The sequence below is a fragment of the Rutidosis leptorrhynchoides genome, chromosome 1 (genome assembly GCF_046630445.1).
Source record: "Rutidosis leptorrhynchoides isolate AG116_Rl617_1_P2 chromosome 1, CSIRO_AGI_Rlap_v1, whole genome shotgun sequence".
Taxonomy (NCBI): domain Eukaryota; kingdom Viridiplantae; phylum Streptophyta; class Magnoliopsida; order Asterales; family Asteraceae; genus Rutidosis; species Rutidosis leptorrhynchoides.
The window spans coordinates 614,248,464-614,320,552 of NC_092333.1; the positions used below are offsets into that span (position 1 = coordinate 614,248,464).

At 35.2% G+C, this 72,089-nt stretch overlaps 2 protein-coding genes across 2 annotated transcripts; one reads left to right on the plus strand and one right to left on the minus strand.

Annotated features, from left to right (window-relative positions):
* The first annotated feature begins 50,843 nt into the window (after positions 1–50,843).
* On the plus strand, positions 50,844–55,204 carry LOC139885166 (preprotein translocase subunit SECY, chloroplastic). The gene is made up of 8 exons (XM_071869114.1): positions 50,844–51,051; positions 51,728–51,873; positions 52,289–52,674; positions 53,395–53,694; positions 53,769–53,858; positions 53,941–54,064; positions 54,160–54,323; positions 54,792–55,204. The coding sequence occupies exons 1-8, from the start codon at positions 50,876–50,878 to the stop codon at positions 55,023–55,025; spliced, it is 1,620 nt and encodes a 539-aa protein (XP_071725215.1). The 5' UTR covers positions 50,844–50,875; the 3' UTR covers positions 55,026–55,204.
* Positions 55,142–58,124, minus strand: LOC139885177 (uncharacterized). Its single transcript, XM_071869122.1, has 9 exons — positions 57,957–58,124; positions 57,130–57,262; positions 56,826–56,912; positions 56,546–56,673; positions 56,372–56,468; positions 56,180–56,257; positions 55,856–56,081; positions 55,534–55,757; positions 55,142–55,455 (listed from the first exon to the last, which is right to left on the minus strand). Exons 2-9 carry the CDS (start codon positions 57,247–57,249, stop codon positions 55,420–55,422), a joined length of 996 nt encoding a protein of 331 aa, XP_071725223.1. The 5' UTR covers positions 57,250–57,262; positions 57,957–58,124; the 3' UTR covers positions 55,142–55,419.
* Between the last annotated feature and the right edge of the window lie 13,965 nt (positions 58,125–72,089).

Below are 72,089 nucleotides of genomic sequence, written 5' to 3' on the forward strand. Positions count from 1 at the left end.
ATATATAAAATATAAATAATTTTAATAATTATTTATATATTATATTATATTTATATGCATAGTAGACTAGATATTTTTGGTACATTGCGTCGGGCGTTTCTTCTTGGCTCGGGTCTCGGTTCCGGATTTTCGAACGTCTTTTCGTACTATTTTTTATCGTGTACTTTGCGTTCCGCGATTTGTACTCTTGTCATTTTTAGACGTTCTTCATCAATATTTTGAGCCTTTTTAATTGTATCTTGTATATTTGAGCATTTTGGACCTTTTTGTCTTCAATTCGTCGTTTTCGCCTTTTGTCTTCGCACTTATTTAATATAAACGAATATTACTTGAATATGGAACAATTACAACTAAAATCTTGTCATTTCGGAAGGATATTGATACTAAATATATGTTCATTTAGAGCACTATCAATCATCTTCTTTCACCCGCATTTGATGATACCCGGAACGTAAGTCAATCTTTGAATAAACGGACGAGCCTTGTAGTTGATCAAATAAGTCGTCGATTCTCGGTAGTGGGTAGCGGTTCTTGATGGTAAGTTTGTTCAACTCTCGGTAGTCGATACACAACCTGAATGTACCATCTTTCTTCTTGACAAACAAAACAGGAGCTCCCCACGGTGATGTGCTTGGTCGAATGAAACCACGCTCTAAAAGTTCTTGTAATTGGCTTTGCAGTTCTTTCATCTCGCTGGGTGCGAGTCTGTAAGGAGCACGAGCTATTGGTGCAGCTCCTGGTACAAGATCTATTTGAAATTCAGCGGATCGATGTGGGGGTAATCCCGGTAATTCTTTCGGAAATACATCGGGAAATTCTTTTGCAATGGGAACATCATTGATGCTCTTTTCTTCAGTTTGTACTTTCTCGACGTGTGCTAGAACAGCATAGCAACCTTTTCTTATTAGTTTTTGTGCCTTCAAATTACTAATAAGATGTAGCTTCGTGTTGCCCTTTTCTCCGTACACCATTAAGGGTTTTCCTTTTTCTCGTATAATACGAATTGCATTTTCGTAACAAACGATCTCTGCTTTCACTTCTTTCAACCAGTCCATACCGATTATCACATCAAAACTCCCTAACTATACTGGTATCAAATCAATCTTAAATGTTTCGCTAACCAGTTTAATTTCTCGATTCCGACATATATTATCTGCTGAAATTAATTTACCATTTACTAATTCGAGTAAAAATTTACTATCCAAAGGCGTCAATGGACAACTTAATTTAGCACAAAAATCTCTACTCATATAGCTTCTATCCGCACCCGAATCAAATAAAACGTAAGAAGATTTATTATCAATAAGAAACGTACCCGTAACAAGCTCCGGGTCTTCCTGTGCCTCTGCCGCATTAATATTGAAAACTATTCCGCGGCCTTGTCCATTCGTGTTCTCCTGGTTCGGGCAATTTCTAATAATGTGGCCCGGTTTTCCACATTTATAACAAACTACATTGGCATAACTTGCTCCGACACTACTTGCTCCGCCATTACTCGTTCCGACACCATTTGTTCCTTTCGTTCTATTAACCCCTGGTCCGTAGACCTCACACTTTGCCGCGCTATGACCATTTCTTTTACACTTGTTGTAAAATTTGGTGCAGAACCCCGAGTGATACTTTTCACACCTTTGGCATAGCTGCTTCTGATTGTTGTTGTTGTTGCGGTTATTATTGTTGTTGGGATGATTGTTGTAGTTGCTGCTATTGTTGTTGTTGTTGTTGTTGTTGTTGTTGTTGTTGTTGTTGTTGTTGTTGTTGTTGTTGTTGTTGTTGGGCCGTTTGTTGTAGTTGCGATTGATGTTGCGATTGTTGGGATAATTGTTGCGATTATTGTTGTAATTGCTGTTGTTGTTGTATTGGTGATTCTTATCACCGTTTTTCTCCCACTTTCTTTTGACTTGCTTCACATTGGCCTCTTCAGCAGTCTGTTCTTTAATTCTTTCTTCAATCTGGTTCACTAGTTTGTGAGCCATTCTACATGCCTGTTGTATGGAGGCGGGCTCGTGTGAACTTATATCTTCTTGGATTCTTTCCGGTAATCCTTTCACAAACGCATCGATCTTCTCTTCCTCATCTTCGAATGCTCCCGTACACAATAGGCACAATTTTGTGAATCGTCTTTCGTACGTGGTAATATCAAATCCTTGGGTTCGTAACCCTCTAAGTTCTGTCTTGAGCTTATTGACCTCGGTTCTGGGACGGTACTTCTCGTTCATCAAGTACTTGAATGCTGACCACGGTAGTGCGTACGCATCGTCTTGTCCCACTTGCTCTAGATAGGTATTCCACCATGTTAACGCAGAACCTGTGAAGGTATGCGTAGCGTACTTCACTTTGTCCTCTTCAGTACACTTACTTATGGCAAACACCGATTCGACCTTCTCGGTCCACTGTTTCAATCCGATCGGTCCTTCGGTTCCATCAAATTCCAAAGGTTTGCAGGCAGTAAATTCTTTGTAGGTGCATCCTACACGATTTCCTGTACTGCTAGATCCAAGGTTATTGTTGGTATGTAGTGCAGCCTGTACTGCGGCTATGTTTGAAGCTAGAAAAGTACGGAATTCCTCTTCATTCATATTCACGATGTGTCGAGTAGTCGGTGCCATTTCCTTCAAAATAGTCAAATGGAACAAGTTAATCATACAGAATATTAAGAGTAGTTAATAGTATTTCGTAGCATAATATGAACTCATTTATAAAAGCTTTTTCTTCATATTAGCGTTTTATAAGTTTAAATTCGGGTAGTACCTACCCGTTAAGTTCATACTTAGTAGCTAATATACAATTCAACTACTACAATTCTATATGAAAAACTGATTATAATAATATTTCGCGTTCAAACTTTTACACAATATTTTACAAACTTACAATACCGCTTATTTTACATATAGCATGAAATATAGCACACAATAAATTTGATACAAGATGGTTGTGAAGATAATTCTAGCTAGTACACAAGTCGTTCAGCAAAGGCAATAAAGACACGTAATTCATACGTCCAGAAACAAGTCATGCATTCTGGTTTTACTAGGACTACTTCCCATCCTTGGTCTTGTGGAACATAACCGTTATGGCCGTTGATAAGACAGCGTGTTGTAACGTCAAAGGGACGAGGGTTACGTAATGTCCAACAGTCCCGTAACAATCTAAAAACCTCATTTCTTACCCCAATTACCGACTCCGTCACTTGTGGGAACGTTTTGTTTAATAGTTGTAGCCCGATGTTCTTGTTCTCACTTTGGTGAGAAGCGAACATTACTAATCCGTAAGCATAACATGCTTCTTTATGTTGCATGTTAGCCGCTTTTTCTAAATCACGAAGTCCAATATTCGGATATATTGAGTCAAAATAATTTCTTAACCCATTGCGTAAAATAGCATTTGGGTTCCCCGCAATATATGCGTCAAAGTAAATACATCGTAACTTATTAATTTCCCAATGTGATATCCCCCAACTTTCGAACGAAAGCCTTTTATAAACCAAGGCATTCTTGGAACGTTCTTCGAATGTCTTACAAACTGATCTCGCCTTAAATAGTTGTGCCGAAGAATTCTGACCGACTCTAGACAAGATTTCATCAATCATGTCTCCGGGTAGGTCTCTTAAAATATCGGGTTGTCTATCCATTTTGTGTTTTTATACTGTAAAATAGACAAGAGTTAGATTCATAAAAAAAATACTTATTAATACAAGCAATTTTTACATATATCATAAAGCATAAGCACACTATATTACATATATTACACCACACGAATACAACTATCTTATTCCAACTCGCTCGTTTTTTCTTCTTCGGTTTTGGTTCGTTTTGCCAAGTTTCTAGGGATATATGATGTTCCCCAAATACGAGCTGTCGTTTTCCACAACGGTTTAGAAAAACCTGGTGGTTTAGAGGTTCCCGGGTCATTGTTACAACTTAAGGGCTTCGGGGGTTGACGATACATATAAAGTTCATCGGGGTTGGAATTAGATTTCTCTATTTTTATGCCCTTTCCCTTATTATTTTCTTTTTCCTTTTTAAATTCAGTTGGGGTAATTTCTATAACATCATCGGAATTCTCGTCGGAATCCGATTCATCGGAGAATTGGTAATCATCCCAATATTTTGCTTCCTTGGCGGAAACACCATTGACCATAATTAACCTTGGTCGGTTGGTTGAGGATTTTCTTTTACTTAACCGTTTTATTATTTCCCCCACCGGTTCTATTTCTTCATCCGGATCCGATTCTTCTTCCGGTTCCGATTCTTCTTCCGTTTCCGACTCTTCTTCCGGTTCCTCTTCGGGAACTTGTGAATCAGTCCACGAATCATTCCAATTTACATTTGACTCTTCATTATTATTAGGTGAGTCAATGGGACTTGTTCTAGAGGTAGACATCTATCACATAATATCAAACGCGTTAAGAGATTAATATATCACATAATATTCACATGTTAAAAATATATAGTTTCCAACAAAATTTGTTAAGCAATCATTTTTCAAGTAAACACGGTCGAAGTCCAGACTCACTAATGCATCCTAACAAACTCGATAAGACACACTAATGAAAAATTATAGTTCTCTAAGACCAACGCTCGGATACCAACTGAAATGTCCCGTTCTTATTGATTTAAAACGTTCCATATTAATTGATTTCGTTGCGAGGTTTTGACCTCTATATGAGACGTTTTTCAAAGACTGCATTCATTTTAAAACAAACCATAACCTTTATTTCATCAATAAAGGTTTAAAAAGCTTTACGTAGATTATCAAATAATGATAATCTAAAATATCCTGTTTACACACGACCATTACATAATGGTTTACAATACAAATATGTTACAACAAAATAAGTTTCTTGAATACAGTTTTTACACAATATCATACAAGCATGGACTCCAAATCTCATCCTTATTTAAGTATGCGACAGCGGAAGCTCTTAATAATCACCTGAGAATAAACATGCTTAAAACGTCAACAAAAATGTTGGTGAGTTATAGGTTTAACCTATATATATCAAATCATAATAATAGACCACAATATTTCATATTTCAATACACATCCCTTACATAGAGATAAAAATCATTCATATGGTGAACACCTGGTAACCGACATTAACAAGATGCATATGTAAGAATATCCCCATCATTCCGGGACACCCTTCGGATATGATATAAATTTCGAAGTACTAAAGCATCCGGTACTTTGGATGGGGTTTGTTAGGCCCAATAGATCTATCTTTAGGATTCGCGTCAATTAGGGTGTCTGTTCCCTAATTCTTAGATTACCAGACTTAATAAAAAGGGGCATATTCGATTTCGATAATTCAACCATAGAATGTAGTTTCACGTACTTGTGTCTATTTTGTAAATCATTTATAAAACCTGCATGTATTCTCATCCCAAAAATATTAGATTTTAAAAGTGGGACTATAACTCACTTTCACAGATTTTTACTTCGTCGGGAAGTAAGACTTGGCCACTGGTTGATTCACGAACCTATAACAATATATACATATATATCAAAGTATGTTCAAAATATATTTACAACACTTTTAATATATTTTGATGTTTTAAGTTTATTAAGTCAGCTGTCCTCGTTAGTAACCTACAACAAGTTGTCCACAGTTAGATGTACAGAAATAAATTGATAAATATTATCTTGAATCAATCCACGACCCAGTATATACGTATCTCAGTATTGATCACAACTCAAACTATATATATTTTGGAATCAACCTCAACCCTGTATAGCTAACTCCAACATTCACATATAGAGTGTCTATGGTTGTTCCGAAATATATATAGATGTGTCGACATGATAGGTCGAAACATTGTATACGTGTCTATGGTATCTCAAGATTACGTAATATACAATACAAGTTGATTAAATTATGGTTGGAATAGATTTGTTACCAATTTTCACGTAGCTAAAATGAGAAAAATTATCCAATCTTGTTTTACCCATAACTTCTTCATTTTAAATCCGTTTTGAGTGAATCAAATTGCTATGGTTTCATATTGAACTCTATTTTATGAATCTAAATAGAAAAAGTATAGGTTTATAGTCGAAAAAATAAGTTACAAGTCGTTTTTTTAAAGGTAGTCATTTCAGTCGAAAGAACGACGTCTAGATGACCATTTTAGAAAACATACTTCCACTTTGAGTTTAACCATAATTTTTGGATATAGTTTCATGTTCATAATAAAAATCATTTTCTCAGAATAACAACTTTTAAATCAAAGTTTATCATAGTTTTTAATTAACTAACCCAAAACAGCCCGCGGTGTTACTACGACGGCGTAAATCCAGTTTTACGGTGTTTTTCGTGTTTCCAGGTTTTAAATCATTAAATTAGCATATCATATAGATATAGAATATGTGTTTAGTTGATTTTAAAAGTCAAGTTATAAGGATTAACTTTTATTTGCGAACAAGTTTAGAATTAACTAAACTATGTTCTAGTGATTACAAGTTTAAACCTTCGAATAAGATAGCTTTATATGTATGAATCGAATGATGTTATGAACATCATTACTACCTCAAGTTCCTTGGATAAACCTACTGAAAATGAGAAAAATAGATCTAGCTTCAAAGGATCCTTGGATGGCTTGAAAGTTCTTGAAGCAGAATCATGACACGAAAACAATTTCAAGTAAGATTTCCACTCGAAATAAGATTGTTATAGTTATAGAAATTGAATTAAAGTTTGAATATGATTATTACCTTGTATTAGAAAGATAACCTACTGTAAGTAACAAAGGTTTCTTGATCTTGGATGATTACTTGGAATGGATTTAGAAAACTTGAAAGTAAACTTGCAATCTTGGAAGTATTCTTGATTTTATGAAACTAGAACTTTTGGAATTTATGAAGAACACTTAGAACTTGAAGATAGAACTTGAGAGAGATCAATTATATGAAGAAAATTGAAGAATGAAAGTGTTTGTAGGTGTTTTTGGTCGTTGGTGTATGGATTAGATATAAAGGATATGTAATTTTGTTTTCATGTAAATAAGTCATGAATGATTACTCATATTTTTGTAATTTTATGAGATATTTCATGCTAGTTTCCAAATGATGGTTCCCACATGTGTTAGGTGACTCACATGGGCTGCTAAGAGCTGATCATTGGAGTGTATATACCAATAGTACATACATCTAAAAGCTGTGTATTGTACGAGTACGAATACGGGTGCATACGAGTAGAATTGTTGATGAAACTGAACGAGGATGTAATTGTAAGCATTTTTGTTAAGTAGAAGTATTTTGATAAGTGTCTTGAAGTCTTTCAAAAGTGTATGAATACATATTAAAACACTACATGTATATACATTTTAACTGAGTCGTTAAGTCATCGTTAGTCGTTATATGTAAATGTTGTTTTGAAACCTTTAGGTTAACGATCTTGTTGAATGTTGTTAACCCATTGTTTATTATAACAAATGAGATGTTAAATTGTTATATTATCATGATATTATGATATATAATATATCTTAGTATGATGTATATACAGTTAAATGTCGTTACAACGATAATCGTTACATATATGTCTCGTTTCGAAATCATTAAGTTAGTAGTCTTATTTTTACATATGTATTTCATTGTTAATACACTTAATAATATATTTACTTATCATTTAACATAATTAACCAAGTGTATCAATATCTTAATATGATTCATATGTACCTAGTAAGACGTTGTTATAACGATAATCGTTATATATATCGTTTTCGAGTTTCTTAAATTAATAGTCTCATTTTTATGTATATAACTCATTTTTAAAATACCTAATGAGGTACATACTTATAATAAAATCATGTTAACTATATATATAACCATATATATGTCATCGTATAGTTTTTACAAGTTTTAACGTTCGTGAATCACAACTTGGGTGGTCAATTGTCTATATGAAACCTATTTCAATTAATCAAGTCTTAACAAGTTTGATTGCTTAACATGTTGGAAACACTTAATCATGTAAATAACAATTTCATTTAATATATATATAAACATGGAAAAGTTTGGGTCACTACAGTACCTACCTGTTAAATAAATTTCATCCCGAAATTTTAAGTAGTTGGAGGTGTTGACGTATCTTCTGGAAATAAATGCGGGTATTTCTTCTTCATCTGATCTTCTCGTTCCCAGGTGAACTCGAGTCCTCTACGAGCATTCCATCGAACCTTAACAATTGGTATCTTGTTTTGCTTAAGTCTTTTAACCTCATGATCCATTATTTTGACGGGTTCTTCGATAAATTGAAGTTTTTCGTTGATTTGGATTTCATCTAACGGAATAGTGAGATCTTCTTTAGCAAAACATTTCTTCAAATTCAAGACGTGGAAAGTGTTATGTACAGCCGCGACTTGTTGAGGTAACTCAAGTCGGTAAGCTACTGGTCCAACACGATCAATAATCTTGAATGGTCCAATGTACCTTGGATTTAGTTTCCCCCGTTTACCAAATAGAACAACGCCTTTCCAAGGTGAAACCTTAAGCATGACCATTTCTCCAATTTCAAACTCTATATCTTTTCTTTTACTGTCCGCGTAGCTCTTTTACCGACTCTGGGCAGTTTTCAATCTTTGTTGAATTGGATGATTTTCTCGGTAGTTTCTTGTATTATCTCCGGACCCGTAATCTGTCTATCCCCCACTTCACTCCAACAAATCGGAGACCTGCACTTTCTACCATAAAGTGCTTCAAACGGCGCCATCTCAATGCTTGAATGGTAGCTGTTGTTGTAGGAAAATTCTGCTAACGGTAGATGTCGATCCCAGCTGTTTCCAAAATCAATAATACAAGCTCGTAGCATGTCTTCAAGCGTTTGTATCGTCCTTTCGCTCTGTCCATCAGTTTGTGGATGATAGGCAGTACTCATGTCTAGACGAGTTCCTAATGCTTGCTGTAATATCTTCCAGAATCTTGAAATAAATCTGTCATCCCTATCAGAGATAATAGAGATTGGTATTCCATGTCTGGAGACGACTTCCTTCAAATACAGTCGTGCTAACTTCTCCATCTTGTCATCTTCTCTTATTGGCAGGAAGTGTGCTGATTTGGTGAGACAATCAACTATTACCCAAATAGTATCAAAACCACTTGCAGTCCTTGGCAATTTAGTGATGAAATCCATGGTAATGTTTTCCCATTTCCATTCCGGGATTTCGGGTTGTTGAAGTAGACCTGATGGTTTCTGATGCTCATCTTTGACCTTAGAACACGTCAAACATTCTCCTACGTATTTAGCAACATCGGCTTTCATACCCGGCCACCAAAAATATTTCTTAAGATCCTTGTACATCTTCTCCGTTCCAGGATGTATTGAGTATCTGGTTTTATGAGCTTCTCTAAGTACCATTTCTCTCATATCTCCAAATTTTGGTACCCAAATCCTTTCAGCCCTATACCGGGTTCCGTCTTCCCGAATATTAAGATGCTTCTCCGATCCTTTGGGTATTTCATCCTTTAAATTTCCCTCTTTTAAAACTCCTTGTTGCGCCTCCTTTATTTGAGTAGTAAGGTTATTGTGAATCATTATATTCATAGATTTTACTCGAATGGGTTCTCTGTCCTTCCTGCTCAAGGCGTCGGCTACCACATTTGCCTTCCCCGGGTGGTAACGAATCTCAAAGTCGTAATCATTCAACAATTCAATCCACCTACGCTGCCTCATATTCAGTCGTTTCTGATTAAATATGTGTTGAAGACTTTTATGGTCGGTATATATAATACTTTTGACCCCATATAAGTAGTGCCTCCAAGTCTTTAATGCAAAAACAACCGCGCCTAATTCCAAATCATGCGTCGTATAATTTTGCTCGTGAATCTTCAATTGTCTAGACGCATAAGCAATCACCTTCGTTCGTTGCATTAATACACAACCGAGACCTTGCTTTGATGCGTCACAATAAATCACAAAATCATCATTCCCTTTAGGAAATGACAATATAGGTGCCGTAGTTAGCTTTTTCTTCAATAATTGAAACGCCATCTCTTGTTCATCCTCCCATTCAAATTTCTTCCCTTTATGCGTTAATGCAGTCAAGGGTTTTGCTATTTTGGAGAAATCTTGGATGAATCTTCTGTAGTAAGCAGCCAATCCTAAAAATTGACGTATATGCTTCGGAGTTTTTGGGGTTTCCCACTTTTCAACGGTTTCGATCTTTGCCGGGTCCACCTGGATACCTTCTTTGTTCACTATGTGACCGAGGAATTGAACTTCTTCCAACCAAAATGCACACTTTGAAAATTTAGCGTACAATTCTTCCTTCCTCAATACTTCTAACACCTTTCTCAAATGTTCACCGTGTTCTTGATCATTCTTTGAGTAAATAAGTATGTCATTGATGAAAACAATGACAAACTTGTCAAGATATGGCCTACACACTCGGTTCATAAGGTCCATGAACACAGCTGGTGCGTTAGTCAATCCAAACGGCATAACCATAAACTCGTAATGACCATAACGCGTCCTAAAAGCAGTTTTTGGAATATCATCCTCCTTTACTCGCATTTGATGATATCCAGAACGTAAATCGATCTTCGAATAAACCGACGAGCCTTGTAGTTGATCAAATAAGTCGTCAATTATCGGCAGTGGATAACGGTTTTTGATGGTAAGTTTGTTCAACTCTCTGTAGTCAATACACAACCTAAATGTACCATCCTTCTTCTTGACAAACAAAACAGGAGCTTCCCATGGTGATGTGCTTGGTCGAATGAAACCACGTTCTAATAGTTCTTGCAGTTGGCTTTGCAGTTCTTTCATCTCACTGGGTGCGAGTCTATAAGGAGCACGAGCTATTGGTGCAGCTCCTGGTACAAGATCTATTTGAAATTCAACAGATCGATGTGGAGGTAGTCCCGGTAATTCTTTCGGAAATACATCGGGAAATTCTTTTGCGACGGGAACATCATTGATGCTCTTTTCTTCAGTTTGTACTTTCTCGACGTGTGCTAGAACAGTATAGCAACCTTTTCTTATTAGTTTTTGTGCCTTCAAATTACTAATAAGATGTAGCTTCATGTTGCCCTTTTCTCCGTACACCATTAAGGGTTCTCCTTCTTCTCGTACAATGCGAATTGCATTTTTATAACATACGATCTCTGCTTTCACCTTCTTCAACCAGTCCATGCCAACTATTACATCAAAACTCCCTAACTCTACTGGTATCAAATCAATCTTAAATATTTCGCTACCCAGTTTAATTTCTCGATTCCGGCATATATTATCTGCTGAAATTAATTTACCGTTTACTAATTCGAGTAAAAATTTACTATCCAACGGTGTCAATGGACAACTTAATTTAGCATAAAAATCTCTACTCATATAGCTTCTATCCGCACCCGAATCAAATAAAACGTAAGCAGATTTATTGTCAATAAGAAACGTACCCGTAACAAGCTCTGAGTCTTCCTGTGCCTCTGCCGCATTAATATTGAAAACTCTTCCGCGGCCTTGTCCATTCGTGTTCTCCTGGTTCAAGAAATTTCTAATAATGTGGCCCGGTTTTCCACATTTATAACAAACTACATTGGCATAACTTGCTCCGACACTACTTGCTCTGCCATTACTCGTTCTGACACCATTTGTTCCTTTCGTTCTGTTAACCCCTGGTCCGTAGACCTCACACTTCGCCGCGCTATGACCATTTCTTTTACACTTGTTGCAAAATTTGGTGCAGAACCCCGAGTGATACTTTTCACACCTTTGGCATAGCTGCTTCTGATTGTTGTTGTTGTTGCGGTTGTTATTGTTGTTGGGATGATTGTTGTTGTTGTTGTTGTTGTTGTTGGGCCGTTTGTTGTAGTTGTGATTGATGTTGCGATTGTTGGGATAATTGTTGCGATTATTATTGTAATTGCTGTTGTTGTTGTATTGGTGATTCTTATCACCGTTTTCCTCCTACTTTCTTTTGACTTGCTTCACATTGGCCTCTTCAACCGTCTGTTCTTTAATTCTTTCCTCAATCTGGTTCACTAGTTTGTGAGCCATTCTACATGCCTGTTGTATGGAGGCGGGCTCGTGTGAACTTATATCTTCTTGGATTCTTTCCGGTAATCCTTTCACAAACGCGTCGATCTTCTCTTCCTCATCTTCGAACGCTCCCGGACAGAATAGGCACAATTATGTGAATCGTCTTTCGTACGTGGTAATATCAAATCCTTGGGTTCGTAACCCTCTAAGTTCTGTCTTGAGCTTATTGACCTCGGTTCTGGGACGGTACTTCTCGTTCATCAAGTGCTTGAATGCTGACCACGGTAGTGCGTACGCATCATCTTGTCCCACTTGCTCTAGATAGGTATTCCACCATGTTAACATAGAACCTGTGAAGGTATGCGTAGCGTACTTCACTTTGTCCTCTTCAGTACACTTACTTATGGCAAACACCGATTCGACCTTCTCGGTCCACCGTTTCAATCCGATTGGTCCTTCGGTTCCATCAAATTCCAAAGGTTTGCAGGCAGTGAATTCTTTGTAGGTGCATCCTACACGATTTCCTATACTGCTAGATCCAAGGTTATTGTTGGTATGTAGTGCAGCCTGTACTGCGGCTATGTTTGAAGATAGAAAAGTACGGAATTCCTCTTCATTCATATTCACGGTGTGTCGAGTAGTCGGTGCCATTTCCTTCAAAATAGTCAAATGGAACAAGTTAATCATACAGAATATTAAGAGTAGTTAATAGTATTTCCTAGCATAATATGAACTCATTTATAAAAGCTTTTTTTCATATTAGCGTTTTATAAGTTTAAATTCGGGTAGTACCTACCCGTTAAGTTCATACTTAGTAGCTAATATACAATTCAACTACTACAATTCTATATGAAAAACTGATTATAATAATATTTCGCGTTCAAACTTTTACACAATATTTTACAAACTTACAATACCGCTTATTTTACATATATCATGAAATATAGCACACAATAAATTTGATACAAGATGGTTGTGAAGATAATTCTAGCTAGTACACAAGTCGTTCAGCAAAGGCAATAAAGACACGTAATTCATACGTCCAGAAACAAGTCATTCATTCTGGTTTTACTAGGATTACTTCCCATCCTTGGTCTTGTGGAACATAACCGTTATGGCCGTTGATAAGACAGCGTGTTGTAACGTCGTCAAAGGGACGAGGGTTACGTAATGTCCAACAGTACCGTAACAATCTAAAAACCTCATTTCTTACCCCAATTACCGACTCCGTCACTTGTGGGAACGTTTTGTTTAATAGTTGTAGCCCGATGTTCTTGTTCTCACTTTGGTGAGAAGCGAACATTACTAATCCGTAAGCATAACATGCTTCTTTATGTTGCATGTTAGCCGCTTTTTCTAAATCACGAAGTCCAATATTCGGATATATTGAGTCAAAATAATTTCTTAACCCATTGCGTAAAATAGCATTTGGGTTCCCCGCAATATATGCGTCAAAGTAAACACATCGTAACTTATGGATTTCCCAATGTGATATCCCCCAACTTTCGAACGAAAGCCTTTTATAAACTAAGGCATTCTTGGAACGTTCTTCGAATGTCTTACAAACTGATCTCGCCTTAAATAGTTGTGCCGAAGAATTCTAACCGACTCTAGACAAGATTTCATCAATCATGTCTCCGGGTAGGTCTCTTAAAATATTGGGTTGTCTATCCATTTTGTGTTTTTATACTGTAAAATAGACAAGAGTTAGATTCATAAAAAAAATACTTATTAATACAAGCAATTTTTACATATATCATAAAGCATAAGCACACTATATTACATATATTACACCACAAGAATACAACTATCTTATTCCGACTCGCTTGTTTCTTCTTCTTCGGTTTTGGTTCGTTTTGCCAAGTTTCTAGGGATATATGATGTTCCCCTAATATGAGCCGTCGTTTTCCACATTGGTTTAGAAAAACCTGGTGGTTTAGAGGTTCCCGGGTCATTGTTACAACTTAAGGACTTCGGGGGTTGACGATACATATAAAGTTCATCGGGATTGGAATTAGATTTCTCTATTTTATGCCCTTTCCCTTATTATTTTCTTTTGCCTTTTTAAATTCAGTTGGGGTAATTTCTATAACATCATCGGAATTCTCGTCGGAATCCGATTCATCGGAGAATTGGTAATCCTCCCAATATTTTGCTTCCTTGGCAGAAACACCATTGACCATAATTAACCTTGGTCGGTTGGTTGAGGATTTTCTTTTACTTAACCGTTTTATTATTTCCCCCACCGGTTCTATTTCTTCATCCGGTTCCGATTCTTCTTCCGGTTCCGATTCTTCTTCCGGTTCCGACTCTTCTTCCGGTTCCTCTTCGGGAACTTGTGAATCAGTCCACGAATCATTCCAATTTACATTTGACTCTTCATTATTATTAGGTGAGTCAATGGGACTTGTTCTAGAGGTAGACATCTATCACATAATATCAAACGCGTTAAGAGATTAATATATCACATAATATTCACATGTTAAAAATATATAGTTTCCAACAAAATTTGTTAAGCAATCATTTTTCAAGTAAACACAGTCGAAGTCCAGACTCACTAATGCATCCTAACAAACTCGATAAGACACACTAATGCCAAATTCTGGTTCTCTAAGACCAACGCTCTGATACCAACTGAAATGTCCCGTTCTTATTGATTAAAAACGTTCCATATTAATTGATTTCGTTGCGAGGTTTTGACCTCTATATGAGACGTTTTTCAAAGACTGCATTCATTTTAAAATAAACCATAACCTTTATTTCATCAATAAAGGTTTAAAAAGCTTTACGTAGATTATCAAATAATGATAATCTAAAATATCCTGTTTACACACGACCATTACATAATGGTTTACAATACAAATATGTTACAACAAAATAAGTTTCTTGAATGCAGTTTTTACACAATATCATACAAGCATGGACTCCAAATCTCGTCCTTATTTAAGTATGCGACAGCGGAAGCTCTTAATAATCACCTGAGAATAAACATGCTTAAAACGTCAACAAAAATGTTGGTGAGTTATAGGTTTAACCTATATATATCAAATCATAATAATAGACCACAAGATTTCATATTTCAATACACATCCTATACATAGAGATAAAAATCATTCATATGGTGAACACCTGGTAACCGACATTAACAAGATGCATATATAAGAATATCCCCATCATTCCGGGACACCCTTCGGATATGATATAAATTTCGAAGTACTAAAGCATCCGGTACTTTGGATGGGGTTTGTTAGGCCCAATAGATCTATCTTTAGGATTCGCGTCAATTAGGGTGTCTGTTCCCTAATTCTTAGATTACCAGACTTAATAAAAAGGGGCATATTCGATTTCGATAATTCAACCATAGAATGTAGTTTCATGTACTTGTGTCTATTTTGTAAATCATTTATAAAACCTGCATGTATTCTCATCCCAAAAATATTAGATTTTAAAAGTGGGACTATAACTCACTTTCACAGATTTTTACTTCGTCGGGAAGTAAGACTTGGCCACTGGTTGATTCACGAACCTATAACAATATATACATATATATCAAAGTATGTTCAAAATATATTTACAACACTTTTAATATATTTTGACGTTTTAAGTTTATTAAGTCAGCTGTCCTCGTTAGTAACCTACAACTAGTTGTCCACAGTTAGATGTACAGAAATAAATTGATAAATATTATCTTGAATCAATCCACGACCCAGTATATACGTATCTCAGTATTGATCACAACTCAAACTATATATATTTTGGAATCAACCTCAACCCTGTATAGCAAACTCCAACATTCACATATAGAGTGTCTATGGTTGTTCCGAAATATATATAGATGTGTCGACATGATAGGTCGAAACATTGTATACATGTCTATGGTATCTCAAGATTACGTAATATACAATACAAGTTGATTAAGTTATGGTTGGAATAGATTTGTTACCAATTTTCACGTAGCTAAAATGAGAAAAATTATCCAATCTTGTTTTACCCATAACTTCTTCATTTTAAATCCGTTTTGAGTGAATCAAATTGCTATGGTTTCATATTGAACTCTATTTTATGAATCTAAACAGAAAAAGTATAGGTTTATAGTCGGAAAAATAAGTTACAAGTCGTTTTTGTAAAGGTAGTCATTTCAGTCGAAAGAACGACGTCTAGATGACCATTTTAGAAAACATACTTCCACTTTGAGTTTAACCATAATTTTTGGATATAGTTTCATGTTCATAATAAAAATCATTTTCTCAGAATAACAACTTTTAAATCAAAGTTTATCATAGTTTTTAATTAACTAACCCAAAACAGCCCGCGGTGTTACTACGACGGCGTAAATCCGGTTTTACGGTGTTTTTCGTGTTTCCAGGTTTTAAATCATTAAGTTAGCATATCATATAGATATAGAACATGTGTTTAGTTGATTTTAAAAGTCAAGTTAGAAGGATTAACTTTTATTTGCGAACAAGTTTAGAATTAACTAAACTATGTTCTAGTGATTACAAGTTTAAACCTTCGAATAAGATAGCTTTATATGTATGAATCGAATGATGTTATGAACATCATTACTACCTCAAGTTCTTTGGATAAACCTACTGGAAATGATAAAAATAGATCTAGCTTCAAAGGATCCTTGGATGGCTTGAAAGTTCTTGAAGCAGAATCATGACACGAAAACAATTTCAAGTAAGATTTCCACTCGAAATAAGATTGTTATAGTTATAGAAATTGAATTAAAGTTTGAATATGATTATTACCTTGTATTAGAAAGATAACCTACTGTAAGTAACAAAGGTTTCTTGATCTTGGATGATTACTTGGAATGGATTTAGAAAACTTGGAAGTAAACTTGCAATCTTGGAAGTATTCTTGATTTTATGAAACTAGAACTTTTGGAATTTATGAAGAATGTAGTGACCCGAACTTTTCCATGTTTATATATATAAACCAAGATTGATATTTATATGATTAAATGTTTCCAACATGTTAAGCAATCAAACTTGTTAAGACTTGATTAATTGAAATATGTTTCATATAGACAATTGACCACCCAAGTTGACCGGTGATTCACGAACGTTAAAACTTGTAAAAACTATACGATGACATATATATGGTTATATATGTAGTTAACATGTTTTTATTATAAGTATGTATCTCATTAGGTATTTTAACAATGAGTTATATACATAAAAATGAGACTATTAATTTAAGAAACTCGAAAACGATATATATAACGATTATCGTTATAACAACGTCTTACTAGGTACATATGAATCATATTAAGATATTGATACACTTGGTTAATTATGTTAAATGATAAGTAAATATATTATTAAGTGTATTAACAATGAAATACATATGTAAAAAATAGACTACTAACTTAATGATTTCGAAACGAGACATATATGTAACGATTATCGTTGTAACGACATTTAACTGTATATACATCATACTGAGATATATTATATATCATAATATCATGATAATATAACAATTTAACATCTCATTTGTTATAATAAACAAAGGGTTAACAACATTCAACAAGATCATTAACCTAAAGGTTTCAAAACAACATTTACATGTAACGACTAACGATGACTTAACGACTCAGTTAAAATGTATATACATGTAGTGTTTTAATATGTATTCATACACTTTTGAAAGACTTCAAGACACTTATCAAAATACTTCTACTTAACAAAAATGCCTACAATTACATCCTCGTTCAGTTTCATCAACAATTCTACTCGTATGCACCCGTATTCGTACTCGTACAATACACAGCTTTTAGATGTATGTACTATTGGTATATACACTCCAATGATCAGCTCTTAGCAGCCCATGTGAGTCACCTAACACATGTGGGAACCATCATTTGGCAGCTAGCATGAAATATCTCATAAAATTACAAAAATATGAGTAATCATTCATGACTTATTTACATGAAAACAAAATTACATATCCTTTATATCTAATCCATACACCAACGACCAAAAACACCTACAAACACTTTCATTCTTCAATTTTCTTCATCTAATTGATCTCTCTCAAGTTCTATCTTCAAGTTCTAAGTGTTCTTCATAAATTCCAAAAGTTCTAGTTTCATAAAATCAAGAATACTTTCAAGTTTGCTAGCTCACTTCCAATCTTGTAAGGTGATCATCCAACCTCAAGAAATCTTTGTTTCTTACAGTAGGTTATCATTCTAATACAAGGTAATAATCATATTCAAACTTTGGTTCAATTTCTATAACTATAACAATCTTATTTCAAGTGATGATCTTACTTGAACTTGTTTTCGTGTCATGATTCTGCTTCAAGCACTTCGAGCCATCCAAGGATCCATTGAAGCTAGATCCATTTTTCTCTTTTCCAGTAGGTTTGTCCAAGGAAATTAAGGTAGTAATGATGTTCATAACATCATTCGATTCATACATATAAAGCTATCTTATTCGAAGGTTTAAACTTGTAATCACTAGAACATAGTTTAGTTAATTCTAAACTTGTTCGCAAACAAAAGTTAATCCTTCTAACTTGACTTTTAAAATCAACTAAACACATGTTCTATATCTATATGATATGCTAACTTAATGATTTAAAACCTGGAAACACGAAAAACACCGTAAAACCGGATTTACGCCGTCGTAGTAACACCGCGGGCTGTTTTGGGTTAGTTAATTAAAAACTATGATAAACTTTGATTTAAAATTTGTTATTCTGAGAAAATGATTTTTATTATGAACATGAAACTATATCCAAAAATTATGGTTAAACTCAAAGTGGAAGTATGTTTTCTAAAATGGTCATCTAGACGTCGTTCTTTCGACTGAAATGACTACCTTTACAAAAACGACTTGTAACTTATTTTTCTGACTATAAACCTATACTTTTTCTGTTTAGATTCATAAAATAGAGTTCAATATGAAATCATAGCAATTTGATTCACTCAAAACGGATTTAAAATGAAGAAGTTATGGGTAAAACAAGATTGGATAATTTTTCTCATTTTAGCTACGTGAAAATTGGTAACAAATCTATTCCAACCATAACTTAATCAACTTGTATTGTATATTATGTAATCTTGAGATACCATAGACACGTATACAATGTTTCGACCTATCATGTCGACACATCTATATATATTTCGGAACAACCATAGACACTCTATATGTGAATGTTGGAGTTAGCTATACAGGGTTGAGGTTGATTCCAAAATATATATAGTTTGAGTTGTGATCAATACTGAGATACGTATACACTGGGTCGTGGATTGATTCAAGATAATATTTATCGATTTATTTCTGTACATCTAACTGTGGACAACTAGTTATAGGTTACTAACGAGGACAGCTGACTTAATAAACTTAAAACATCAAAATATATTAAAAGTGTTGTAAATATATTTTGAACATACTTTAATATATATGTATATATTGTTATAGGTTCGTGAATCAACAGTGGCCAAGTCTTACTTCCCGACGAAGTAAAAATCTGTGAAAGTGAGTTATAGTCCCACTTTTAAAATCTAATATTTTTGGGATGAGAATACATGCAGGTTTTATAAATGATTTACAAAATAGAAACAAGTACGTGAAATTACATTCTATGGTTGAATTATCAAAATCGAATATGCCCCTTTTTATTAAGTCTGGTAATCTAAGAATTAGGGAACAGACACCCTAATTGACGCGAATCCTAAAGATAGATCTATTGGGCCTAACAAACCCCATCCAAAGTACCGGATGCTTTAGTACTTCGAAATTTATATCATATCCGAAGGGTGTCCCGGAATGATGGGGATATTCTTATATATGCATCTTGTTATTGTCGGTTACCAGGTGTTCACCATATGAATGATTTTTATCTCTATGTATGGGATGTGTATTGAAATATGAAATCTTGTGGTCTATTATTATGATTTGATATATATAGGTTAAACCTATAACTCACCAACATTTTTGTTGACGTTTTAAGCATGTTTATTCTCAGGTGATTATTAAGAGCTTCCGCTGTCGCATACTTAAATAAGGACAAGATTTGGAGTCCATGCTTGTATGATATTGTGTAAAAACTGCATTCAAGAAACTTATTTTGTTGTAACATATTTGTATTGTAAACCATTATGTAATGGTCGTGTGTAAACAGGATATTTTAGATTATCATTATTTGATAATCTACGTAAAGCTTTTTTAACCTTTATTGATGAAATAAAGGTTATGTTTTGTTTTAAAATGAATGCAGTCTTTGAAAAACGTCTCATATAGAGGTCAAAACCTCGCAACGAAATCAATTAATATGGAACGTTTTTAATCAATAAGAACGGGACATTTCAGTTGGTATCCGAGCATTGGTCTTAGAGAACCAGAAAATTTGCATTAGTGTGTCTTATCGAGTTTGTTAGGATGCATTAGTGAGTCTGGACTTCGACCGTGTTTTCTTTAAAAATGATTGCTTAACATTTTTGTTGGAAACTATATATTTTTAACATATGAATATTATGTGATATATTAATCTCTTAACGTGTTTGATATTATGTGATAGATGTCTACCTCTAGAACAAGTCCCATTGACTCACCTAATAATAATGAAGAGTCAAATGTAAATTGGAATGATTTGTGGACTGATTCACAAGTTCCCGAAGAGGAACCGGAAGAAGAGTCGGAACCGGAAGAAGAATCGGAACCGGAAGAAGAATCGGAACCGGATGAAGAAATAGAACCGGTGGGGGAAATAATAAAACGGTTAAGTAAAAGAAAATCCTCAACCAACCGACCAAAGTTAATTATGGTCAATGGTGTTTCCGCCAAGGAAGCAAAATATTGGGAGGATTACCAATTCTCTGATGAATCGGATTCCGACGAGAATTCCGATGATGTTATAGAAATTACCCCAACTGAATTTAAAAAGGCAAAAGAAAATAATAAGGGAAAGGGCATAAAAATAGAGAAATCTAATTCCAACCCCGATGAACTTTATATGTATCGTCAACCCCCGAAGTCCTTAAGTTGTAACAATGACCCGGGAACCTCTAAACCACCAGGTTTTTCTAAACCAATGTGGACAACGACGGCTCGTATTAGGGGAACATCATATATCCCTAGAAAGTTGACAAAACGAACCAAAACCGAAGAAGAAGAAACGAGCGAGTCGGAATAAGATAGTTGTATTCGTGTGGTGTAATATATGTAATATAGTGTTCTTATGCTTTATGATATATGTAAAAATTGCTTGTATTAATAAGTATTTTTTTATGAAACTAACTCTTGTCTATTTTACAGTTTAAAAACACAAAATGGATAGACAACCCAATATTTTAAGAGACCTACCCGGAGACATGATTGATGAAATCTTGTCTAGAGTCGGCCAGAATTCTTCGGCACAACTATTTAAGGCGAGATCAGTTTGTAAGACATTCGAAGAACGTTCCAAGAATGTCTTGGTTTATAAGAGACTTTCGTTTGAAAGATGGGGGATATCACATTGGGAAACCCATAAGTTACGATGTGTTTACTTTGACGCATATATTGCGGGGAACCCAAATGCTATTTTACGCAACGGGTTAAGAAATTATTTTGACTCAATATATCCGAATATTGGACTTCGTGATTTAGAAAAAGCGGCTAACATGCAACATAAAGAAGCATGTTATGCTTACGGATTAGTAATGTTCGCTTCTCACCAAAGTGAGAACAAGAACATCGGGCTACAACTATTAAACAAAACGTTTCCACAAGTGACGGAGTCGGTAATTGGGGTAAGAAATGAGGTTTTTAGATTATTACGGGACTGTTGGACATTACGTAACCCTCGTCCCTTTGATGACGTTACAACACGCTGTCTTATCAATGGCCATAACGGTTATGTTGCACAAGACCAAGGATGGGAAGTAGTCCTAGTAAAACCAGAATGCATGACTTGTTTCTGGACGTATGAATTACGTGTCTTTATTGCCTTTGCCGAACGACTTGTGTACTAGCTAGAATTGTCTTCACAACTATCTTGTATCAAAGTTATTGTGTGCTATATTTCATGCTTTATGTAAAATAAGCGGTATTGTAAGTTTGTAAAATATTGTATAAAAGTTTGAACGCGAAATATTATTACAATCAGTTTTTCATATAGAATTGTAGTAGTTGAATTGTATATTAGCTACTAAGTATGAACTTAACGGGTAGGTACTACCCGAATTTAAACTTATAAAACGCTAATATGAAGAAAAAGCTTTTATAAATGAGTTCATATTATGCTACGAAATACTATTAACTACTCTTAATATTCTGTATGATTAACTTGTTCCATTTAACTATTTTGAAGGAAATGGCACCGACTACTCGACACACCGTGAATATGAATGAAGAGGAATTCCGTACTTTTCTAGCTTCAAACATAGCCGCAGTACAGGCTGCGCTACATACCAACAATAACCTTGGATCTAGCAGTACAGGAAATCGTGTAGGATGCACCTACAAAGAATTCACTGCCTGCAAACCTTTGGAATTTGATGGAACCGAAGGACCGATCGGATTGAAACGGTGGACCGAGAAGGTTGAATCGGTGTTTGCCATAAGTAAGTGTACTGAAGAGGACAAAGTGAAGTACGCTACGCATACCTTCACAGGTTCTGCGTTAACATGGTGGAATACCTATCTAGAGCAAGTGGGACAAGATGATGCGTACGCACTACCGTGGTCAGCATTCAAGCACTTGATGAACGAGAAGTACCGTCCCAGAACCGAGGTCAATAAGCTCAAGACAGAACTTAGAGGGTTACGAACCCAAGGATTTGATATTACCACGTACGAAAGACGATTCACAGAATTGTGCCTATTGTGTCCGGGAGCATTCGAAGATGAGGAAGAGAAGATCGACGAGTTTGTGAAAGGATTACCGGAAAGAATCCAAGAAGATATAAGTTCACACGAGCCCGCCTCCATACAACAGGCATGTAGAATGGCTCACAAACTAGTGAACCAGATTGAAGAAAGAATTAAAGAACAGACTGCTGAAGAGGCCAATGTGAAGCAAGTCAAAAGAAAGTGGGAGGAAAACGGTGATAAGAATCACCAATACAACAACAACAGTAATTACAACAATAATCGCAACAATTATCCCAACAATCGCAACATCAATCGCAACTACAACAAACGGCCCAACAACAACAACAATAACAACAGCAGCAACTACAACAATCATCCCAACAACAATAATAACCGCAACAACAACAACAATCAGAAGCAGCTATGCCAAAGGTGTGAAAAGAATCACTCGGGGTTCTGCACCAAATTTTGCAACAAGTGTAAAAGAAATGGTCATAGCGCGGCGAAGTGTGAGGTCTACGGACCAGGGGCTAATAGAACGAAAGGAACAAATGGTGTCGGAACGAGTAATGGCGGAGCAAGTAGTGTCGGAGCAAATTATGCCAATGTAGTTTGTTATAAATGTGGAAAACCAGGCCACATTATTAGAAATTGCCCGAACCAGGAGAACACGAATGGACAAGGCCGTGGAAGAGTTTTCAATATTAATGCGATAGAGGCACAAGAAGACCCGGAGCTTGTTACGGGTACGTTTCTTATTGACAATAAATCTGCTTACGTTTTATTTGATTCGGGTGCGGATAGAAGCTATATGAGTAGAGATTTTTGTGCTAAATTAAGTTGTCCATTGACGCCTTTGGATAGTAAATTTTTACTCGAATTAGCAAATGGTAAATTAATTTCAGCAGATAATATATGTCGGAATCGAGAAATTAAACTGGTTAGCGAAATATTTAAGATTGATTTGATACCAGTAGAGTTAGGGAGTTTTGATGTGATAATCGGTATGGACTGGTTGAAAGAAGTGAAAGCGGAGATCGTTTGTTATAAAAATGCAATTCGCATTATACGAGAAAAAGGAAAACCCTTAATGGTGTACGGAGAAAAGGGCAACACGAAGCTACATCTTATTAGTAATTTGAAGGCACAAAAACTAATAAGAAAAGGTTGCTATGCTGTTCTAGCACACGTCGAGAAAGTACAAACTGAAGAAAAGAGCATCAATGATGTTCCCATTGCAAAAGAATTTCCCGATGTATTTCCGAAAGAATTACCGGGATTACCCCCACATCGATCCGTTGAATTTCAAATAGATCTTGTACCAGGAGCTGCACCAATAGCTCGTGCTCCTTACAGACTCGCACCCAGCGAGATGAAAGAACTGCAAAGCCAATTACAAGAACTTTTAGAGCGTGGTTTCATTCGACCAAGCACATCACCGTGGGGAGCTCCTGTTTTGTTTGTCAAGAAGAAAGATGGTACATTCAGGTTGTGTATCGACTACCGAGAGTTGAACAAACTTACCATCAAGAACCGCTACCCACTACCGAGAATCGACGACTTATTTGATCAACTACAAGGCTTGTCTGTTTATTCAAAGATTGACTTACGTTCCGGGTATCATCAAATGCGGGTGAAAGAAGATGATATTCCAAAGACTGCTTTCAGAACACGTTACGGTCATTACGAGTTTATGGTCATGCCGTTTGGTTTAACTAATGCACCAGCTGTGTTCATGGACCTTATGAACCGAGTGTGTGGACCATACCTTGACAAGTTTGTCATTGTTTTCATTGATGACATACTTATTTACTCAAAGAATGACCAAGAACACGGTGAACATTTGAGAAAGGTGTTAGAAGTATTGAGGAAGGAAGAATTGTACGCTAAGTTTTCAAAGTGTGCATTTTGGTTGGAAGAAGTTCAATTCCTCGGTCACATAGTGAACAAAGAAGGTATTAAGGTGGATCCGGCAAAGATAGAAACTGTTGAAAAGTGGGAAACCCCGAAAACTCCAAAACACATACGCCAGTTTTTAGGACTAGCTGGTTACTACAGAAGGTTCATCCAAGACTTTTCCAGAATAGCAAAACCCTTGACTGCATTAACGCATAAAGGGAAGAAATTTGAATGGAATGATGAACAAGAGAAAGCGTTTCAGTTATTGAAGAAAAAGCTAACTACGGCACCTATATTGTCATTGCCTGAAGGGAATGATGATTTTGTGATTTATTGTGATGCATCAAAGCAAGGTCTCGGTTGTGTATTAATGCAACGAACGAAGGTGATTGCTTATGCGTCTAGACAATTGAAGATTCACGAACAAAATTATACGACGCATGATTTGGAATTAGGTGCGGTTGTTTTTGCATTAAAGACTTGGAGGCACTACTTATATGGGGTCAAAAGTATTATATATACCGACCACAAAAGTCTTCAACACATATTTAATCAGAAACAACTGAATATGAGGCAGCGTAGGTGGATTGAATTATTGAATGATTACGACTTTGAGATTCGTTACCACCCGGGGAAGGCAAATGTGGTAGCCGATGCCTTGAGCAGGAAGGACAGAGAACCCATTCGAGTAAAATCTATGAATATAATGATTCATAATAACATTACTACTCAAATAAAGGAGGCGCAACAAGGAGTTTTAAAAGAGGGAAATTTAAAGGATGAAATACCCAAAGGATCGGAGAAGCATCTTAATATTCGGGAAGACGGAACCCGGTATAGGGCTGAAAGGATTTGGGTACCAAAATTTGGAGATATGAGAGAAATGGTACTTAGAGAAGCTCATAAAACCAGATACTCAATACATCCTGGAACGGGGAAGATGTACAAGGATCTCAAGAAACATTTTTGGTGGCCGGGTATGAAAGCCGATGTTGCTAAATACGTAGGAGAATGTTTGACGTGTTCTAAGGTCAAAGCTGAGCATCAGAAACCATCAGGTCTACTTCAACAACCCGAAATCCCGGAATGGAAATGGGAAAACATTACCATGGATTTCATCACTAAATTGCCAAGGACTGCAAGTGGTTTTGATACTATTTGGGTAATAGTTGATCGTCTCACCAAATCAGCACACTTCCTACCAATAAGAGAAGATGACAAGATGGAAAAGTTAGCACGACTGTATTTGAAGGAAGTCGTCTCCAGACATGGAATACCAATCTCTATTATCTCTGATAGGGATGGCAGATTTATTTCAAGATTCTGGCAGACATTACAGCAAGCATTAGGAACTCGTCTAGACATGAGTACTGCCTATCATCCACAAACTGATGGGCAGAGCGAAAGGACGATACAAACGCTTGAAGACATGCTACGAGCATGTGTTATTGATTTCGGAAACAGTTGGGATCGACATCTACCGTTAGCAGAATTTTCCTACAACAACAGCTACCATTCAAGCATTGAGATGGCGCCGTTTGAAGCACTTTATGGTAGAAAGTGCAGGTCTCCGATTTGTTGGAGTGAAGTGGGGGATAGACAGATTACGGGTCCAGAGATTATACAAGAAACTACCGAGAAGATCATCCAAATTCAACAACGGTTGAAAACCCCCAAAGTCGACAAAAGAGCTACGCTGACATTAAAAGAAAAGATATAGAATTTGAAATTGGAGAGATGGTCATGCTTAAAGTTGCACCTTGGAAAGGCGTTGTTCGATTTGGTAAACGAGGGAAATTAAATCCAAGGTATATTGGACCATTCAAGATTATTGATCGTGTCGGACCAGTAGCTTACCGACTAGAGTTACCTCAACAACTCGCAGCTGTACATAACACTTTCCACGTCTCGAATTTAAAGAAATGTTTTGCTAAAGAAGATCTCACTATTCCGTTAGATGAAATCCAAATCAACGAAAAACTTCAATTCATCGAAGAACCCGTCGAAATAATGGATCGTGAGGTTAAAAGACTTAAGCAAAACAAGATACCAATTGTTAAGGTTCGATGGAATGCTCGTAGAGGACCCGAGTTCACCTGGGAGCGTGAAGATCAGATGAAGAAGAAATACCCGCATCTATTTCCAGAAGATTCGTCAACACCTTCAACAGCTTAAAATTTCGGGACGAAATTTATTTAACGGGTAGGTACTGTAGTGACCCGAACTTTTCCATGTTTATATATATAAACCAAGATTGATATTTATATGATTAAATGTTTCCAACATGTTAAGCAATCAAACTTGTTAAGACTTGATTAATTGAAATATGTTTCATATAGACAATTGACCACCCAAGTTGACCGGTGATTCACGAACGTTAAAACTTGTAAAAACTATACGATGACATATATATGGTTATATATGTAGTTAACATGTTTTTATTATAAGTATGTATCTCATTAGGTATTTTAACAATGAGTTATATACATAAAAATGAGACTATTAATTTAAGAAACTCGAAAACGATATATATAACGATTATCGTTATAACAACGTCTTACTAGGTACATATGAATCATATTAAGATATTGATACACTTGGTTAATTATGTTAAATGATAAGTAAATATATTATTAAGTGTATTAACAATGAAATACATATGTAAAAAATAGACTACTAACTTAATGATTTCGAAACGAGACATATATGTAACGATTATCGTTGTAACGACATTTAACTGTATATACATCATACTGAGATATATTATATATCATAATATCATGATAATATAACAATTTAACATCTCATTTGTTATAATAAACAAAGGGTTAACAACATTCAACAAGATCATTAACCTAAAGGTTTCAAAACAACATTTACATGTAACGACTAACGATGACTTAACGACTCAGTTAAAATGTATATACATGTAGTGTTTTAATATGTATTCATACACTTTTGAAAGACTTCAAGACACTTATCAAAATACTTCTACTTAACAAAAATGCCTACAATTACATCCTCGTTCAGTTTCATCAACAATTCTACTCGTATGCACCCGTATTCGTACTCGTACAATACACAGCTTTTAGATGTATGTACTATTGGTATATACACTCCAATGATCAGCTCTTAGCAGCCCATGTGAGTCACCTAACACATGTGGGAACCATCATTTGGCAACTAGCATGAAATATCTCATAAAATTACAAAAATATGAGTAATCATTCATGACTTATTTACATGAAAACAAAATTACATATCCTTTATATCTAATCCATACACCAACGACCAAAAACACCTACAAACACTTTCATTCTTCAATTTTCTTCATCTAATTGATCTCTCTCAAGTTCTATCTTCAAGTTCTAAGTGTTCTTCATAAATTCCAAAAGTTCTAGTTTCATAAAATCAAGAATACTTTCAAGTTTGCTAGCTCACTTCCAATCTTGTAAGGTGATCATCCAACCTCAAGAAATCTTTGTTTCTTACAGTAGGTTATCATTCTAATACAAGGTAATAATCATATTCAAACTTTGGTTCAATTTCTATAACTATAACAATCTTATTTCAAGTGATGATCTTACTTGAACTTGTTTTCGTGTCATGATTCTGCTTCAAGCACTTCGAGCCATCCAAGGATCCATTGAAGCTAGATCCATTTTTCTCTTTTCCAGTAGGTTTGTCCAAGGAAATTAAGGTAGTAATGATGTTCATAACATCATTCGATTCATACATATAAAGCTATCTTATTCGAAGGTTTAAACTTGTAATCACTAGAACATAGTTTAGTTAATTCTAAACTTGTTCGCAAACAAAAGTTAATCCTTCTAACTTGACTTTTAAAATCAACTAAACACATGTTCTATATCTATATGATATGCTAACTTAATGATTTAAAACCTGGAAACACGAAAAACACCGTAAAACCGGATTTACGCCGTCGTAGTAACACCGCGGGCTGTTTTGGGTTAGTTAATTAAAAACTATGATAAACTTTGATTTAAAATTTGTTATTCTGAGAAAATAATTTTTATTATGAACATGAAACTATATCCAAAAATTATGGTTAAACTCAAAGTGGAAGTATGTTTTCTAAAATGGTCATCTAGACGTCGTTCTTTCGACTGAAATGACTACCTTTACAAAAATGACTTGTAACTTATTTTTCTGACTATAAACCTATACTTTTTCTGTTTAGATTCATAAAATAGAGTTCAATATGAAATCATAGCAATTTGATTCACTCAAAACGGATTTAAAATGAAGAAGTTATGGGTAAAACAAGATTGGATAATTTTTCTCATTTTAGCTACGTGAAAATTGGTAACAAATCTATTCCAACCATAACTTAATCAACTTGTATTGTATATTATGTAATCTTGAGATACCATAGACACGTATACAATGTTTCGACCTATCATGTCGACACATCTATATATATTTCGGAACAACCATAGACACTCTATATGTGAATGTTGGAGTTAGCTATACAGGGTTGAGGTTGATTCCAAAATATATATAGTTTGAGTTGTGATCAATACTGAGATACGTATACACTGGGTCGTGGATTGATTCAAGATAATATTTATCGATTTATTTCTGTACATCTAACTGTGGACAACTAGTTATAGGTTACTAACGAGGACAGCTGACTTAATAAACTTAAAACATCAAAATATATTAAAAGTGTTGTAAATATATTTTGAACATACTTTAATATATATGTATATATTGTTATAGGTTCGTGAATCAACAGTGGCCAAGTCTTACTTCCCGACGAAGTAAAAATCTGTGAAAGTGAGTTATAGTCCCACTTTTAAAATCTAATATTTTTGGGATGAGAATACATGCAGGTTTTATAAATGATTTACAAAATAGACACAAGTACGTGAAATTACATTCTATGGTTGAATTATCAAAATCGAATATGCCCCTTTTTATTAAGTCTGGTAATCTAAGAATTAGGGAACAGACACCCTAATTGACGCGAATCCTAAAGATAGATCTATTGGGCCTAACAAACCCCATCCAAAGTACCGGATGCTTTAGTACTTCGAAATTTATATCATATCCGAAGGGTGTCCCGGAATGATGGGGATATTCTTATATATGCATCTTGTTATTGTCGGTTACCAGGTGTTCACCATATGAATGATTTTTATCTCTATGTATGGGATGTGTATTGAAATATGAAATCTTGTGGTCTATTATTATGATTTGATATATATAGGTTAAACCTATAACTCACCAACATTTTTGTTGACGTTTTAAGCATGTTTATTCTCAGGTGATTATTAAGAGCTTCCGCTGTCGCATACTTAAATAAGGACAAGATTTGGAGTCCATGCTTGTATGATATTGTGTAAAAACTGCATTCAAGAAACTTATTTTGTTGTAACATATTTGTATTGTAAACCATTATGTAATGGTCGTGTGTAAACAGGATATTTTAGATTATCATTATTTGATAATCTACGTAAAGCTTTTTTAACCTTTATTGATGAAATAAAGGTTATGTTTTGTTTTAAAATGAATGCAGTCTTTGAAAAACGTCTCATATAGAGGTCAAAACCTCGCAACGAAATCAATTAATATGGAACGTTTTTAATCAATAAGAACGGGACATTTCAAAGAACACTTAGAACTTGAAGATAGAACTTGAGAGAGATCAATTAGATGAAGAAAATTGAAGAATGAAAGTGTTTGTAGGTGTTTTTGGTCGTTGGTGTATGGATTAGATATAAAGGATATGTAATTTTGTTTTCATGTAAATAAGTCATGAATGATTACTCATATTTTTGTAATTTTATGAGATATTTCATGCTAGTTGCCAAATGATGGTTCCCACATGTGTTAGGTGACTCACATGGGCTGCTAAGAGCTGATCATTGGAGTGTATATACCAATAGTACATACATCTAAAAGCTGTGTATTGTACTAGTACGAATACGGGTGCATACGAGTAGAATTGTTGATGAAACTGAACGAGGATGTAATTGTAAGCATTTTTGTTAAGTAGAAGTATATTGATAAGTGTCTTGAAGTCTTTCAAAAGTGTATGAATACATATTAAAACACTACATGTATATACATTTTAACTGAGTCGTTAAGTCATCGTTAGTCGTTATATGTAAATGTTGTTTTGAAACCTTTAGGTTAACGATCTTGTTGAATGTTGTTAACCCATTGTTTATTATAGCAAATGAGATGTTAAATTGTTATATTATCATGATATTATGATATATAATATATCTTAGTATGATGTATATACAGTTAAATGTCGTTACAACGATAATCGTTACATATATGTCTCGTTTCGAAATCATTAAGTTAGTAGTCTTATTTTTACATATGTATTTCATTGTTAATACACTTAATAATATATTTACTTATCATTTAACATAATTAACCAAGTGTATCAATATCTTAATATGATTCATATGTACCTAGTAATACGTTGTTATAACGATAATCGTTATATATATCGTTTTCGAGTTTCTTAAATTAATAGTCTCATTTTTATGTATATAACTCATTGTTAAAATACCTAATGAGGTACATACTTATAATAAAATCATGTTAACTATATATATAACCATATATATGTCATCGTATAGTTTTTACAAGTTTTAACGTTCGTGAATCACCGGTCAACTTGGGTGGTCAATTGTCTATATGAAACCTATTTCAATTAATCAAGTCTTAACAAGTTTGATTGCTTAACATGTTGGAAACACTTAATCATGTAAATAACAATTTCATTTAATATATATATAAACATGGAAAAGTTTGGGTCACTACATCTCACCAAAGTGAGAACAAGAACATCGGGCTACAATTATTAAACAAAACGTTCCCACAAGTGACGGAGTCGGTAATTGGGGTAAGAAATGAGGTTTTTAGGTTATTATGAGACTGTTGGTCATTACGTAACCTTCATCCTTTTGACGAAGTTACAACACATTGTCTTACTATCGGTCACACCGGTTATGTTCCACAAAACCAAGGATGGGAAGTGGTATTAGTAAAACCAGAATGCATGACTTGTTTCTGGACGTATGAATTACGTGTCTTTATTGCCTTTGCTGAACGCCTTATTTATTAACTAGAATTATCTTCGCAACTACTTTGTATCAAAGTTTTATGTGCTATATTTCATGCTATATGTAAAAAAAAATGGTATTGTAAGTTTGCAAGTTATTGTATAAAGGTTTGTATATGATTTTTTTTTTTGTGATTAGTTTTTCATATAGAACTTTAGTAGTTGAAATGGAAATGGCACCGACTACTCGACACACCTTGAATATGAGCGAAGAGGAATTTCATGCCTTTCTTGCTTCAAACATAGCCGCAGTACAGGCTGCGCTACATACCAACAATAACTCCGAATCTAGCAATGCAGCTAACGGCGCAAGAAATCGTGTAGGATGCACCTACAAAGAATTCACTGCCTGCAAACCTTTGGAATTTGATGGAACCGAAGGACCGATCGGATTGAAACGGTGGACCGAGAAGGTCGAATCGGTGTTTGCCATAAGTAAGTGTACTGAAGAGGACAAAGTGAAGTACGCTACACATACCTTCACAGGTACTGCGTTAACATGGTGGAATACCTATCTAGAGCAAGTGGGACAAGATGATGCTTACGCACTACCGTGGTCAGCATTCAAGCACTTGATGAACGAGAAGTACCGTCCTAGAACTGAGGTCAATAAGCTCAAGACAGAACTTAGAGGGTTACGAACCCAAGGATTTGATATTACCACGTACGAAAGACGATTCACAGAATTGTGCCTATTGTGTCCGGAAGCGTTCGAAGATGAGGAAGAGAAGATCGACGCGTTTGTGAAAGGATTACTGGAAAGAATCCAAGAAGATATAAGTTCACACAAGCCCGCCTCCATACAACAGGCATGTAGAATGGCTCACAAACTAGTGAACCAGATTGAGGAAAGAATTAAAGAACAGGCGGCTGAAGAGGCCAATGTGAAGCAAGTCAAAAGAAAGTGGGAGGAAAACGGTGATAAGAATCACCAATACAACAACAACAACGGCAATTACAACAATAATAGCAACAACTATCCCAACAATCGCAACATCAATCGCAACTACAATAAACAGCCCAACAACAACAACAACAACAACAACAACAACAACAACAACAACAACAACAACAGCAACAGCAACTACAACAATCATCCCAACAACAATAACAAACGCAACAACAACAACAATCAGAAGCAGCTATGCCAAAGGTGTGAAAAGTATCACTCGGGGTTCTGCACCAAATTTTGCAACAAGTGTAAAAGAAATGGTCATAGCGCGGTGAAGTGTGAGGTCTACGGACCAGGGGTTAATAGAACGAAAGGAACAAATGGTGTTGGAACGAGTAATGGCAGAGCAAGTAGTGTCGGAGCAAGTTATGCCAATGTAGTTTGTTATAAATGTGGAAAACCGGGCCACATTATTAGAAATTGCCCGAACCAGGAGAACACGAATGGACAAGGCCGCGGAAGAGTTTTCAATATTAATGCGGCAGAGGCACAGGAAGACCCGGAGCTTGTTACGGGTACGTTTCTTATTGACAATAAATCTGCTTACGTTTTATTTGATTCGTGTGCGGATAGAAGCTATATGAGTAGAGATTTTTGTGCTAAATTAAGTTGTCCATTGACGCCATTGGATAGTAAATTTTTACTCGAATTAGCAAACGGTAAATTAATTTCAGCAGATAATATATGCCGAAATCGAGAAATTAAACTGGGTAGCGAAATATTTAAGATTGATTTGATACCAGTAGAGTTAGGGAGTTTTGATGTAATAGTTGGCATTGACTGGCTGAAGAAGGTGAAAGCAGAGATCGTATGTTATAAAAATGCAATTCGCATTGTACGAGAAGAAGGAGAACCCTTAATGGTGTACGGAGAAAAGGGCAACATGAAGCTACATCTTATTAGTAATTTGAAGGCACAAAAACTAATAAGAAAAGGTTACTATGCTGTTCTAGCACACGTCGAGAAAGTACAAACTGAAGAAAAGAGCATCAATGATGTTCCCGTCGCAAAAGAATTTCTCGATGTATTTCCGAAAGAATTGCCGGGACTACCTCCACATCGATCCGTTGAATTTCAAATAGATCTTGTACCAGGAGCTGTACCAATAGCTCGTGCTCCTTATAGACTCGCACCCAGCGAGATGAAAGAACTGCAAAGCCAACTGCAAGAACTATTAGAACGTGGTTTCATTCGAACAAGCACATCACCATGGGGAGCTCCTGTTTTGTTTGTCAAGAAGAAGGATGGTACATTTAGATTGTGTATTGACTACAGAGAGTTGAATAAACTTACCATAAAAAACCGTTATCCACTGCCGAGAATTGACGACTTATTTGATCAACTACAAGGCTCGTCGGTTTATTCGAAGATCGATTTACGTTCTGGATATCATCAAATGCGAGTAAAGGAGGATGATATTCCAAAAACTGCTTTTAGGACGCGTTATGGTCATTACGAGTTTATGGTTATGTCGTTTGGATTGACTAATGCACCAGCTGTGTTCATGGACCTTATGAACCGAGTGTGTGGGCCATATCTTGACAAGTTTGTCATTGTTTTCATCGATGACATAATTATTTACTCAAAGAATGATCAAGAGCACGAAGAACATTTGAGAAAAGTGCTAGAAGTATTGAGGAAAGAAAAATTGTACGCTAAGTTTTCAAAGTGTGCATTTTGGTTTGAAGAAGTTCAATTCCTCGGTCACATAGTGAACAAAGAAGGTATCCAGGTGGACCCGGCAAAGATAAACCGTTGAAAAGTGGGAAACCCCAAAAACTCCGAAGCATATACGTCAATTTTTAGGATTGGCTGGTTACTACATAAGATTCATCCAGGATTTCTCCAAAATAGCAAAACCCTTGACTGCATTAACGCATAAAGGGAAGAAATTTGAATGGAAGGATGAACAAGAGAAGGTGTTTCAATTATTGAAGAAAAAGCTAACTACGGCACCTATATTGTCATTGCCTAAAGGGAATGATGATTTTGTGATTTATTGTGACGCATCAAAGCAAGGTCTCGATTGTGTATTAATGCAACGGACGAAGGTGATTGCTTATGCGTCTAGACAATTGAAGATTCACGAGCAAAATTATACGACGCATGATTTGGAATTAGGCGCGGTTGTTTTTGCATTAAAGACTTGGAGGCACTACTTGTAACATCCCGCCTTTTTTTTTTCCATTTACTTTTCCGTTATACTAATATAAAGTCCGTTATATGTTTATAACATCTCCCGTTGATACGCGTTTTAAATTATCTCGTTTAGGTAATTCCCGCACCCGAACGAAAGTTGAGGGACTAAACTTGACAAGGGATCAAACCCTTGACTAGGTCAAAGGGTCAAACCCCTTTCACCCATTCACTTTCATCTCCATCTCTCTCTTTCTCTCTAGCAAGAACACACACCCAATTTCCAAATTCATTCAATCATCATCTAAATTCGATCTAGGAGGCTTACAACAAAATAAATTACATATTCGTGATCCTCTCTTCATCCTCTTCATTTTGGTACCAACTTCATCTCGTTTGGGTAACTTTCTAAAATCACTAGATTTTGTGTTCTTGATGTTTTTAACTTATAAAAGTGTTAATTAGTGTCTATGGCTCAAGTCTAACATGAATATATGATTTATATGCTCGATCTCGTTATTTTAGTGTAACTAGCATGAACTTGAATTTTGGTGTGTTGTTCTTGAATTTTGGATGATCATATGTTGTTAGATGTTAAAAGTTGATGTTTTAATTGTGTTACTAGCATCACTAGCTTCAATTTGATGTGTAGGTTGCCTTAGAAAACTTCATGAACTTGATTATGGATTTTGGTGAATTTGGGTTAGGGTTTGATGAACTTGAAATGGACTTTTGATGCATTGAATGCCATGGATTATTATTGGTAAGTGTCTAGTTGGATTGTATGCTTGATTACCTTCGAAACGGCATATCATTCATGTAAATTGGTTGCCCGAATCATTGAATTGCATTTATGAACTTGTATGCGGTTAATGTTAAGCATTAGATGCGGTTTTGGTTGTTGTAATAGGTAGATTGATTGATGAAATGTGTTTAGTTATTTTCCTCGTCAAATTACCTTCCCAACGGTATAAGATACTTGTCTTGATTGTTTGCGGATCATAAATGGTGATTGTTTGAAGTTAGGTTCGTGCATAAAACTTAAAAACTGCCAGAATTCTCTGCACAGGTATTGGCGCGGCGCGCCATATACCCGCGCGGCGCGCCGTTTGGGTCTGTCCAACTTGGTCAATTTTCGAATAATGTTTGCTATGCTACGCACCTCCGATTCACATGTAACTTGTCCTAGCATGCTCATACATGATTAAAAACCTCAGAAAAATAGTTCGGGACAAGACCCGAACGTGTTGACTTTTTCGTTGACTTTGACCGACCAAAGTTTGACTTTTTGTCAAACTTAACCAAATGATTTTGCAACCTTCCTAACTTGTTTATATACTTGTATCTTGCATGAAAATTGACAATTTGATTTCACATGCTAAATAATCGAGTCGTAACGAGCCATAGGACTAATTGAACATCTTTGACCTATCGTGTTTACCGTTATTGATACGACCTATTTGTTTAGGTCAAGACTAGCACTATCCTTCGCACACGTTATTTTGTGAAGTACTTTTCGTACGTGCACTCAAGGTGAGATCATAGTCCCACTTTTACTCTTTTTTGAACTTACATTTGGGATGAGAAAACATAAACATTTCTTTTACTAAGTGAACACAAGTACAGGAAAACAAACATTCTACATACGAGTTTAGAACAAAATCCTCAATTCGATTATCATTAGTTACACTTGCCGGGTGTAAGCGAGAACTTATGTTGTATGGATCCATATGGGTTTGACAAACCCTCATTCAAACGGTTCGCTACCGTTTACGAATGAAATATATTTTCGAGAAACAGTGTATGTTCTAGCACTAAGTGATGGGGTTCAATGGAAGGAAATGTTAAGCATTGATAATTGGGTGCTCGTGAAACAAACTTTTGGAATGTATTACTATTATTTCATTGATGCAAATCTTGTGGTTCACTTGTACTTACTTACTTAAACCTATGATTTCACCAACGTTTTCGTTGACAGATTTCTATGTTTTTCTCAGGTCCTTGAACGATACATGATACATGCTTCCGCTCATTATTTTGATACTTGCATTGGATGTCGAGCATATATGCATACATGGAGCGTCTTTTGAATACTTTTAAATTGTGTCGCATAAGTTTCATTTGTACTTAAAACTTCGTATCGTAACTTGTGGTGGAACTATTCTTGTAAACTTGAACAACCTTTACATTTGAAATGAATGCGACATATCTTTTGGTCAAACGTTGTTTTAAAGACTTATGACCACGTAACGGGACCTAAGTAGACGGCGCCGTCAATGATGATTTGGTCGGGTCGCTACAGATGGTATCAGAGCCTTGGTTGTAGGGATTTAGAGTTCATTAGTGCCAACCCCGAGTCATAGGGTACATTGGTGAGTCTAGACTACAACCGGCATATAGACTTGAAGTAGGAATTACTTGACTACTTGTGCATTTATACTCTAACGCTTCTACTCATATCTACTCTTAGTTCATCTTAATATCACGTTGTTTAATTTGATTGACGCGCCACCTTGACTATATGAAATGATGTCGAATGCACATATGAATCAGGGTAATATAATTTCCGGGATTATATTACGGTGACTCATATGAACGTTCCGACATTATGACATAAAGAATTTAAGGCGAGTCGAGGAAAAACTTCTCTTTATCTTTATTCTATATCAAGGTTAGTATTATTGAGAATACTAATCAATGATATTCTTGTGTCTTGAAGGAACAATGGCTCCTCGTCGTGTACGCCGCAATGAAACTCCCGAACAAGCTCTCAAACGGATGATAGCTACCGCCGTAGATGCGGCCATGGCCGGTCACTCATCCAACAACAATAATAACAACAACCACAACAACAACAACAACAACAACAACAACAACAATGGAGCCGGAAACTCAAACGAGGGATGCTCCTATAAAGCTTTCATGGGGTGCAAACCTCACACTTTTGATGGAACCGGGGGACCGGTCGTGCTCACCCGATGGTTTGAGCAAACGGAAGCCGTCTTTAGCATAAGCGGTTGTCGGGACCAAGACAAGGTCAAATGCTCCACTCACACTTTCTCCGGAATTGCTCTAACATGGTGGAACACCTATGTTCAATCGGTGGGTACCGATGAAGCTCATGCCCTCTCTTGGGCCGATCTAAAGGAAAAGATGATTGTTGAATATTTTCCGCGCGAAGAAACCCGAAAGCTTGAGGAAGAACTAAGAGCTTTGAAAGCGGTCGGAAACGATCTTAAAGCTTATAATCAACGCTTCGCCGAACTATCCTTGATGTGTCCTAATCTTGTTAACCCCGAATCTCAAAGGATTGAGCTCTACATGCTCGGTCTTCCAAAAAGCATCAAACAAGGGGTGATGTCATCTAAACCCACTACTCATCAAGCCGCTATGAACATGGCTCGCCAACTAATTGAAACGGTTGACGAAATCGTAGTTCCGGCACCTAAGGCCGAGGATAAATCGGGCGGCAACAAAAGAAAGTGGGAACCCTCCCAATCAAGCAACAACAACTTTGCTAAGAAGCCTTACACCTCCGACGGCAAGAGGGGTTATGCCGGGAACCTACCTCTTTGCAACAAATGCAACAAACATCACTTTGGCGAATGTAGTAAGTTAATTTGCCACCGGTGCCAAGGAGTTGGTCATAAGGCCAACGATTGTAAAAGTGCCACTCCCGTCGCTCGAAAGTGGCCCAATGCACCAAAGACGGGCACTTGTTACGAATGTGGCCAAACGGGTCATTATAGAAATGCATGCCCGAAGAAGAAAGATAACCCCAATACGCGCGGCCGAGCTTTCAACATAAACACCGAGGAAGCCCGGGATGACACTGAACTAGTCACGGGTACGTTTCTTCTCAACAATTCTTATGTCTCTTGCTTATTCGATTCAGGTGCCGATAAATGCTTTGTATCCAAGACTTTGACTCCTTCTTTTAGCACTCCACCTCTTCCATTAGATACCACTTACACCATTGAAGTGGCTAACGGGAAACTATTAAGTGCCGACACATATTACCGGGGGTGTACGATAAACATTTTGGGTAAGGAATTTGAAATTGATTTGATACCCATGGAACTAGGAAGCTTTGATGTAATAATCGGTATGAATTGGTTAGTCAAAACGAAATCTCACATTCTTTGTGATCTTAACGCAATCCGAATTCCTATCGAGAATGGTGAACCTTTGATCGTCTATGGCGATAAGAGTTGCACCGGACTCAACCTCGTTTCGTGTGTTAAAGTTAGAAAACTACTCCGTAAGGGTTGTTTTGCGATCCTTGCTCACGTTAAGAAAGTCGAGTCCGATGAGAAGCACATCGATGATGTGCCAATTGTTAGTGACTATTCCGATGTATTTCCCGACGAATTGCCGGGTCTTCCGCCTCATCGACCGGTTGAATTCCAAATCGATCTTATTCCGGGAGCCGCACCCGTAGCACGTGCACCATATAGACTCGCTCCATCTGAAATGCAAGAATTGTAAAGTCAAATCCAAGAACTACTTGATCGTGGTTTTATCCAACCTAGCCATTCACCTTGGGGCGCTCCGATTTTGTTTGTTAAAAAGAAAGACGGATCCCTACGAATGTGCATTGATTATCGTGAACTAAATAAATTGACGGTTAAGAACCGATATCCTCTTCCTCGCATCGATGACCTCTTTGATCAACTACAAGGGTCTTGTGTATATTCGAAAATCGATCTCCGCTCGGGTTATCATCAATTAAGGGTTAAGGGGGAAGATATCTCCAAAACCGCTTTCCGGACTCGTTACGGTAGTTATGAATTCCTTGTCATGCCATTTGGTCTCACTAACGCACCGGCGGTGTTCATGGATCTTATGAACCGCGTGTGCAAACCGTATCTCGATAAATTTGTTATTGTGTTCATCGATGACATATTGATCTATTCTAAAAATAAAGAAGAGCACGAACAACATCTCCGACTCGTGCTTGAACTTTTAAGACAAGAACAACTCTATGCCAAATTCTCCAAGTGTGAATTTTGGTTAAAGGAAGTTCAATTTCTTGGTCATGTTGTAAGTGACCAAGGTATTAAAGTCGATCCAACGAAAATCGAAGCCATTAGCAAATGGGAGACTCCTACTACTCCTACTCACATTCGTCAATTTTTGGGTCTCACCGGGTACTATCGTAGATTCATCGAAAATTTCTCTTTGGTTGCACGTCCTCTAACCGCATTGACTCACAAGGGAAAGAAATTCATTTGGGCGACCGAACATGAATCCGCATTCCAAATCTTGAAAACGAAGCTAACCACCGCTCCTATCTTGTCACTTCCCGAAGGCAATGATGACTTTGTTGTATATTGCGATGCCTCAAAACATGGTTTTGGGTGTGTATTGATGCAACGAACGAAAGTCATTGCTTATGCTTCTCGACAACTCAAAATTCATGAACGAAACTATACGACACATGATCTCGAACTCGGAGCCGTCGTCTTTGCACTTAAAATGTGGAGACACTATCTTTATGGAACCAAGAGTACTATCTTTACCGACCACAAAAGTCTCCAACACATTTTCGATCAAAAGCAACTAAACATGAGACAACGACGGTGGATTGAAACTTTGAACGATTACGATTGCGAGCTTCGTTACCATCCCGGGAAGGCAAACGTAGTAGCCGATGCCTTAAGTCGAAAAGAAAGAGCGGTGCCTCTCCGTGTCCGAGCTTTAAACATCACCATTCACACCAACCTTAATAGCCAAATTCGGGTAGCCCAAGATGAGGCTCTCAAGGATGAAAACATCTCTCTCGAACACTTGAACGTCCTCACCTCTCGATTCGAAGTTAAAGAAACCGGACTCCGATATTTCGCCGGAAGAATTTGGGTGCCTAGTTATGGGGACCTACGAAGCCTTATTTTAGATGAAGCCCATAAGTCACGATACTCGATTCACCCCGGTGCCAATAAGATGTACCACGACCTTAAACAACTATATTGGTGGCCGAACATCAAAAGGGACGTAGCTACTTATGTTTCCAAGTGTTTGACATGTTCCAAAGTCAAAGCCGAACACCAAAGACCGTCCGGACTACTTCAACAACCCGAGATCCCACAATGGAAGTGGGAAAGGATAACGATGGATTTTATCACCAAGCTACCAAAAACGACGGGCGGTTATGATACCATTTGGGTTATTGTTGACCGTCTCACCAAATCCGCACACTTCCTTGCCATGAAAGAAACGGACAAAATGGAGAAACTTGCACAAATTTACATTAAGGAGATCGTAGCCCGACACGGTGTACCTTTATCGATTATCTCCGACCGAGATGGCCGTTTCGTTTCTAGATTTTGGCGTACATTGCAAGAAGCGTTGGGAACGCGTTTAGACATGAGCACCGCATATCATCCTCAAACCGATGGACAAAGCGAACGTACAATTCAAACCTTAGAGGACATGTTACGAGCTTGCGTGGTTGATTTCGGAAAAGCTTGGGACAAGCACTTACCTCTCGCCGAGTTCTCTTACAACAATAGTTATCACGCGAGTATTAAAGCCGCACCTTTTGAAGCGCTATATGGCCGCAAATGTCGTTCACCTCTTTGTTGGGCCGAGGTAGGCGACGTGCAAATCACCGGACCCGAACTCATTCACGAAACCACCGAGAAAATCGTTCAAATCCGAGATAGGCTTAGGACGGCCCGAAGTCGTCAAAAGAGCTATACCGACAAACGACGCAACGATCTTGAATTTCAAGTCGGTGACCGAGTAATGTTAAAAGTCGCACCTTGGAAGGGTGTAATCCGTTTTAGGAAACGCGGGAAGCTAAATCCGCGGTATATTGGTCCTTTCGAAATCTTGGAGCGTATTGGAACCGTTGCTTATCGTTTAGATCTTCCGCCTCAATTGAGCTCCGTTCATCCTACTTTCCATGTATCCAACTTGAAAAAGTGTCTTGCCGAACCCGATATCGTCATTCCTCTCGAGGAGCTTACCATTGATGACAAACTTCATTTTGTGGAGGAACCGGTTGAAATTGTGGACACCTCCGTCAAGACATTGAAACAAAGCCGAATCCCGATTGTCAAGGTTCGTTGGAATGCCAAAAGAGGACCCGAGTTTACTTGGGAAAGACAAGATCAAATGCAAAGGAAGTATCCTCATCTATTCGTGAATTCGGAAACGCAAGATCTCGAGGAAGAAACAACGACTACTACGCCTACTTAAATTTCGGGACGAAATTTCTTTTAAGGAGTAGGTAATGTAACATCCCGCCTTTTTTTTCCATTTACTTTTCCGTTATACTAATATAAAGTCCGTTATATGTTTATAACATCTCCCGTTGATACGCGTTTTAAATTATCTCGTTTAGGTAATTCCCGCACCCGAACGAAAGTTGAGGGACTAAACTTGACAAGGGATCAAACCCTTGACTAGGTCAAAGGGTCAAACCCCTTTCACCCATTCACTTTCATCTCCATCTCTCTCTTTCTCTCTAGCAAGAACACACACCCAATTTCCAAATTCATTCAATCATCATCTAAATTCGATCTAGGAGGCTTACAACAAAATAAATTACATATTCGTGATCCTCTCTTCATCCTCTTCATTTTGGTACCAACTTCATCTCGTTTGGGTAACTTTCTAAAATCACTAGATTTTGTGTTCTTGATGTTTTTAACTTATAAAAGTGTTAATTAGTGTCTATGGCTCAAGTCTAACATGAATATATGATTTATATGCTCGATCTCGTTGTTTTAGTGTAACTAGCATGAACTTGAATTTTGGTGTGTTGTTCTTGAATTTTGGATGATCATATGTTGTTAGATGTTAAAAGTTGATGTTTTAATTGTGTTACTAGCATCACTAGCTTCAATTTGATGTGTAGGTTGCCTTAGAAAACTTCATGAACTTGATTATGGATTTTGGTGAATTTGGGTTAGGGTTTGATGAACTTGAAATGGACTTTTGATGCATTGAATGTCATGGATTATTATTGGTAAGTGTCTAGTTGGATTGTATGCTTGATTACCTTCGAAACGGCATATCATTCATGTAAATTGGTTGCCCGAATCATTGAATTGCATTTATGAACTTGTATGCGGTTAATGTTAAGCATTAGATGCGGTTTTGGTTGTTGTAATAGGTAGATTGATTGATGAAATGTGTTTAGTTGTTTTCCTCGTCAAATTACCTTCCCAACGGTATAAGATACTTGTCTTGATTGTTTGCGGATCATAAATGGTGATTGTTTGAAGTTAGGTTCGTGCATAAAACTTAAAAACTGCCAGAATTCTCTGCACAGGTATTGGCGCGGCGCGCCATATACCCGCGCGGCGCGCCGTTTGGGTCTGTCCAACTTGGTCAATTTTCGAATAATGTTTACTATGCTACGCACCTCCGATTCACATGTAACTTGTCCTAGCATGCTCATACATGATTAAAAACCTCAGAAAAATAGTTCGGGACACGACCCGAACGTGTTGACTTTTTCGTTGACTTTGACCGACCAAAGTTTGACTTTTTGTCAAACTTAACCAAATGATTTTGCAACCTTCCTAACTTGTTTATATACTTGTATCTTGCATGAAAATTGACAATTTGATTTCACATGCTAAATAATCGAGTCGTAACGAGCCATAGGACTAATTGAACATCTTTGACCTATCGTGTTTACCGTTATTGATACGACCTATTTGTTTAGGTCAAGACTAGCACTATCCTTCGCACACGTTATTTTGTGAAGTACTTTTCGTACGTGCACTCAAGGTGAGATCATAGTCCCACTTTTACTCTTTTTTGAACTTACATTTGGGATGAGAAAACATAAACATTTCTTTTACTAAGTAAACACAAGTACAGGAAAACAAACATTCTACATACGAGTTTAGAACAAAATCCTCAATTCGATTATCATTAGTTACACTTGCCGGGTGTAAGCGAGAACTTATGTTGTATGGATCCATATGGGTTTGACAAACCCTCATTCAAACGGTTCGCTACCGTTTACGAATGAAATATATTTTCGAGAAACAGTGTATGTTCTAGCACTAAGTGATAGGGTTCAATGGAAGGAAATGTTAAGCATTGATAATTGGGTGCTCGTGAAACAAACTTTTGGAATGTATTACTATTATTTCATTGATGCAAATCTTGTGGTTCACTTGTACTTACTTACTTAAACCTATGATTTCACCAACGTTTTCGTTGACAGATTTCTATGTTTTTCTCAGGTCCTTGAACGATACATGATACATGCTTCCGCTCATTATTTTGATACTTGCATTGGATGTCGAGCATATATGCATACATGGAGCGTCTTTTGAATACTTTTAAATTGTGTCGCATAAGTTTCATTTGTACTTAAAACTTCGTATCGTAACTTGTGGTGGAACTATTCTTGTAAACTTGAACAACCTTTACATTTGAAATGAATGCGACATATCTTTTGGTCAAACGTTGTTTTAAAGACTTATGACCACGTAACGGGACCTAAGTAGACGGCGCCGTCAATGATGATTTGGTCGGGTCGCTACACTACTTATATGGGGTCAAAAGTATTATATATACCGACCACAAAAGTCTTCAACACATATTTAATCAGAAACAACTGAATATGAGGCAGCGTAGGTGGATTGAATTGTTGAATGATTACGACTTTGAGATTCGTTACCACCCGGGGAAGGCAAATGTGGTAGCCGACGCCTTGAGCAGAAAGGACAGAGAACCCATTCGAGTAAAATCTATGAATATAATGATTCACACTAACCTTACTACTCAAATAAAGGAGGCGCAACAAGGAGTTTTAAAAGAGAGAAATTTAAAGGATGAAATACCCAAAGGATCGGAGAAGCATCTTAATATTTAGGAAGACGGAACCCGGTATAGGGCTGAAAGAATTTGGGTACCAAAATTTGGAGATATGAGAGAAATGGTACTTAGAGAAGCTCATAAAACCAGATACTCAATACATCCTGGAATGGGGAAGATGTACAAGGATCTTAAGAAACATTTTTGGTGGCCAGGTATGAAAGCTGATATTGCTAAATATGTAGGAGAATGTTTGACGTGTTCTAAGGTCAAAGCTGAACATCAGAAACCATCAGGTCTACTACAACAACCTGAAATCCCGGAATGGAAATGGGAAAACATTACCATGGATTTCATTACTAAATTGCCAAGGACTGCAAGTAGTTATGATACTATTTGGGTAATAGTTGATCGTCTCACCAAGTCAGCACACTTCCTGCCAATAAGAGAAGATGACAAGATGGAGAAGTTAGCACGACTGTATTTGAAGGAAGTCGTCTCCAGACATGGAATACCAATCTCTATTATCTCTGATAGGGATGGCAGATTTATTTCAAGATTCTGGCAGACATTACAGCAAGCATTGGGAACTCGTCTAGACATGAGTACTGCCTATCATCCACAAACTGATGGGCAGAGCGAAAGGACGATACAAACGCTTGAAGACATGCTACGAGCTTGTGTTATTGATTTCGGAAACAGTTGGGATCGACATCTACCGTTAGCATAATTTTTCTACAACAACAGCTACCATTCAAGCATTGAGATGGCGCTGTTTGAAGCACTTTATGGTAGAAAGTGCAGGTCTCCGATTTGTTGGAGTGAAGTGGGGGATAGACAGATTACGGGTCCGGAGATAATACAAGAAACTACCGAGAAAATCATCCAAATTCAACAAAGATTGAAAACCGCCCAGAGTCGACAAAAGAGCTACGCGGACAGTAAAAGAAAAGATATAGAGTTTGAAATTGGAGAAATGGTCATGCTTAAGGTTTCACCTTGGAAAGGCGTTGTTCGATTTGGTAAACGGGGGAAACTAAATCCAAGGTACATTGGACCATTCAAGATTATAGATCGTGTCGGACCAGTAGCTTACCAACTGGAGCTACCTCAACAACTCGCGGCTGTACATAACACTTTCCACGTCTCAAATTTGAATAAATGTTTTACTAAAGAAGATCTCACTATTCCATTGGACGAAATCCAAATCAATGAAAAACTTCAATTCATTGAAGAACCCGTCGAAATAATGGATCGTGAGGTTAAGAGACTTAAACAAAACAAGATACCGATTTTTAAGGTTCGATGGAATGCTCGTAGAGGACCCGAGTTCACCTGGGAGCGTGAAGATCAAATGAAGAAGAAATACCCGCATTTATTTCCAGAAGATACGTCAACACCTCCAAATGCTTAAAATTTCGGGACGAAATTTATTTAACGGGTAGGTACTGTAGTGACCCGAACTTTTCCATGTTTATATATATATATATTAAATAAAATTGTTATTTACATGATTAAGTGTTTCCAACATGTTAAGCAATCAAACTTGTTAAGACTCGATTAATTGAAATAGGTTTCATATAGACAATTGACCACCCAAGTTGACCGGTGATTCACGAACGTTATAATTTGTAAAAACTATACGATGACATATATATGGTTATATATATAGTTAACATGATTTTATTATAAGTATGTATCTCATTAGGTATTTTAACAATGAGTTATATACATAAAAATGAGACTATTAATTTAAGAAACTCGAAAACGATATATATAACGATTATCGTTATAACAACGTCTTACTAGGTACATATGAATCATATTAAGATATTGATACACTTGGTTAATTATGTTAAATGATAAGTAAATATATTATTAAGTGTATTAACAATGAAATACATATGTAAAAATAAGACTACTAACTTAATGATTTCGAAACGAGACATATATGTAACGATTATCGTTGTAACGACATTTAACTGTATATATATCATACTAAGATATATTATATATCATAATATCATGATAATATAACAATTTAACATCTCATTTGTTATAATAAACAATGGGTTAACAACATTCAACAAGATCGTTAACCTAAAGGTTTCAAAACAACATTTACATGTAACGACTAACGATGACTTAACGACTCAGTTAAAATGTATATACATGTAGTGTTTTAATATGTATTCATACACTTTTGAAAGACTTCAAGACACTTATCAAAATACTTCTACTTAACAAAAATGCTTACAATTACATCCTCGTTCAGTTTCATCAACAATTCTACTCGTATGCACCCGTATTCGTACTCGTACAATACACAGCTTTTAGATGTATGTACTATTGGTATATACACTCCAATGATCAACTCTTAGCAGCCCATGTGAGTCACCTAACACATGTGGGAACCATCATTTGGCAACTAGCATGAAATATCTCATAAAATTACAAAAATATGAGTAATCATTCATGACTTATTTACATGAAAACAAAATTACATATCCTTTATATCTAATCCATACACCAACAACCAAAAACACCTACAAAAACTTTCATTCTTCAATTTTCTTCATCCAATTGATCTCTCTCAAGTTCTATCTTCAAGTTCTAAGTGTTCTTCATAAATTCCAAAAGTTCTAGTTTCATAAAATCAAGAATACTTCCAAGATTGCAAGTTTACTTCCAAGTTTTCTAAATCCATTCCAAGTAATCATCCAAGATCAAGAAACCTTTGTTACTTACAGTAGGTTATTTTTCTAATACAAGGTAATAATCATATTCAAACTTTAATTCAATTTCTATAACTATAACAATCTTATTTCGAGTGGAAATCTTACTTGAAATTATTTTCGTGTCATGATTCTGCTTCAAGAACTTTCAAGCCATCCAAGGATCCTTTGAAGCTAGATCTATTTTTCTTATTTCCAGTAGGTTTATCCAAGGAACTTGAGGTAGTAATGATGTTCATAACATCATTCGATTCATACATATAAAGCTATCTTATTCGAAGGTTTAAACTTGTAATCACTAGAACATAGTTTAGTTAATTCTAAACTTGTTCGCAAATAAAAGTTAATCCTTCTAACTTGACTTTTAAAATCAACTAAACACATGTTCTATATCTATATGATATGCTAACTTAATGATTTAAAACCTGGAAACACGAAAAATACCGTAAAACCGGATTTACGCCGTCGTAGTAACACCGCGGGCTGTTTTGGGTTAGTTAATTAAAAAATATGGTAAACTTTGATTTAAAAGTTGTTATTCTGGGAAAATTATTTTTATTATGAACATGAAACTATATCCAAAAATTATGGTTAAACTCAAAGTGGAAGTATGTTTTCTAAAATGGTCATCTAGACGTCGTTCTTTCGACTGAAATGACTACCTTTACAAAAACGACTTGTAACTTATTTTTCCGACTATAAACCTATACTTTTTCTGTTTATATTCATAAAATAGAGTTCAATATGAAACCATAGCAATTTGATTCACTCAAAACGGATTTAAAATGAAGAAGTTATGGGTAAAACAAGATTGGATAATTTTTCTCATTTTAGCTACGTGAAAATTGGTAACAAATCTATTCCAACCATAACTTAATCAACTTGTATTGTATATTATGTAATCTTGAGATACCATAGACACGTATACAATGTTTCGACCTATCATGTCGACACATCTATATATATTTCGGAACAACCATAGACACTCTATATGTGAATGTTGGAGTTAGCTATACAGGGTTGAGGTTGATTCCAAAATATATATAGTTTGAGTTGTGATCAATACTGAGATACGTATACACTGGGTCGTGGATTGATTCAAGATAATATTTATCGATTTATTTCTGTACATCTAACTGTGGACAACTAGTTGTAGGTTACTAACGAGGACAACTGACTTAATAAACTTAAAACATCAAAATATATTAAAAGTGTTGTAAATATATTTCGAACATACTTTGATATATATGTATATATTGTTATAGGTTCGTGAATCAACCAGTGGCTAAGTCTTACTTCCCGACGAAGTAAAAATATGTGAAAGTGAGTTATAGTCCCACTTTTAAAATCTAATATTTTTGGGATGAGAATACATGCAGGTTTTATAAATGATTTACAAAATAGACACAAGTACGTGAAACTACATTCTATGGTTGAATTATCGAAATCGAATATGCCCCTTTTTATTAAGTCTGGTAATCTAAGAATTAGGGAACAGACACCCTAATTGACGCGAATCCTAAAGATAGATCTATTGGGCCTAACAAACCCCATCCAAAGTACCGGATGCTTTAGTACTTCGAAATTTATATCATATCCGAAGGGTGTCCCGGAATGATGGGGATATTCTTATATATGCATCTTGTTAATGTCGGTTACCAGGTGTTCACCATATGAATGATTTTTATCTCTATGTATGGGATGTGTATTGAAATATGAAATCTTGTGGTCTATTGTTACGATTTGATATATATAGGTTAAACCTATAACTCACCAACATTTTTGTTGACGTTTAAAGCATGTTTATTCTCAGGTGAATACTAAGAGCTTCCGCTGTTGCATACTAAAATAAGGACAAGATTTGGAGTCCATGTTTGTATGATATTGTGTAAAAACTGCATTCAAGAAACTGATTTCGATGTAACATATTTGTATTGTAAACCATTATGTAATGGTCGTGTGTAAACAGGATATTTTAGATTATCATTATTTGATAATCTACGTAAAGCTTTTTAAACCTTTATTTATGAAATAAAGGTTATGGTTTGTTTTAAAAATGAATGCAGTCTTTAAAAAATGTCTCATATAGAGGTCAAAACCTCGCAACGAAATCAATTAATATGGAACGTTTTTAATCAATAAGAACGGGACATTTCAGCTACAATGCCGAGCTCGTCAAAGCTTCGGATTCGTGCAATCATTGTTACTTCACTTTGGATCATTTGGAGACATCGGAACGACATAGTTTTTAATGATATTGTTATTAGTAGATGTAATTTAATTGATGTCATTAAACTTTTTTCTTTTCGTTGGCTTAAAAGTAGAGGTCGCGTTGTTTCTAATTGAAACACATGGCTTCTAAGTCCGTTGTAATTCTCTTTCAGCGGGATGCTGGGGAGCCGTTGTATTTTTCTCTCCTAGCGCCTTGCTAGGGAGCTTCTTTTAATATACATCTCTTTTGCCGTTAAAAAAACGAATACTATTAAAATTAGGAAACTTTCATAACAAATTAAGGAACCTATAAACCGATACATCCAATCCATGAACTGCTCGTTAAAAGTAAACATGCTAGAACCACAACCGAACTCAGACCTCACTAATTCTACCCGAGCCATAACGGAAAAAACCAACACCTAAACCAAAAATATAGAAGCTCGAAACAAAAGGGAGAAACATAGAAATGAGATAAAAATTAAGGAAAGCAAGACACAATCACTAACAAAAAAAACTAGAAAAACCAACCATAAAAAACCAACATAACCGAATTAACGGGCCTTCGATCCACCCTTATGATTTCTCTCGTCCGGTCGTGACGTCATGCCATTAATCTTATAAATTCAAACACCGTTGTCGTTCCAATTTGGTAATGAATAAGTCAATACGTTAGAAGATTCATCACTAATAATTGTGCCCGAAGATTTGGGAATGATTGCTTGATCCGCTAACTTTTGAAAAAATCCTTTGTGATTCACAGGAAGAGCCCGCCACTTGAACGTCACTAACCGAAGAAACACTTATTTGTGTATATGAATAAATAATCGGAGTAATTATTACTACTCCCTCCGTCCCACATTAATCGTCCACTATTCTATTTCGGAATGTCCCAGATTAATTGTCCACTACCAAATATGGAAAGTAAATTTAGTCAACTTTACCATATTGTTCCTAATAAATTAATTAAATTACAAAAGTAAAAGGGTTTTCTAGTTAATTGATTGATGGTAAAACTGTAAAGTAAAGAAAAAAATACAGAAAAAGTACATGTGACAATTAATCTGGGACGGAGGGAGTATTATTTTTTAACTGTCAAAATTTGTGTAGATGAAGTATATCTTTCTAAAAAGTCCTCGAAGTTTTATTTTTTCAAAATCTAACCTCATAAATATTTGTGATATCAAATAAATGCATTTCAGTTGGAACCCGCAAGTAGCAAAATTGCAAAACTTGTATGAACCCCAACTAGTTGGGATTGGGATAATGTTGATAACAGGAAGAGAGATTACATCATCATCATCATGGTATCTTTCTTGCAAATTACCAACTAAATTTCGCACTTCTAAAAATCTTAGAAGCAGCAATTCATCAGTTTGCAGGGCCTCACTTTCCGTTCACAGAAAACCCAACTCACTTTTATCATTATCTTCATCAACCAGGTATACCATTTACTTAAATAATCCATATTTTATTCAGTTACCTCAAATGGGCATTCTGAAAAATTCAATCTTGCTGCAAATTTATGTGGTTTTTGTTATGATTAGGGTTAACTGCAACATGGGTGTTGATAAAAATTTGATTTTGTTTCCAATTTAACGTTTCTTTATTATATTGAAGCTTTGGACTGGGAAGTAGGTGTTTCCCTTGCTTATGATTGAAATTAAATTCACCTTGTTACTGCAAATTTGCCTTTTATTTAAAGTTTGGTGTTTTGCCTTGTAGTTTTGGCAGTTGTTAGTTGTGAATGTCTAAAACCATTACTTCCTGTTTATATATAATTGTAAAATTTGTTTGGTTGATCAGTTTATTGTTAGGTTTAATGAGTTTGATATTTGAAATATTGTATTTAATCCTTCATGAACCTTATAATATTTAAGATTTTAATTGTAGGTTCTAAAACTGGACAACTATATTGTATTCTGTTGTTCATATGTTCTGTTCTGTAAAAAGGTTATCATTGTTATGTATATGATTTATACAAAAGGATATATATCCTTATATAAAATAGCGAAAATATTGTTTATACTAACTATACATTCCATCAACGTTCCAACGTATCATGTATGATTCGGTTGAATCTGCAGTAATTTGACCAATTTTATTATTCTTTTTCAGTTGTGAGAGCTCTAATTTTGATCCCCTAGGTATCAATTCAGGTCCGAATTCTGCTTGGGAAAGTGTTTTAGGATTGTTTTCGGAGACGTTTAATAGGTCCTCTGGTACAAGAAACGACAAGTCTTCCTCACCTAAAGGAGTTGCAGGTTTGAATCTTTTCTATGAGTCATGCCAAGTGGCAATATGGGTGGCCCAAATAGGTTGTGTAGCAGGTCAAAAATGGATAACAGTTTTTCTAAGGCTCAAAACTTGAAACGGGCAGGGTTGGACTTTTATTGACCAAAAACACTTTTGTTGATTTGTTTTAAAATAATTACCATGTCAACTGACTGCAGATATTATAGTTTTCTAATAATTATTTATTTTCTTGATTAACATTGCTTTAGGTGTTCTTATGTTTTAAAAGCAATCCACAAACGACTTTTGACTTGTTTGACCCGTTTACTTCTTAGCCAAATTTTCTGATGTTAATTCTTTGAGATGCTGGAGATGAAACATACACCAAATCGACCCATTGATACGAATCTAATGTTAGTTTTATTATCATTTTGTTTTCAATAGCTGCAATAGAGGATACATCCATTGATTTTGGAGACTTTTTCAAGGGCCCGTTACCAGGAAAGTTTCTAAAGCTTCTAGGATACTTGGCTTTATCTCGACTAGGAATATACATACCTCTCGGTGGGGTAAACCGAGAAGCATTTGTTGGAAATTTGGATCAAAACAGCATTTTAAGTACTTTGGATACTTTTTCGGGAGGTGGAATAGGCCGGCTCGGAATATGTTCTCTTGGTATAGTCCCGTTCATTAATGCGTCTATCGTTTTTCAGCTTCTTACACAAATATACCCTAAATTACAAGAACTTCAAAAAAGAGAAGGTGAAGCGGGCCGCAAGAAAATTCTTCAATATACTCGATATGCTTCCGTTGGATTCGCTGTTGTGCAGGTAAAAAGAATCACCTATATACATCCTTTTGACCTTTAAATGTCAAAGTTACCTATATACATCCTTTTGACCTTTAAATGTCAAAGTTGTAATTATTAAAAGACAAAATTACACAGATAGTCCTTGTGGTTTGTACTAAATTGCTAGGATAGTCAAAAAAGAATTTTTTTTTTTTTTTTTTATGCGGATAGTCCATGTGGTTTGCACACATTGCACGGATAGTCCAAATCACTAAAGACCATTATTTTGTTCCGTTAAATTTACTCATATGCTGGGCATGTGAGGGTATTTTCGTCATTTAACCTATCTTCTCTTTTTTATCTCTTCATCATCGTATCAACGATCATTAGTGATTTGGACTACCCGTGCAATGTGTGCAAACCACTAGGACTATCCGCATCAAAAAATTCTTTTTTGACTATCCTAGCAATTTGGTACAAACCATAGGGACTATCCGTGTAATTTTCTCTTATTAAAATCGAAAAATCTGTTTATTTTTCGTTGCTAATACTGGAATTGCTCAAGGTGGCAAAATGGTTGACTTGCTGTTTGGGTTGACGCTAAACACATTTTTGCCCATTCTTTTTTTTTGAACAATTAGTGTGCCAAATATAATCTACTGATTTGAATAAACTAATTTAGGATATTTTATGCAATTAATAATACACTTTTGTTACTTTTGACCTGTTTGACTCATATGGTGTTTTTTCGTGCGAGCAGGCAATTGGTCAAGCGCTGTTTCTTCGTCCATATGTCGATGATTTCAGCACGCAGTGGGTCTTATCTTCTGTTATATTGTTAACGCTTGGATCAGTATTAACAACATATATCGGGGAAAGAATCACCGACTTAAAACTCGGAAACGGTACATCACTGCTCATTTTTACAAGCATCATCTCCTATCTACCCGCATCATTTGGTCGAACGGTTGCCGAGGCTTTTCAAGATGGTAATTACACGGGCCTGGTTGTCATCGTTTTCTCCTTCATCCTGCTAGTTCTTAGTATCGTCTATGTTCAGGTACAATTACACATTTGCCCTTAATAACAAAAATCTACTTATTTGACAATGATATAAATTGTGTACCATTTCAGGAAGCTGAAAGAAAAATTCCGATTAATTATGCTTCAAGATACAGTAGTAAATCAGGGGGGATTCAGAAATCTGCTTATTTGCCTTTCAAGGTTTGTATCTTTTATTCAATAACCTTCAATACTTTTTTTATGAATGGTTAAATTTTATAATTTAAGCATGATTTGGTGACAGGTTAACAGTTCAGGAGTGATGCCAATTATATTTTCCACGTCATCATTAGCTCTTCCTGCTACTCTAGCACGCTTTACCGGTTTAAACGTGCTAAAAAATCTCGCTGTCGGTTTGACTCCCGGGGGTAAAAATATGATCAGTAGCATTTGCAATTATCTTAATGACATTTGGACCGCATTTGGTGTGTATGTAACTATACTTTTTTTTTTTAATTTGTAGGAATTTTTTTTCTCCCGACGAACATTGTATTGATAGGGTTCTTTAATTATTACTATACTTTCCTACAACTTGACCCTGATGACGTTAGCGAGCAGTTGAAGCGGCAGGGTGCTTCGATTCCTCTGGTACGACCTGGCAAAAGCACCGCAGCATTCATCAGAACGGTAATACCAAACCTCACATAATTTACCTTTCTACCGTATTTTTTTTTTTTTTTAAATTAAACCATGTTTCTTGCAAAAATGCAAGAATGAAAGTTATTTTTGAGAAATTGTCGACATCTATAATGTTCCATACATTAAGGGTGCGTTTGATAAAACTGAATGTTAAACGATGAATGATTTAAATTTAAAATCTAGATGATTCAAAGGTTCTTATTGAACTGAACGACAATAATAATCTGTTTGATAATTCTGAATGAACTCTATGAATGATGTAAAATTAATGTATCAACCTTTCAAATGAATAGATAAGAGAATATAATTGTTTGATAAGTGTTCTTAATGTATTAACCTTTCAAATGCAACATTAATGTATTTTAACTCTGTTTTTTCAAAATTATGTTTGGTTTTTGCAACCTTATATACATTATACATTATTTAAAAAACTTACTCTTTTGTTTTTGTGTTCAGGTTTTGAGTAGGATATCGGTTCTAGGGTCAGTGTTTTTGGCGGTTCTTGCAGCAGGGCCGGCAGTAGTGGAACAAACAACGCACCTGACTGCATTTCGGGGATTTGCTGGTACGTCGGTTTTAATTCTGGTTGGTTGTGCTACGGACACGGCAAGAAAAGTGCAAGCTGAAATAATTTCTCAAAAGTACAAGAACATTGAGTTTTATGAGATAGACAAAGATACAACCTTTTAAACCGGCAAGGCACAAATCGCAATATTTTTGTAATTTTGGATAACATATTATTGTAGTTCGTGTTTAGTCATTGTATTTATTCATAATGTACGATAATTAAAGTTAAATAACACTTATGTTGGATTAATCACTTGAATGCTTGGGATTGATCATTTGAAGGAGTTTTGGTCCAGTTGTTTATAGAGAAACAAGAACACATGCTTTACATAAATTCAATTTTAATAACATTAAACAACCTTGTACTAATACTGTACAAAGATTAAAAGGTGTTCTAGCAAATAGATCGACTCTTGAAACGATTCATACGATTAGTCTTTGCAGGTAGTATTTCTTCTTTAAATATAAATGCTTGTTCTTATGATCCAGCATGTGAAAGTACACCATAACAATCCATTTATAATATTGTCATATGTGGTTGCAGAACAACATGCTGAAATAAAAACAACAAAATGTCAGAAAACAACGTACTATAATCAAGAAATTTTCATGGTTGGAACAAAAAAATTACCTTAATCTGTGTGCGATTATACGTATAAGTAATATGAACATGTTTATCACTTGATTCGATAACAGCTGGATATGAGAATTCCATTCCGTCAGTCTCCTCCAACGTTAAAACCTCATGCCATGAATCACCATCGTCTTCTGAAACAGCAACTTTCAGCACACTTCTAGAGATCGTGTTATAAACAAGCAAAACCCGACCATCACTTAGCTTAACACCATCAATACCTGTTAACTCAGCACCAAAAAAAAATGGTCATTCTTGTAACAGTCTAGTTATTTTTGTTAAGTTGCAACAATTAAAAGAAGTATGATAGTTTAAAAACCTGAATTTGGATTGGGTAAACCGGTTGGGACTACAAAACTCCAAGTTTCACCACCATCGACGGATTCTGACATACAAACTCGACCAATGCCATCAAATGATCGTAATAAAACACGTAAATTTCCTTTTGCAGTTTTATAAGGTACCGGTTGGATCACACTGAGTGACTCGTTTTTTATATATATTGGCCCGTATTTTTTCCATGACCTGCCTGCATCTGCAGTCATCTGATTCACAAGTTATAGGAAAACTACACTGAGTATTTAATCCGTATGGTTCAATAAGTTGAAAACTAAATATGTGATTATAAAATTTTGTTTATAACCTCAACCCAAGCGCCCCATGAGTTCCAACTCTCGACAGACGAACCACATAGTAATTTCCCATTATCAAGTAACAGGGGCTGCAAAAAAATTAAAAATTAAAAAAAAAAAAAAAAAAACATACGTAGTACTTTTTAATGTATTTCATAGGTACGAGTCCTTAAATAACATATAGAATGAAACAAATGTAAAACCTTGTTTTTTATTGGTCCTAGGATGCCAGGTGGAAGTTGTTCTCGCGAACTCCATGTAATACCGCCATCGAGTGACCTCTTCATGCAGCCGCTCCACCTAAAATTAATATGACATGTCAAAATCACACATTTACTTCATTTAAAATTAGGGTTTAGGGTTTTGTAGAAACACACTTTTGAACTTCCTGCCCAATTTTATAAAAGAGAAGCAACTCATTAGAGGGAAGCTTAAAAAGTGCGGGGTTCCACATTGGAACGTCTTGTTGCTCGTCAGCAATAATCGGAGGTTGCCAGTGACCATCCTACACAAATCAACAACTTAATGGTTAAATTAGGTGTATATAATTTTGAATCTATAAAGACGTTAAAGCCGATATCTAATCTCCATGAACTTTAGTTACAACAACAACAACAACAACAACAACAATACCCAAATAATGATACATATACATACCTTGCACATTTGTAACCAAATTTTGACATCAGGTGCCCCCTCTTGTGAACCCCCAAAGTATGCTACCAAGAAACAGTCTTTATCAACCTGGAATAATAACCTAAATTAGTAAACCATAACCAACATTATGGAAATGAATAAAAATTATTTTTTGTCAAGTGTTCAAATTAGAAAATATTAGTCCTTTAAAAGGGTCGGAAACGGTCACATGATACCCCACTAGGTCCATATACATCTGAGTAAAAATACCCGTCTTCCCAGGTAACTTGAACTGGGAAAACCGCATCATTCATAAGGTTTATACCTCGACGATTGTGGAAGCATGACAACTATTAAAAGGAGGTGAATGTTCCGCAAAAGTTAACTCTTCTAACAATGGTTTCCATAAAGATTGGTCCTTTTTAATATCCATGTCTTGTTCCATTCTAGTTGAATTTCTGCATTCATCATTAGCTTAAATCAAATTCAATTCAAATATATACGAAAGGGGGCATCTTAACTTTGGTTACATCTGGACTGACTAACTTAATCAGATAGAACCTCCTTGCTATGTAACTTATTGGAATAACTACATTGAAGTTATACCATCTAGAAAAACACGTGCATAGTCAAACACAAACTTGAATCAAACTCAAAAATCAGGGATGTTGACTTTGACAAATTTTAAGTCAAAACAATCCGTGTACATAATCAAATATGGAGTACAAGCTTTGTTACTTTACCTTTCAGAAAGCACACGAATTTGACGAAATGATATTTGAAAATTCAGCATGTTATCAGATTTGACCAGATTATAGGCAAGTCTATAACTTTTTCTACATAAAAAATGAGGCTTAACAATCTTAAAATTTGACAGCACAGTACACAATGCCAAGAGCAAAATCAAGATTGATACAGCCACAAAACCTAGTTTTGCCATTCCCAATTAAATTTGCAAGGGGTCGAGTTCAAGAAGATTTAAAAAAATGAAAATTTCTTCAATTTAAGCACATAACACATATACAATTACATTTGACTATAGATGGGAATCCATAAAAAAGTTAAAAACTTTAATACTTTCTTATTTTATACATACAGTACAATAATTATCAAAAGACAAAATAAAATTGCATTAAAGAACTCAACGTCTACCTGCTCCGGCCTCCGGGGAAAAGGAAAGTGAGTCAAAGAACTTCTGAGTTTTTGCAGATACATACGATGTATATATAATCTGAAGCTATAATATAATATACTTGTTCATATACATCTGCTTAATTAATTTAATTATAATAAAATATATATTACTCCACTACTTGAAACATCCTCCTGTTGTAAATTGTCTGTGTTAATATATGTCGTATGGCTGTTAAAAAAATATAGTCGTATGACATTGACAATGGACAGCTCTCCGACTTAAAATTTTTTTACAAATCAGTACTTCAAAAATAGTGTAGTTATCTGTTTAGTCCTTAAGGGTTTCATTCAATGTGTATTCTTTGATTAATTGAATATTTTGTCATGTGCATTTAATTGAAATGTTGAACTATTTATGAGGTGCATTTATTTGTGATATTTGAATGATAAACGATGTTCACTTATTCATTAATTTATATTAAATTATATAGAGTTAAAATATTCTTTTAACCATTCAGCATACATCCATTTCCTTTAATATTCTTCATAAATTATATGCATAACAATTATCAAACAACTATAAGAGTGCTCCCAACCAAGACATGGTTTCTTCCAGGACTAACCAACCATTCAGCGCCACATCAGCACCTCCATCCCACTTCCTTACCAGGACTAAACCAGGACTAAACACTCCCAACAATGACACTCCTCCCTCAAATAAATTCAACCCACTATATTAATTAAATAAATACATGTACAACTTCAAAAGCAAAAGGTATCTGTGATTATTGCATCTCCCTAGTCCGCATTGTCCACAAATGGGCTGAAAAAGGACGAAAATGAGAACGAGTGAGCTGGGCGGCGGCCTGGGCGAAGGCTGGGCGGCCGTGGTGCCATCGGCTCCCAGCTGGGCGGCGGCCTGGGCTGGAGGTGGACGGGACCGTTGGGAGCGCTCTAATCTTTAACTTATACATTTATAACGTTAATACTTAGTTCATTCAGGATGCTTATCAAATAGATTATGGTCGTTCAAAATCAAATTCAATTAGAACCTTTAAATAATAATATTTTAAAACATTCATCGGTTAATCATTAAGCTTTAGAGTAAATTACATCGATAGTTGTTATAGTTTACATCATACTGGTGATCCTTATCTACTGGTAATTATTTTAATTATAGACTCGAGGACGAGTCTTTTCAAAGAAAGATAGTGATGTAGGATCTATTAAACATAATGTTGAACCTTCACTTCTGGGGTTGCACAACTGCTTTGTAGGATTACATGTCGGGCTTTCCATTGGGTTTTTGGCATGACAAGGAGGTAAACAAAAGAGATAAGCCGCATCGGTGCACCAAAGGGCTTCTGGCTCATCGATATTAAAGAATCTCATTAACTTTGAGGTTATAAGTTCGAGTCCTGTCGCGAACAAAAAATTACCACTCGTGCGCTTTGCTCAGTGGTAAATTGAGTTTGTGTAACGTCTTGCGTTCGAACCTCACAAGGCTATCCCAGTTGGCCACGGTAACTTCTGAGTGCCGGTCCTGTGATTTTCTCTCGACATGCGACATATATATGATCAGTGAGTGACTCTACTTCTGATGAGCCCTGTAACTGATTCCTAACCGTGGTTTAAAAAAAGCCTTATTGGTGGAGACTTTGAATTTAATTAAGATTTGGTTTTTAAATTTCATATTTCATGTTTATCTAAAAGTTTATATCACCTATTATTAGCTAGCTAGCTAATATTTTTAAGGCTTCTCGTTATTCACATTGCGAAATTCAAAAAGCCCTAAATACGAGTCACATAACGGCTGTGGAAGAAAAATTCAGGTCGTGTGTGTTCGCTGTTGGGTTTTGATTGCAGCTTTTGGTTTTTTGATCTCCGGTTCGTTAAGGTAACAATACGTACTGTTAGTCCCTCCCTTTTCATTTCATATGATTTCTTGATTTTAGTGGATCTCTGTTATAGAACACGAGTTTCTTGTGTGTATTCTAGCTATTGATCATGAAACTTTTTTTTTTTTGAATTCCATGGTTGTTTATCATCAATTAACTTCAATTTCTGTCTATTTTGACATGCATACGTTTTAGTAGAAGTAATGGGCAAAAAAGAAGATTCCCAGGTTGTAGTATCAGTTAAAGATGACACGTCATCACATTATTCCACAATTGCCAATCCAGGGTAAGTTTAATCAGTCTCTTCCAATTGCGCACCATTGATCAAAGGTTTACTCTTTTCGCTATAATTAATGGAGGTTTTTGCGTATATGTTGTTTGTGTTTCAGGTTTATAAAGTACAAAGCAATTTTAGAATGCTTATCTTTCGCCTTCTCGGGTTTTTTAATGAGTGTTCGACGTATAATCATGTACCAAAATGATCCAACAATAAAACCTCCTCCGGTTAAATTGATAATGAATCATGTCTTTTTGATCGTGTCCGCGGTTGCGTTATCTACGACTCTACTTGTAACCGCACTTTTGATATGTACAAATTACTTTCGATTCTCATGGATGAAGGATATTCATTACACTATTTTAAAAAATATTGGTTCTTGCTCGGCGGTTATCGCTACCTTTTCAGTTATATTGGTGCCTATTCTACCGTCCAAACTAAACTGGGTCGGGTTTTTACTCACATGTGGAATCGTTGGGTATGTAATTACAATCCTCCATTTGACTGGCGAACCAAAACCGATAAAATTATTTAGGGTCACTAGCTACTCTGGACTCGTTGTCGTACCTCTGATGTTTGTGTTGGTGATATTCCTCCCCAATAACCTCGACTGGATTGTGGACACGCTCATTTTTTCATACGTTGGTTTTGAATATGCGTATATTTTTATTAACTTCGTCATGTTTATGATTGACAATGAAGAGAAAAGCGAAGTAATCAACTTGGAAGCTCCACGAGGCCCAACAGATAATAGCGTCAACCAATATCTACGTTAGCTAATTTATTATTCCTTTGTAAGAAAGAGTACTATAGTAAATTACTAATTTTAATGTTTATTGAAATTGAAGTTGGGTTGTATGAGCTACTGTATTTATTCTTTTATCTTTTGTATTTATTCTTTTATCTTTTTTAGATCAGCAATGTTAGAGTTAATAACTCGGGTCTATGTGAAGGACTCACCACATTTTCATTCTATAACACCTCCAACTCGAATCCGGGCCACATATTTTGAGGGAAGTAAACCCCTATGTGAGAATCGAAACTGGGTCAATTACTTCTATTCACTCTTTGATTACCACTAAGCCAAATGGTCGGCGGTATATTTATCTTTATCTTATATATCTTGTTGAGAACTTGTATTATATAGTTGTGGTAAGGTTGGATTGTCGGAATTGAAATGGCACCTTTAAGCGTAGTTTTGGATTAGGTATATATTATATGGAGAGGAGATATGTTTTGCTAGTGTGATTGAAGTAATGTTGTAACGATGTAATATTAATATTGTTTATTGTAGTGCTTTTGTGGTGTACAAATAATAACGTTTAAGCCTTGGAGTAATAAAAGTATATGTCTTTAATGAATGAAAATAATGATAAATATGTATAGAATGGTGTACAAATAATGACATTTAAGCCTTGAAGTAATAAAAGTATATGCCTTTAAAAAAATATTTATATAATTAAACTCAATAAATAAATATATAGTCTATGAGGATGTAAAATATGTGGTTGTTATACTTATAAATTAGATTAGATGTATAATCAATATATCATTGGTTATAAATTAAGTTGGATGCACATTCTTTTAAAGGTTGAAACTTTTTAAAATTATAAGAATTAATGTTCAACACCTATCTAACTATGTGTATAATAGTCTCATATTCATTTTAGTAATAACTAGTTGTGGCGCATTCGCGATGCGGCGGAAGAACGTTAGCTAAATTCGATTATGAAAAGTAAAAAAAAAAAAAATAGAAGCAAATGACATAAACTGAAATGGGTAAAAAAAAACTCAAAGTAGAAAAAAAATCAAATAATAAAAATAACATAACAATAACAATTATATTAATAGTAGCAACATTAACGATTTATAATAAGTGAAAAGTTATGTGGTTAATTCTTAATAAATGGAATGTTATGTGTTTGATTTCTAATAAAAGTAAAGTTAAACTATAATAATGGTTGTGGTTGAATTACGAAAGATTGAAAGTTTGTTGTAAAACTATAGAAACCATAAAGTTCACTATTTATAAGGTCTTACATTTTAGTATATAGGTATAATTATGTGGTCGATTTATAATGAATGAGAGGTTTTATGGTTAAATTATAAAATGTGAAAAGTTTGTGTTAAGTTTATAAAATGTGGTTGAATTAAAAAAAAAATTGTTGCAAATTTGTGAACCTTATGAAGTTCACTATTCATTTCTCACATGTCTTTTAGGTATATAGAGTAATAATAGTAATGATAATAATAATAATAATAATAATAATGAATGGTTATTAGATAGGAAAAATTATGTGGTCGATTTATAATGAATGATAAGTTTAATGGTTAACTTATAAAATGAGAAAAGTTTGTGGTAAGTTTTTAAGAACTATAAATTTAAATGTTAGAAAGGGTGTGTGTGAATTATAAAAAAATAAAAAGTTTGGGGTAGGTTTGTTAAAATTGTAAAAGTTACTATTCATTTCCAAGATGTCTTTTAGATATATAGATATAATATATATATATATATATATATATATATATATATATATATATATATATATATATATATATATATATATATATATATATATATATATATATGTTTTTTTTAAAAGCAAGCATTAAATAAAAAAAACCCGAAGGAAATACAAAAACCACGAAAACAACACAACCTGGGGCAAAGCAACCCCTTCTACGAAAACCTATAAGAAAAGAAAACAATAAAAGGTGCAAAGATTGCAACCCACGAGAAAATCAAATGTTCAAGTATATATTCGGGCTTGTGAGCCAAGAATTCCAATCGATTTTTTTGTTATGTAGCCTCTTTCCAATCCATTCGAAACTTAGAATTTGAATCTCGTTTACCGCAACCGGGGCACTACAAATCTTATTATGAAAAACCTTTAAATTTCTATTTTTCCACAATATGTAGGCGGTAACCCACTCTACGGCTTGCCAAATCTTTGATCCAAGGCTTGTCATGCTTCGAGGGGCATTACCACGGAGAATTTCAACGATGCTAAGGTTCGAGAAGTTTCCCAATTTCCACCACTTGAATATTCTTCCAAATATCAAAAGTAAGGTTGCAAAAGACAAGAGTATGCTCGACCGATTCTAAATCGTCATCACAGATTGGACACCTAACGGAGTGAAGATCGATTCCACGCTTATCAAGTTTAATTCTAACTGGGATTCTTTTTTTGATTGCCCTCCACACAAACAACTCAACTTTTTTCGGTAGCAAGTTATTTCTCAAAGTCTCGATATTATTGGAGCTAGAAGGAGAAAGTAGATTCTCATCAATAATGTTTGAAAGTTTCTTTACCGTGAATTTTCCATTGCTTGCTAGATCCCAATGCCAAGTTTCTCCACGCTGTAAATTGAAGTCGAAGGAAGAAACCATGTCCGATAGCCTGTCCAATTCATCTCGAGTACGCCCCACTGGTTTACGAACCCACTGCCACACTGTTTCAAAAATACCAGAAGCTGCAACCTTTATTCTGTCGCTGATCTTGCAATCTGGGAATGCTTCAAGTCTCGATAACCTCGGAAACTGTTCAGATAATGGTGCTGATCCAAGCCATGACTCTGACCAGAATGATGTGCCTGACCCGTTTCCTGCTGATTTCTTGATTGAGTTCTTGAAAGGTAGACCAAGATTATCAATTTGACAACCTGCATAAATAATATTGTTCCAAATTCCTACGGTTGAGTTATGAGAAAACCCATTACTCGACCGTAAGCCACCGTAAATTCCATAAATACTTCGAATTATTTTGTTCCATAAACAATTGGTTTCGGTTTTGAACCTCCACCACTGTAACGTCCTCCCAATAGGGTCTGGAAGAAACGTTACTAATATCAAATAAACCAACATATTATAATACGAGAACAATACTAAATGATAAAATTAACTGGAATGAGTACGCAGCGGAAAATGAAATGTCGTTACAAAAGAAATATGTAATTTTTTAAATGCATTAGTAATAAATGCGATAATCTCTTGATCCTATGTCCAAGTAGCATCACATAAGCAGTAGATAGGAAAGCTTGAATTAAACATCACCTGAGACAAAACATGCTAAAGTGTCAACCAAAAAGGTTGAGTGAAGTTCATAGGTTTAACAAAAGTAGTTATCGTTGTTTTTAGACCACAAGATTTAGTTGTAAAGTTGATCTCCCGCAGGATCAAAAAGTAGATCTCGCAGATCCAAAAGTTATGCCAGTGCGTGATATTTAGACTAAACATTCAAGTTTGCCCCATGACAAGTTGTGTCTGTCCTTGTCGGTTTAATTTCATTATCAAGTAATACAAAGACTTAGTCAAATGTACCGGGGACGTTACTCCCGATAGGCCTACCCCCAATAAATAAGCATGCCGCAGCACTTAAAAATATCACTGTAGGGACTTAGTCGGACATAGCCGGGTATAGCATAGTTTTAGCAGTTGGTACTTGTGTCTAAATTGTAAATAGTAAAAGCAGCATATGTTTCACCCCAAATAAGTTAAATAAGTTTGCTAGCAATAAAGAGTGGGGCTATGAATTCACCTTAGTAAGTAGAGAGAGAGTTATTCCTCGGAATAAAGAGTTGAACGAGTGAGCAGGAAAGTCAACCTATTGACATTTAAGAGTAGTTAAGTGTTTTGCCCATGTTTAAGTTTAAGTATGTGTTTAAGTATAGTTTGTTTTACTAAGTTTCTATTCCTAGTAAGTTACTATTTTTATAAAGTTTTCATTTTTAGAAAGTTTCTTATTTTACTAAGTTTCTATGACTAGAGAGTTTCTACTTTTATGAGTGTTTTCCATTTTAGGATACTTGCTGTATTAGATAAGCTTCCAATCACCCCTTTCCCTTCGAATGACTAATTTAGATCTAGGGGCTTGAGCCATAGGACCCTTTAAATCGGAAATCCAAACCCTCTGCCTAGAATCTCGTAGAAACCATTCGTCAAGAAAGTTCGAAGATCTATACATCTCTAATACATATCCCAAAATGTTTTTGTGCTACAATATAAATAGTAGGTTATAGGTGCTAGTAATAGTAATAGTGTATACATGTTAAGTACTAGTATAAGTAGTATTAGGGTTTAAGGTTTTAATATGTATATGTATATATAATTCGTATATATATGTATATATATATAAAAATATATTTTTTTACATGTATATATGTATATATAAATCTAGGTGTGTTTATGTATATACTTATGAATAACAAGTTTATAATATGAATATGAATTAACAAAGATTAAAGTTTATGTAAATAGTTTAGGGTTTATGTTATACCTTTGAAGATTCAAGATAATTAACAAAGAAAAGATGAACATGATGAAGATGGAAGATCAAAGCCTTGAAAATCTTGAAGAACTCCTTGAAGATTCTTGAAGAACACGAAGAACAAGCTTGAAGATCCAAATACCACAAGAGAGGGAGAGGGAGAGATTGTTTTTGAGAGAGGATTTTGGTGTGATTTGTGAATGAGAAACTAGGAGTCTAGGAGTGTTTATATAGTGCAAGTATTAGAGTTTTAGTCAACATAAGGATGTTCTAATTAATGATTTTATTTTGTTTTATAATTTTTAGTCAACAAAAGGTGGTACTAGTTTATAATTAGTCAACATAAGGATGTACTAGTTTATACTTTATTTTTAGTCAACATAAGGATGTAATTGTTTAAGATTCTTTAGTCTCATTATTATTACTATTATTATTATTATTATTATTATTTACATTTACTACATGATAAGTATTATTTTCTTTTTACTAATTCATGACTTGTATTTATTTTTATTTAGTTCCCAATTGTTTTATTATTTATATAAATGTCACTTTTTATTTATTACTTGTAGATTAATAGTTATAAATAATATTACTGAAATGCATAAATTTTAATTAGCAGTGAGTGTCGAATAAAAATTTATTATTTGGTCAACGTTAAATTGATTGTGTATATAACAACCCTTAAATAATTAATACGTATAGTCAGACAGTAAACCCTAGGGTCATTTCAGTAATTTCAGAAGTCAAAAAGTGAGGGTTGTTATAGTACCTCCCCGTTAATAAAAACTTCATCCCGAAGTTTTAGGTAGACTTCTCGGATGCATCAGCAGTTGAGAAGATATGGGGATATTTCCGTTTCATATGGTCTTTGCGTTCCCAGGTATATTCGGGGCCTCTACGCGAATTCCAACAGACTTTAATGATAGGTATGTTGCTTTTACGCGTTTGTTTGACCTCTCCTTCCATGATTTCTATAGGTTCTTCAACGAAGTGCATTTTATCATTAATGCGAAGATCATTCAAAATGATGATGTTATACAAGTCATTTTAGTAAACTGGATACATGAAATGTGTTATGAATAGTATTGAGCTCATTTAAAACCTTGAGCATTTTATGCCACAATATTAGGGCAGACAAACAGATAGGAGTTCGTGAAAATCACAGTCATGAAATTTGATAGAGATCTTCATTGTTTACAACAAGAATATTTTAATGATGAATATAAGTTGAAAAATAAAGTTTTATCACTATTGGATAATATGGATAAAACGATTCGTTTATAGGAAGAGTATAAACGAAGCAATCATAAAAGAGTGAAATGAGAAAATTAAATGTTCGCCTTAACTTTTGACGTAGTCACGATTGATTTCCGAAATTCAAGGAATTAAAGGAAATCTTCGTAATCTATAAGATTTGATTCTCCGGTAATTAAGGAATTTGAGATTTTCTTTGATTAAATGCGGTGGATTGTCTCGATTGTTGTGTTTGGAATTTTGCTATAAATTAGCTTCTTCCGTTTCATTATCTTCACCACTTCTATACTTTCTTCCTCAATTCAAACTTCCAAAAGATTAAGAAAATGCTTAATCCAGTTCTGATCCTGGTTATTATATTGACCATATATGCAGTCATTCTTCTTTTTCTTTTACCGCCAGAGGAATCTGTTTACTTCTACTATGCTCTTGGGGTTATAATGTTTTTAATTATCCCGTGTCTTTATATTGCTATACGCATTGATATACACGGTTTGTAATTTCGGAGTCGTTATCGGGCTTTATATTTTCCCTTATATGTCGGAGCTTTATGCTTTTGTTTCTTCTTCTCGACTTCAAGTCAAGCGAGTAATGGTCCAGAATTCATAGGTATGAAGTTTAAAATGATCATAATATATAAAGTAGAAAGGAAAGGTAATAGCACGATTTGATTTGTCATATTACCAGAATATCCGAAAAAGACCGAATCATCAAGAAAAATATTTTCTTGATATGTTTAGAGGTTAAATAGAATGTAAGAGTCGTGTAACATGGCAAATGATGATTATAAAATCTATGAATCATCATCTTCCATTAAAAACTTAGCATGACTTACTGTAATATAATCACGTTGGCCTGACGTCATTATATTATACTAACTCATGCTTCAATTCCTAACACTTCTTCAAAGCATTTATAATTTAAACTCGAATTTTACAGAATATAGAAACTAAAACAGTTTCCTTTATAAAGATATCGCAAAGAGATACTTAATTGTGGACATGAATCGTTATGAAGATATCTTCCGAAATATAGAGGATATTTATGATGATATTTTGGAATTTCTAAGTTTGAAAGTTGATGAAGAAAAATTTTTCGCAAGCTTTTAACATGACTTTGGAGCAAGATATTCTCTAAAGATTTCACCGGATCCAGAATTACCTGGATTCTTTGAATATAGGGTTTGGCCCTTGTGTTTGTCCTTGGTTTCCTCCATGGTTAGCTCAATCCGTTTTTCAGTTCAAAATTTTCTTTTGAGCTTTTCCAACGTACCATTCTTTATTATCAAACTGTTGGCCCTTAAGACCATCTACAATTTTTCCGTTTCCTCTGCATTTTAATGCAGCCATATTTGAATCATCGGTTATCAATCCGAGATGGTTTCAAGAAATTTCATTTTTAGATGATTAAACGCTGATTGCGATCGTCAAGATTCAAAGGATGTTTTCAAGAATTTTGAATTTGAAGTGTTTAAGCGTAAGATGCATCCATCAATGGATCTAACGGTTGACGAAGAAATGTTGTGATTTTCAAAAGTAAGGAATGGTAAGTTCGGTGGTTTGATGTGATAATTCATCATAGAATACGAATGAATATAATTCATGAATGTAGTGATCTTTAGGAAGATAACACTTGCTAAAGCTTTACTTAAGTTCCGATATGTCAAAATCAGAATATGTAACTGAATTTGTATGAAAATGGTTATTCTTTGGTGAACATATACATATATCATGTGAATGTAAGTAGTATAGTTAACAACTGCTGAATCAGAATGGAAGAATGTACAATGTAACATATTTATATGAGATATGAATATCTCTCGGGTTTTACCTACCCGTTAAAATATTTTTCACAATTACAAAAGAGAAGATATACGTTCATATATGTATTCTTCAGATGTAATCATAGTTTTAATGAGTTAATATAATATTAAACTCATTTGATTTGCTGTTGAAACGAGAATAAATAATCTCCAAAACCTTTGAGATTTCATAATTGTCGTGAAATATTTCGCTAATGAAGTTATGAATCAATACTTCATCATTCATTATTATTGATATACTTCGGTATATGATGTTGGTGCTCGTGGAATTCTTGTGAAATTCATAAGGCACTAATGATGTTTTCTAGAAAGTTTCGAGTACATCGAAAATTAAAGTATACAATCAATCATGTATTTGAGTAATACACTTGGTTTATTACGAAATGGAGTTTATTGTGTTGAAGCAATGATTAACGATTGTTAAGTTATTAACAAAAGATGTACATCATAGCATATTATGATATGAATTAACCATGTAGTACATACTAGTTAAGATTCACACGTAATAGCTTAGTACGAAAAGATTTATTATTGTTCCAATCCATATATATAAAGTATACATATGTAATTCTTCAGGAAGAATGAGTCAATACATCTTAACTCATTATTACTAATATTCCTTGGTATCTATGGGGTGTATGATGTTGATGTTTGAGGTACTGAGTGTGACGTTGAGGCGTGGAATGCGGATGTTGTCGTTGGTGAAGATGGTGATGTTGGTGGTGATGCCGATGGTACTGGTGGTACTGGTTATGCTGCTGGTGCTGCTGCTGGTGTTTGTAGGTTTCACACCATATTCTCCAGAGCCACTACTCGAGCGCGAAGCTCGTTGACTTTTTCTATTATTCCGGGATGATTGGCGGTTCGGACAAGTGGATGAATAAGATCTAAAATTTTAGATATTATATATTCGTGACTGGATATCCTGGAAATGAGGGTGAAAATAGTGTTCCGAACGGGTTCGCCAGTAAGTGCTTCAGGTTCTTCACCAAGAGGTGAATTCGGTTGGTGGAAGGGATTACCTTCTTCTTGTCTCCATTGATTAAGTTTACTACGAACCCATCCCCAATTCATCCAAAATAGATGATGGCTGATTGGTTCGTTCATTCTGGTTACGCTGCCATTGGAGCTCGAAGAGTTCGAGGAATCCATATTATGTGTTTGGAATAGGGTTTTTGATATGAGATTAGTGTTGAATACTGGATGATATATTCGTCTCCTCGAATACGTGTATATAGCAAAAAGATTTCCGTAATTTACGGTGGGAATTTAGGAAAAGTGTTAGACAAAATCTATTGGGATAAATACGATAAGATATAATAAGATATGATGTGTCCATACTTTAATAATGGCAGTATGACGTGTCGAGATCATAAAGTGATAAGTATGTAATCTAATAATCTTTTGATTAAAGACTTTCAATTCGTATACTGTGATAGCCCAATGACATTTTTCGATTCGCAAACCGATGCATGAAGGCATAAGGCATATAGGTACGTGATATAATAGGGAGTTATATACGTTTGATTGTGAGTAGTAACAATTATAAGAGTTTCAAAATCATGGATAATATTTCATGTAATACATATGTAATACACATAACCATGATAGATGACTTATGAATGTCAAGAATTTCTGGTGGTGGTGTAATTGGATAGTACTCGGGAAAGTGAGCAGAGTTCTTAGATTAGCTCGGCATTCTAAGATAAGTAAAGTTTCTAAAGTATAGTGTAGCATTTAACAGTTAAAGGCAACAATTAAAGGCACTATGGTCAAGGAAAGTTGTAGTCCTACATTAGGAAAGAGACGTTGATTAGAATCTTTAAGTCAAGTTTGGTAAAGCATGATTGTTAAGATTATAAGGCAATCCTAAGTGCTTTAAGTCTAAGGCAGGAAAGGTTATAGTTTCCTAGATTGCTAAGGCACCCTAGCTAGCAAGTAAGGCACACATAAAAATGCAATCCTGGTTCTCTATAACAGCCTGGTTATGCTCTGATACCAATCTGTAACGTCCTCCCAATAAGGTCTGGAAGAAACGTTACTAATATCAAATAAACCAACATATTATAATACGAGAACAATACTAAATGATAAAATTAACTGGAATGAGTACGCAGCGGAAAATGAAATGTCGTTACAAAAGAAATATGTAATTGTTTAAATGCATTAGTAATAAATGCGATAATCTCTTGATCCTATGTCCAAGTAGCATCACATAAGCAGTAGATAGGAAAGCTTGAATTAAACATCACCTGAGACAAAACATGCTAAAGTGTCAACCAAAAAGGTTGAGTGAAGTTCATAGGTTTAACAAAAGTAGTTATCGTTGTTTTTAGACCACAAGATTTAGTTGTAAAGTTGATCTCCCGCAGGATCAAAAAGTAGATCTCGCAGATCCAAAAGTTATGCCAGTGCGTGATATTTAGACTAAACATTCAAGTTTGCCCCATGACAAGTTGTGTCTGTCCTTGTCGGTTTAATTTCATTATCAAGTAATACAAAGACTTAGTCAAATGTACCGGGGACGTTACTCCCGATAGGCCTACCCCCAATAAATAAGCATGCCGCAGCACTTAAAAATATCACTGTAGGGACTTAGTCGGACATAGCCGGGTATAGCATAGTTTTAGCAGTTGGTACTTGTGTCTAAATTGTAAATAGTAAAAGCAGCATATGTCTCACCCCAAATAAGTTAAATAAGTTTGCTAGCAATAAAGAGTGGGGCTATGAATTCACCTTAGTAAGTAGAGAGAGAGTTATTCCTCGGAATAAAGAGTTGAACGAGTGAGCAGGAAAGTCAACCTATTGACATTTAAGGGTAGTTAAGTGTTTTGCCCATGTTTAAGTTTAAGTATGTGTTTAAGTATAGTTTGTTTTACTAAGTTTCTATTCCTAGTAAGTTACTATTTTTATAAAGTTTTCATTTTTAGAAAGTTTCTTATTTTACTAAGTTTCTATGACTAGAGAGTTTCTACTTTTATGAGTGTTTTCCATTTTAGGATACTTGCTGTATTAGATAAGCTTCCAATCACCCCTTTCCCTTCGAATGACTAATTTAGATCTAGGGGCTTGAGCCATAGGACCCTTTAAATCGGAAATCCAAACCCTCTGCCTAGAATCTCGTAGAAACCATTCGTCAAGAAAGTTCGAAGATCTATACATCTCTAATACATATTCCAAAATGTTTTTGTGCTACAATATAAATAGTAGGTTATAGGTGCTAGTAATAGTAATAGTGTATACATGTTAAGTACTAGTATAAGTAGTATTAGGGTTTAAGGTTTTAATATGTATATGTATATATAATTCGTATATATATGTATATATATATATAAAAATATATTTTTTTACATGTATATATGTATATATAAATCTAGGTGTGTTTATGTATATACTTATGAATAACAAGTTTATAATATGAATATGAATTAACAAAGATTAAAGTTTATGTAAATAGTTTAGGGTTTATGTTATACCTTTGAAGATTCAAGATAATTAACAAAGAAAAGATGAACACGATGAAGATGGAAGATCAAAGCCTTAAAAATCTTGAAGAACTCCTTGAAGATTCTTGAAGAACACGAAGAACAAGCTTGAAGATCCAAATACCACAAGAGAGGGAGAGGGAGA

Coding starts and splice junctions, on each gene's coding strand:
- LOC139885177 (XM_071869122.1), bottom strand. CDS start 57,249: ATGGAACAAGACATGGATATTAAAAAGGACCAATCTTTATGGAAACCA. Junction 56,469..56,545: donor ATTGGGCAGGAAGTTCAAAA/GTGTGTTTCTAC, acceptor TATTAATTTTAG/GTGGAGCGGCTGCATGAAGA. Junction 56,258..56,371: donor TAGGACCAATAAAAAACAAG/GTTTTACATTTG, acceptor ATTTTTTTGCAG/CCCCTGTTACTTGATAATGG.
- LOC139885166 (XM_071869114.1), top strand. CDS start 50,876: ATGTTGATAACAGGAAGAGAGATTACATCATCATCATCATGGTATCTT. Junction 51,874..52,288: donor CTCACCTAAAGGAGTTGCAG/GTTTGAATCTTT, acceptor TGTTTTCAATAG/CTGCAATAGAGGATACATCC. Junction 53,859..53,940: donor CTGCTTATTTGCCTTTCAAG/GTTTGTATCTTT, acceptor ATTTGGTGACAG/GTTAACAGTTCAGGAGTGAT.